Source organism: Cryptomeria japonica, chromosome 10, assembly GCF_030272615.1.
Source record: "Cryptomeria japonica chromosome 10, Sugi_1.0, whole genome shotgun sequence".
NCBI classification, from domain to species: Eukaryota; Viridiplantae; Streptophyta; class Pinopsida; order Cupressales; family Cupressaceae; genus Cryptomeria; species Cryptomeria japonica.
The window spans coordinates 406,552,232-406,624,320 of record NC_081414.1 but is presented as its reverse complement, the minus strand read 5'-3'; positions in this window follow the sequence as shown (position 1 = coordinate 406,624,320).

Genomic DNA, 72,089 nt, shown 5'->3' with positions numbered 1-72,089 from the left:
AAAAGAGGAAGGATTGGATCTTTTTGGAATAAGGGCTAACAAAGTGGTGTTGAACTGTTTGAACATAGAACCATGTTTATGAGATTCTTCCATAGATAACCATATATCTTGCCTCATGAAATCCTAACATTTCTAAAAGAAACAAGCTATGAAACCATTTGGACTTGGAGCTTTATTTGTCTAAAGAGACAAAAAAACTGATTTTACTTCCTCCAAAGTGAAAGGTTTAAAAAGAAGAGAGTTATCTACTTTAGATACAAGTCATGGAACACTATCCAAAGTTTCTTTATCTATTTCTGAATGTTGGACAAATATGCTATCCTTTTATATAAGATTTGAGAAAAAGTTATCTGCCTCTTCTTGTATTTCAGAGTTTTTTGAAATCAAGTTCCCAAGGCCGTCCTTTATTTGGAAGATGATGTTACGATGCTTCTTTATTTTTGCTAAGGAATGGAAGAATTTTGAATTTCGATCCCCCTCTTTAAGCCAAATCTCTCTAGCTTTCTATCTCCAGTAGATTTCCTCTCTAGCTAAGATTTCTTCAAGTCCCCTTTGCAAAGCCACCCATCATGCCATGCTGGATAATTTGGTCATTAATACAAGTCTAATTGTTGTTGGAGGACTACCTTCATAGAAAAGATATTTTTTAAGTGGTTTTTATTCCAATTAGCAATTTGAATAGATTCATGTTGTATACACCAAAAAATGGTTTGAGATAAATTAATTAAATATTAATTATTTAATTAATACCTATTCCTCTATCATTAAATAACTTATTTATGTGATTCATGTTAGTCTATTCTTCGAAAGGTTAAATAAATATTAATTTATTTAATTTAAATCCTTGTCTTCTAAAAGCCTCTATTAATTAAATAATTCAAAAGACAAAGTAAATACTTCTAAAATCCATGTCACTTACCATGTCAATGCTAACTCACCTGCCATCTCATCCTCATGTGGCTAAACAAATTAAATATTTTTAATACTTAAATCCTCATTTATCATCAACATTATCCCTAGTCAATAGGATGAGGACACTTACGTGTCCTCTTATCCCTTATATTCTCTCTAACATCCCTACATTTTAGAGGGTGGTTTGTCCACATCAACTTGATCAAAGTGACTCATTGTCCACTTGTCATAGGAATCCTAAATCTTCTCCAACCTCCCTAGATTGTTGATTCCTTCATGTCTTTGGAAACATATATTCCCTCCAACCATCCTAAATCTTTAGATTCCTCATCCTTGGTCAAGGTTAGAACTTCACCATGTGTCTTCTCTTTTCACCTTGTCCTTTGTCTTGTCATTGTAGGAGGAACATCTTCCTCCTTTTTCTCTCACATCTCAGCCAATCTTCTTTCAATCATTGATCTCTGCCACCTCGAAGATGAGATTTGGATTTTCTATAAAAGGCCATCATTTTAGACTAGCGAAAAAGTGAGAATTGGAGACTTATGCTCGCATTTTGAGTATACATAGAAATCTTGTGTGCCTTTGGCTTTAGCATAGTATCATTTAGAAAATTTCCATTGTTGCATCATACTATCATAATTTCATCATCTCATCCATAATTTCCTCCTTGCATATCATTAGCTTTACCATTATAATCATAGTTGCATTGTAAGTTAATCTTCATTGCATTTCATATACCACATAGTCCAATCAATTCATTGTCATCTTGAATCAATACTTGTGCATTCTGAGAGTAATCATCATGAACAAGATCAAATGTTGATAGGACACAATGGACCATGCATAAAGGTATAGATTTTTTAATAGTTTACTTGTTTTATTTTGTTTCATTAGTGATTTGGTTACTTTGTAAGATTTTAGTTTTGTGGTAGCTTGTTTATTAATCTTACAAAATTTGTAGATTTCCACATCACTGGTGCCCATTGTGGGGCCTTGCTGCAAATTTGACATCAAATTAGAATTTTAAGTGTTTATAGGCATTACAGGTCATTTTGGCACATTTGCATTCTAGTTTTGTGCATCTGTGATAGAGAGAAAATGTCTCAAACTACAAATTTTTTTATCAACTTACCAAAAATCTTTTTTTTAGCACATCTATAGTGTGTTTTAGTGCATTCGTAGTATGTTTTAGCACATTTGTAGTGTCTTTTAGCGCATTTTTAGTGTGTTTTAGTGCATTTTCTTTTTGTTCTAGTGCATTCGATTTCTATTTTAACACATTTGACATCTGTTTTACCAAATTTGTTACAGGTAGCAATTTGTTGCATTTGATTTTATAATTTTATCATCTAACTCTTCGTCTAGCTATTCACGAACTTCCAAGACATCACTTTGAAACTACTGACAGCTATTTTGTAGGGTTTTTATTGCATTTAGATCATATTTCTCATATTCATGCTTGCATATTTAATCTAAGCACCTAGTATAATTAGGAGAAGTAATTTGATCATTCATCCTTGCATTTTATTTTCACAGTCTAATCTAGGAAGATAATCTAACTTTTCTTTTCTTTTTGTTTTATCATAATAGGTTTTTTGACATCTTGTGTATTTGTTTTTTGGGTATCTTGTGCCTTTGTTTTTAGCATAAATTAGTGTTTGTTGTGTCTATAAGGTGGTAGGTGTATGCTCTCCCCTTGTGAAAACTTGGGTGACTAGAAACAAGACCCATCTATTTTTATTTTCTTGTTAAACCCCATTTAGAAGGCTTGCCTCCCGTGGTGCACTAAACCTAGTGAGAGGGAACTACCTAAGAAATACTAATTCGGTTTGCTATATAAATAATTGTGGGAGTGACAAAAGTCATCAACCACCTAGTGTCGTTGTTTTATACTGACAGAAGTTTCCCTCAGTTTTTGTGTGATGCATAAAAACCCTTGTTCTAAGGGCTAGGAAACCTCTTAAATGAGTGCAAGGCAAGGCATAGTAGGTTTTGCCCCACTAGAATACCTCAGGTTCAGACTAGACACTTTTAGTTAGAGACCTACCCAACTCTTCTCTAAAAATTGTAGTAATTTTCAGTGCAAGGCATAGTAGGTTTTGCCCCAAAGATACTCACCATAAGGCTCCCGACCTAAGAAGAGACAAAAATCATTGACATTTTATAAGCTACTTGTATCTTTTTGGGGAGAGCATGATTTGGTTTATCCTTCCAATCTTGGAGGCCCCTAGTTGTCCTCTTTTGAAAAGGAAAAAAAGTGTACATGCCCATTTAGGTGTGGTGACACTTGAGCTGATGGAGATTCTAGGTCATGGGCTAATGTACTGCAGTTAAGCCATTGACATTAGGTAAGAAATTACTTGAGGTGTCTTCAATTGTGCATTTTCTAGTGGAAATATTGGGCTTTGTTCAAGCCTTGAACATACACTTTTTGTTTAGATTAGGAAAACAACCATTTTGTCTTCTTTGTTTGCTATGTATTCTTGTCATAAAACATAAAAAACATCCAAAAAACATCAAAATGATAAAAAATCATCCAAAAACATTAGAAAAAAAATATTAAAAGAACAAAAACTAAATAGAATAGCACATTTGATAATTCATTTAGCACAAATAACCACTATTCTGGTACATATGATCATTGAAATAGTGTATTTGAACCTTGTTCTAGTACATATGTTTTAGCACATACACACCAACAAGCATTGAATAAGATTTTGAGGAAACAAGATTTGCAATTTTAGATACCCATTTTTGCTGAGAATTGGTTTTTGACATCATACAACTTACACAGAGACATTTAGGTTCACTTTTCAACATCTTCACATTCACCTCATACCTAGTTACACAAAACAAAAACAAGGTTTTACAAAGTGCTTATCTTTTGAACTCTAACTTAGTTAGTTCCCCTTATTAGGATTTATCATCCTTCATCTAGGAGCTATACTAAGGAAATCTTGACAATGTTAGTCTCATCTTAGAGAGATTTATCATTTATCTTGACTCACTTTGGATCTATTTATCATAGTTCAAGATTAACAATTACACCCAAAATTTGAAAAACACTTTTGGTATCTTGTTACATGATTCTTCAAACCATATTTTATCCAATTCACATTCAACTTCACATCATAAAACAAAAGCTTGTATGGTTGAAACTAGGGCTCAAAATAAAAACAAAGAAAGAATGGATTTCTCTGGAAAAGGTTCAAGACGTGTATATGATCCAACAAACCTTTTTGGAGAAACTTCAAGGCAAGGATATGAGTCTTCTAGTGATGATGATAGTTGTATATTTAAAGGACATGTTCTTGAGGCTTCACAAGACCCAAAGTTTCACAAGCTAATGGAAAAAGTTATCGAAAAGGATCGACAATTTTTTTTCCTTATGCTTCCTCACACTAACACATTTGGGGTCGTTTTCCAATGAACTATTATCGTAATTTTGACATATTAATGTCATAGATCCGACGAAATGACGAAAATATTTTCGTCACTCAAATTTCGTCGGGTTATTCTACGGATAGATTTTCGTCAGAATTCCTATGCCTTCTTTATCGAAAGTTGACACATAATGTGGTGGTCTAATTCGTTGGAATTCTGACAAAGTCGTCAATCTTTCGATGAACCATGGACTGGGGTTTTTCATCAGAATTCTGAAAAAAAAGGGCATATGCTCTGACGAGAATGGTGTACCTTTTTTGTTGGAATTCCGATAATAAATGCATGGAAGCTCTGATGAGAATGTTGTATCTGCGATGAAACATTTCATTGCAGGTGCACCATTCTTGTCGGAGCATAATGCCCGTTTTTGTTGGGATTTCGATAACAAATGCAAGGAAGTTGTTAGTTTTGATACTAAATGTAAAATACAGATGCCAATAGCTAACAAGATGAGAAGGGGGGGTGAATCATACAAACATAAACTTCCATAAAATCAACAGATTCAACCTCGGCAACTTATACTTCAACAACTTAACCAAAAACTGCTAAACATGCAAACTTATGAACACATAATCATAATAACACTCATAACACTAGATTTAACGTGGAAACCCAAATAGGGAAAAACCACTGTGGGATTTCAGACCCACTAAGAAATATACTCTTCTAGAGTATGCTCGGTTAAAAGCAAATCCTGTTAAAGGTTACAAACACATTGCTAGATGTGACTCGGTTAAGGGATTTCCCTCAAATCTCTTAGGATCTTCACTTTGTTAGAAGTGACCTTGTCAAAGGATTTCAAACACTCACTTAGAATGTTACCTTGGTAGAGGGTTTACAAATAAGACTGTTAAGTCCACTCGGTTAAGAGATTTTCTGTTACTTACAAAATAACAGTAATAAAAATCTATCTGCAACTTCACATCTAAAATGCTAAAGAAGATTCTTATTTGCTCAAAACAATCTAGTCATAGGACTTATCTTGTCCCTCTGTTGGGCTCTCTACTCTGTTATTCAAACAGGTCTTCAAGCTTATGTGCTCGGTAATCACTATGTAGCATCCCTGTGCATACACTTGCCCGCATATATTGTTTATTAACAATTCCTTATTTATAAACAATTGCTAACCACTAAATCTCCTTGATCACATTTCCCATGATCAATCTTAGCCATCAGATCTTCAAACTTGACCAGGTTCAATGTACCCTTCCGATCTGAAAATGTTTTACCTTACCTAGGGACTTGCATTCCCTTCTTGGAACTTGCATAAGGTTATTGTGGTTCAATCTACACTGTAGATCTTCTTGTCGATTTTACTTTGCCATATATCCTTAACAAACTTCATGCACGACATACCAATCATTTATACATCTCTAGCTAATCATTGTCCTTCATTAAATAATGCTTTTATCCATCCAATGCACACTGTCATAACTTAGTTGCAACTCGATAAATACTAAACTTTACTCGGTAGACATTTCACCTTCATTAACCGATATCGACAACCTTAGGGTTTACCGACTAGGTTCTTTAGGGTTTACCGACTAGGTTCTTTGCTCGATGACATAGTATAGTATTAACCTTACAATCAACAACATATGTAGGATATCAAAACAATCTAAACATCATGATCTCATCATTGTCTAACTCAGTAATAGTGGCCCATTGAATAACTTATTCCTCCTCTTTATTCATCACATTCTTTCTGTGTCTTATACCGACATCTTAATTCTCTTCTAATCAATCTTTTCAAGATATGGTAACATCATACAGAATCAGATAATCAATATCTTGACATCAATGACAAAATAATGTTATAAAGATAGTTATCATCCTTCTTTAGTTATATCAATAATCTTCAACAACCTTCTCAATATCCTTATTGAATATCAACAATCTCCTGATATTGAAATGCCAATAATCTTTCTTACTGTAATGCCAACAATCTCCCCCTTTGGCATTGATAGCAAAACCAACAATTAAATGGTAATACCAACAAGATAATCAAATTGATTCAGATTCAGATTGCTGTTAGACTTCTCATGTTATCCTTGATCTATTGTCTTCTGAAGTCTTCTCCATTTTTCATTAGGCTTCTGAGTTGTTGACTTGCATTTAGTCTTCTCCGTGTTATAGTAATCGCCCCCTGTCATTAGTCTTCTATTATTTCCATCATTCAGGGCTTTACCATTCAGTCAACCATTTAGTCTTCCAACCATTTATAGTCTTCTCCCCCTTTGACAACAATGCTAAAAGTAAAAGAACTAAATCATGATTTCTTCCTATGTGAAGTGATTTGCCTTGCTGTGTAACATCTTAGTCTTGGTCAGAAAAACTTGTCTCTATTCACATTTTCCTGCACACCTTTAGAAAACCTTCTAAAGTGCGTAAATCAACATCAATCTGCACATAATATTCTATAGATTCATCAATCTGATGCTTTCACCGAACTCGGTCAATGAGTAGAAGATAGGGGTAGGACCCCTAACTTGCTTTTGAGATACTCAAAAGTGTCCCTTGGCAGTGGCTTTGTGAAGATGTCTGCTAATTGCTCCTTTGAACTGATATATTCCAGCACAACTTTCTTCTCTTGAACTTCTTCTCTGAGATAGTGATACTTTATAGATATATGCTTTGTCTTAGAGTGCATTACCGGATTCTTTGAAATGTTAATGGCACTAGTATTATCACATAATATAGTTACTGGCTCGGTAACTTTCTCATTTATACCTTCCAACAGTTGTTTGATCCATGCTATATTGGTACAATTCAATGTTGCAGCAACATATTCAACTTCTGCTGTAGACTGAGAAATACATCCTTGTTTCTTGCTAAGCCAACTTACTAGTCTTTCTCCCAAAAAGAAAGCTCCACCACTTGTGATTTTCCTGTCATCTATGTTGCCTGCCCAATCAACATCAGTATAAACTTTTAAATCAAAATTATTCCTCTTTTCATATACTAAGCCATAATCTTCAGTGCCTCTCAGGTATCTGAAAATTCTCTTGATTGCTGACATATGGGTTTCCTTGGGATCTGCAGAGAATCTTTCTACAATACCTACTGCATGTACTATATCCGGTCTACTATGCACAACATATTGCAATTTTCCAATCATAGATCGGTAAAGTGTCTCATCAACAGATGCAGATTCATCATTCTTTGATAATTTACAGTTAGTAGTCATAGGAGTACTTACTGGTTTATAATCCTCCATTCCAAATTTCTTCAAGATTTCCTTTATGTACTTGGATTGAGTAATGAAAATCTCATCTTTCATTTGTAGTATTTGTAAACCTATAAAATACTTTATCTCACCAATTAGTGACATCTCAAATTCTTTGCACATTTCATTTCCAAAGTTCTTGCATAAGGAGTCATTACCACAAAATATAATGTCATCAACAAATATGGCTGAGATCAGTATTCTATTGTCCTCATCTTTCTTCATGTACATATTGTTGTTTTCACTTGTCCTTATAAAACCAATCTTGATTAAATAAGAGTGCAGTTTCTCATACCATGCTCTAGGTGCTTGTTTCAGACCATATAAGGCTTTGTTTAGTTTGCATACCTAATCTTTACTCCTGTCTTCAACAAATCCTTCAGGTTGTTCAATGAAAACTTCTTCTTCTAGTATACCATTCAAAAATGCAGATTTAACTGTTAGGATTCCCACAGATACTGAGAGGGGGGGGGGGGGTGAATCAATATCTAACTAGTAATGAGTATTTCTTAATTTGAAACATGCAGAACATAAAATAGTAGTATACCGGTATGCAAGAATTAATGCAATAAACAGAATCAGAAACATCCACATGAAAAGAACACCATAACACAAGATGTTTAACGAGGAAACCCGATGTGGGAAAAACCTTAGTGGGATTTGTGACCCACAATATTCACTCACTGGCCAATAAGAGAATATTACTTACAATAGGGGCCTACACATGCAGGAAGGCCAACTGCCTAGAGCTCACTGCTCAATGAGAAGTCACATTGACTTACAATGAGGATTATACTAATCCAATGACTTGTACTGCTTTACAATAGCATCTCCAATGCCAGATTCAGTACCGGTTCTAACTCTGTTCTTTACATATACCCTTGACCTATAATTCGCACATTAGGTCTGCCTAATAATTTTTGTTATGCTCGCTACATTACCTCTCTAAATGTCTACAATGATCTCCTTTATATACAAGAGTCATTTTACAATTTGCCAAGTCGGCTTACAATAATAAACAAAATATTACATATCAAAAATCTTGTCAGCCTTTATGCTGGTATACATCTTTTCTTCTGTGCCGGTGCCGGTGCTGGTGTAGAGTGATCTTGTTGATGTCGGTGCACTATCTTGCCTGTGTAATGCTTTGCCGGTATGATGTCTTGCCGGTGCCATAGGATTGCAAGGTTGCCATCAATGACAAAACCTTCAATCACATACAATGTCTCATTGGAGTGTCCATATGCCAACATTAACATCCATTTGATATACCTTGAAATTTTTGAAAGCAACATATACCAACAATGTTCTTACTCCCTCAAGTCTAGCCACAGGTGCAAAAGTCTCACCATAATCTATTCCTTCTTCTTGAGCATAACCTTTGCAAACTAGTCTTGCTTTGTTGTGAATGACCTCACCTTTTTCATTTAGCTTATTTCTAAAAATCCACTTAGTACCGATTACATTTTTGTCCTTTGGTCTTGGGATCAATGTCCATGTGTCATTCTTCTTGATTTGATCAATCTCTTATGTCATAGCATTTACCCAATCTTCACTGTTAAATGCCTCTTTCGCTATTCTCGGTTCAAATTCAGAAATCAGACATGTGTTCTGTCTTAGTTTATTTCTTGTCATCACTGGATCATCTTTATCTCCTATAATCTGACTTGATGCATGATGTCTTCTGGCATATTTGGCTAATATAGGCTCAGTAGGTTCTGTATGATCTTCTTCATCACTTGGTAACTAGTCATTATCTTCATTTTCTTCAGCAACTTTCTCGGTAGGACTTCTCGGTTGAACATAAACAAATTCTTCATAATCTTCTGGTTCTTTGGAATTTCCTTCATCATTTCTTTCTGCAAATTCATCAATTTTGACATTTGCACTTTCCACTATTTTGTTAGATGATTTGATCAGACATTTAAATGCTTTACTTCTATAAGAATAACCAAGAAATGTTCCTTCTTCACTTTGCTGATCAAACTTTCTATTTCTGTCATCTTTGTGAACATAGCATCTACTTCCAAAGATATTAAAGTAACTTACATTAGGTTTCTTGTCATACCAGATCTCATATGGTGTCTTCATAGTTCCTTTCTTTAGTTGAACTTAGTTTAGGGTGTAAACTACACTGCTGATTACTTCTCTCCAAAATGTTTGAGGTATCCTCTTTTCTATCATCAGGGTTCTTGCACAATCCACAGTTGATTTGTTTCTTCTCTCGGCTATCCCATTTTGCTGAGGTGTTCTTGATGCAGCTACTTGCCTCTTTATACCATGATCATTGCAGAATAACTTAAATTCATCAGAAGTGAATTCTCCTCCTCTATCAGATCTAAGACATTTCAGCTGTCTTCTTGTTTCATTTTCAACTCTTGCCTTGTACCATTTAAACATTTGAAAAGCTTCTGATTTTTCTTTTAAAAACATGACTGACATCATCCTTGAGTAATCATCCACAAATAATATGAAATATTTATCACCATAATAACTTTGAACTTTCATAGGACCACAAAGATCAGTGTGTACTAGATCTAAAATTCCTTTAGAGGTGTAGGACTTACTTGTAAAACTTGATCTTGTCATCTTACCCATTTGGCATCCTCGACACATAGCATTCTCAGGTTTTTCAAGACTCGGTAGGCCTCTTACTCGGTGCTTCTTACTTATTTTGATCAGATTATCAAAATTTACATGACAAAACCTTTTATGCCATAACCAGGTATCATCTATCTTTGCATTAAGACACTTGTTCCAAGTTGAGTCAAGATGAAATGTATTACCTTTTGTTTGTGTCTCGGTAGCAGCTAACTTTCCATGCTTGTCATGAACTTTGACAATTCCTTTTTGAAATTCTATTCGGTATCTTGTATTGTTTAGCTGTGCTACACTCAACAAATTGTAGTTCAAACCTTCAACCCAGTATACATCATCGCATTTAGCATTGTCAAGAAGTGTTATAAATCCTTTACCTTTCATTGGACTTGGTGCATCATTACCAAATCTTACATAGCCTCCATCATAGTCGTCTAATTTAACAAACTTGTGTTTATCACTTGTCATGTGATGTGAGCATCCACTATCTATGATCCAAGAATCATTACTATTTATGTGAGATATTAGGGCTTTTTCTTCATACCTTTCTTCATCAGATCCATCTTTAATAGCCACATAAACAACTTCCTCAGTATCAGTTTCATCAGATTTGTCATCGTTGGATTCCTCATCTGCTACTAGACATGTCTTTCTATCTCTCCTTCTGAAGTCTCGGTGTCCTCTGTATTGGTTATCTTTCTGTCTGTTATCTCGGTATTATCTCTTTTCACTAGATTCTTTGTCAGGGCAGTTAGAAGCCATATGTCCTATTTTATCACAATTGAAACATTTTAGAGGTAGCTTTCCTTTATACTTACCTTTTCCTCTCGGTAACCTTCTAGCTAATAATGCTTCAAATTCTTCTTGCTTCTTGATTTCCTCATACAGTTTGTGCACTTTTTCCATGTTCTTGCGAAATTTTTCACTTGCTCCACTATGATCCCCTTTAGAGTACTTACTCATTCTATCATTGTAATCATCAGATTCACCAATATGAAAAGAACTGAATGCAGATTCTACTTTATTTACCGAAGACCCACTGTTATCAAAATTACTCAACTCAAAGGCATGTAGCTTACCAATAGTAGCATCCAAAGAAACTGGCATGTTAGGTACAAACCTCAATTCATTGATTGCAGAGACTCGAATAGCATAAGCTAGTAGAAGGGTTCTTAACAACTTACTTGTTATATCCTTTTATTCAATAGTTCCACCTGCTCCTTTAATTTGATTGACAATCTCCTTTAGTCTTGTACTGTATTGGGTTATGTTCTCACCTTCATTCATCCTCATGGATTCAAGTTGTCCTCTTAGACTATCTACTTTTTCTCTTTGAACATGTTCATCACCTCCATACATAGATATGAGCTTAGTCCACATTGCTTTTGCATCATTACAACCTTCTAGATCATTAAACTCTGAGTTGGTCAATGTTGATGTTATTTCAATCATAGCTTGAATATGTTCTTGCTTTGCCTTAATCTCTTCCAAGGTCATAGGGTTGGTGCTCGATGCAATGTAATCATTCTCCAGATAATATGTTGCATATTCTCCAATTCCTGATAAACGCAGCTTCATCCTTTTCTGCCATGTGGAGAAACTTGACTTGTTCAGCTTCGGTGCATCCCTTTTACACATCTTCGGATCTTTGCCTCAAGTACCTTTAAACTTTTTCTTCCAGAGTCCAAAGCTCTGATACCAATTGTTAGTTCTGATACTAAATGTAAAATATAGATGCCAATAGCTAACAAGATGAGAGGGGGGGGTGAATCATACAAACTTAAACTTCCATAAAATCAATAGATTCAACCTCGGTAACTTATACTTCAGCAACTTAACCAAAAACTGCTAAACATGCAAACTTATGAACACATAATCATAATAACACTCATAACACTAGATTTAACGTGGAAACCCAAATAGGGAAAAACCAATATGGAATTTCAGACCCACTAAGAAATATACTCTTCTAGAGTATGCTCGGTTAAAAGCAAATCCTGTTAAAGATTACAAACACATTGCTAGATGTGACCTAGTTAAGGGATTTCCCTCAGATCTGTTAGGATCTTCACTTTGTTAGAAGTGACCTTGTCAAAGGATTTCAAACACTCACTTAGAATGTTACCTTGCTAGAGGGTTTACAAATAAGACTATTAAGTCCACTCGATTAAGAGATTTTCTGTTACTTACAAAATAACAGTAATAAAAATCTATCTGCAACTTCACATCTAAAATGCTAAAGCAGATTCTTATTTGCTCAAAAAAATCTAATCATAGGACTTATCTTGTCCCTCTGCTGGGCTCTCTACTCTGTTATTCAAATATGTCTTCAAGCTTCTGTGCTCGGTAATCACTATGTAGCATCCCTGAGCATACACTTGCCCGCATACATTGTTTATTAACAATTCCTTATTTATAAACAATTGCTAACCACTAAATCTCCTTGATCACATTTCCCATGATCAATCTTAGCCATCAGATCTTCAAACTTGACCAGGTTCAATGTATCCTTCCGATCTGAAAACGTTTCACCTTACGTAGGGACTTGCATTCCCTTCTTGGAACTTGCATAAGGTTATTGCGGTTCAATATGTGCTATAGATCTTCCTGCCGATTTTCCTTTGCTATAGATCCTTAACAAACTTCATGCATGACATACCAATCATTTATACATCTCCAGCTAATCATTGTCCTTCATTAAATAATGCTTTTATCCATCCAATGCGCACTATCATAACTCGGTTGCAACTCGGTAAATACTAAACTTTACTTGGTAGACATTTCACCTTCATTAACCGATATCGACAACCTTAGGGTTTATCGACTAGGTTCCTTAGGGTTTACCGACTAGGTTCCTTAGGGTTTACCGACTAGGTTCTTTGCTCGGTGACATAGTATAGTATCAACCTTACAATCAACAACATATGTAGGATATCAAAACAAGCTAAACATCATGATCTCATCATTGTCTAACTCGATAATAGTTGCCCATTGAATAACTTATTCCTCCTCTTTATTCATCACATTCTTTCTGTGTCTTTTAGCGACATCTTAATTCTCTTCTAATCAATTTTCTCAAGATATGGTAACATCATACTGAATCAGATAATCAATTTCTTGACATCAATGACAAAATAATGTTATAAAGATAGTTATCATCCTTCTTCAGTTATATCAATAATCTTCAACAACCTTCTCAATATCCTTATTGAATATCAACAATCTCCTGATATTGAAATGCCAACAATCTTTCTTACTGTAATGCCAACAGAAGCTTCGACAAGAGTGTTGTGCTTGCAACGAAAGATACAACACTCCCATCGGAGCCTATGTTGGGCATGTCTGTCGGATTTCTGACAAATAGGCTATATTTAAAAAAAAAACAATTGCCATCAGGGAATATAAAGCATTGCAAATATGGAATATGATTTGATAAGCTTTCTCAAATATTGAACTACCCCTATATAACTCCTTACCTCAATGACTATAAGTTTACACTATCTGGATAACCTTTTGCACCTACCCCAATCTTATATGTTATTATGATAGGGCTTGCATCGTTACAACCTACCCCTAGATGTGTGTCGGGATAGCTATACTCTATCAGGATTACAAAATATTACTATTTCGCATTTAGTGACTATTCCGATAGGCATCTCAACGTTTGTGTTCAGTATAACTATGTCGATAACCATGTTCAATACTGACTTATTAGACCGGGTTAGCTATCCCGATATATACATAGAATATTACTTAATGAGGGTTATTTTGTCGATCTTTCTTAGGTCTATCAAGGATTATTCTTATATGATTTTAGTTATAGTATGTGATGTCTTATATTGAGTTAAAGAAAACTTTTGTAGCTTCAACCTTTCACTTATGCCAAATACAAAAGCTTGGTGATGACTGACATGCTAGGGGTATTAGGTATTGTTACTAGATTTTGGGGTATCAATAGTAGGATGGAAAATGAGGATGATGCCCTCTCTAGAGGGTACTTGAGAAATAAATAACATTAGTGGTCTTATAATGATTTAGGGTTAAAGAGGTATAAGGTTTAGATGAATGAGAACATGATAGTATCGTAGCAACAATATGAATAAATATTTGATAGTCCCAAAGTCTCATATACCTACAATACACAGTCAAAATAGTAACATCATTTAAACAAAAGGATAATTCACAGTTGTAGACGTATATATCTGACCACTTTTCTAAGTAAATATTTAATATTCATTTTAACCTCATTCCTCTATTTAATTAAATTCTATTTAATCAATTTCTCCGCATTCATCTATTTGATTAAATAAGTTATTCAATTTATTTCATTAAGTTCACCTAAGCCTTTTCTAACCTTTAATTAAATAAATCACTATTTAATTAATTCCCCTTTCTCCCCTTTTAATTAAATTTACATTTAATTAAATTGATCCTTGCAAGTAAATAAATCTAATTTATTTATTTAAATTACCCACTTGCATTTTCCTACACCTCCCACTTGCCTCCTTAACCCCCTTCTAGATTCTTCTAATCAATTATAATTTAGCCTAACCCATCTCCTAAATATTGTCACATCCCTAAGAAAAGGGAAGTCACTTCTCAAATCCTTCAAAGTCTTTGAAAACCATTAAAGGCTTTATGTCCTCAACAAGTTAACCCTCAAAGTCTTCCAAACTATTAAAGGCTCTTACATAACCATTAATGGTTAACTCATCCTTCTTGCATGATTAGAGACTTTCTCTCTAACTCAATCCTCATCTAACCCAAGGGTCTCATAAAGATTTCATGGCTTTAACCTTGGTTATCCCTTTAACCCTTGCACAAGAGTTTATCCCTTGGGTAAAAACTTTATCCAATGGATAACCCTAACCTAACCTTATCCCTTACCTCCTAAGGTAACCTTCATGTCTTCTCAAGCATTTAATGCTTCGTTCATCTCCTCTCAAGCAACCTCTTGTTGACAATTGTCACCATTTCATTGGTGAGAATTGTAAACATGGATTGATAACTTTCAATTCTGGCCCTTGTTAAGGTTATCCAATCTTGACCATCCATTGCCCTATTTTTCCTATAAATAGAGCTCTCATTCTCTCATTTTCAAATATCCAAGTTTCATGCATCTAATTTATAGTCATTTTACTAAGCATCTATCCTCTCTTTGTTAAAACACATTAAACATTTATAAGCATTTTTAATATCATAGCATATCCATGTTAGACTAGTATATCTTGTTAGGATAGGATTATTAATCTTTATCATAGCATCATATTCATAATAGTTTAAATCATTCTAGTTTCAATATTATACATGTTGTAGGAATGCATTCATACTTATAAGAAAACATCACTCGTTCTTGGAGTTGTCATTCCTAAGTCACTTTGCTCAGTGACCTGAGAGCAAAGACATTGACTTTAGGGATCCTGTGAGATAGAGAACGATGGAACACCCCTTGGGAAGTTGAGATATTCAATATGACTCCTATAACTTGCACCAAGAGTCTCATTGGTGTGTGGACACTTTGAAATTAGAATTTTATATTTATGTCGCCCACATTTCTCGCACACATTTCTGGCGCCCACCGTGGGGCTCAAACCCATGAATCACATCATTTTTTATGCAGGAGCAAGATTGCAAGCACACAGATAAGTTGTATTAGCACATTGGAACCTTTCATTAGCATGTCAAAACTCTTTGTTAGCACTTCTGGTACACTGTTTAGTGCGTAAGACCCATCCCTTAGCACATATAGACTTTCTGTTAGTGCATAATATTCTGGTTTTTATTCTGTGCATTGGAAAAACAATGCAACACATTTGGCAATCAATATAGCGCATAGGAGTCATTTTGTAGCGCATTTGTAACTTTCTGTAGTGCATCTGTGTAGAAGTCCAGCGCGTGATTCTGGAAGAAGCAAAACCATAATTTGTAACATAAGTAAAAAGTTAGGCTTGTATAAGCTCACCTCAGATTTAAATTTTTCACTAACTATTATTTTTTTGCTGCAGGTTACTAATCTTTGTTTGCAAATTGGAGAAGTTTTATTTTAGGCATTTAATTATTTTTGTTTCTAACTTTTTCAAGTTAGTTTTAAAAATTGTTCATTTTCCTGTTAGTTAAAAATAACTATAACCTCATTTTCATTTTACAAAGGACTAAAAAGAGCTACAAACAAACTTTCAAAGTTTTGCAAAGGTTAAAAAGAATCCCATTTTCTTTTGGTGTTGCTTAAAAAGAACCTCATTTTCATTTTGTAGAGGATTAAAAAGAACTACAAACTCACTTTCAAAGTTTTGCAAAGGTTAAAAAGAACTAAAAACTCACTTTAATTTCTTTGCAAAGGATAAAAATAATCTCACTTTTTCTTGTTTTTGTATAAAGAAAAGAGTTTTTCATTAAGGATTGATTTCCTGATTTTCCTTTTGTTGACCAACATCATGACTTACTTTATTGACCAGATTTGTTTTTCAAGAGTTTTGAAAATATACATTTTTCTATGAAGAGTTAAAAAAAACACCATGTTTATTGGAGCAACATCTCCAAATAGAAGTTAGAAAATGATTGTCTTGAAGGATAAAAAGGATCTTGTTTGCCTTGTCTCTAAAGTGGAAGGTATATTCTCTCCCCTTAATTGGGTGACCAAAAAGCCAAACCACTCTTATGTTTTCTTTACTTAAAGCATTTAAAACCTTTAGTAGGCCTTCCCTCTCGAGTTTCTCTTAGAGCGCCATTAATGGCTGGTGAGAGGGGAACGACCTAAGTGGGAAATGGCTTTATCGCCAAGTGTTCCAACCCACTATAATCAAATGTGGAAGCTGACTAAATCCCCCTTCAATGGTTTTTCTTAGTGATTAGCCTTCCCCCAATATCTTTAAGATACGTAAAGCCTTTGTTCTAAAGGTTGGGAAGCCTCCCGAGGGAGTTTATCACTGAAGACCGAACAGAAGCCTGATTAAGAACCTTAGCACTAGAAAATTTGAGCCGAGTTAGTATCCAAAAATTTTCAACACCATAGTGCAAGGGTGGGGAAGAATATGCCCCCAAGATCACTCACCATATATCTCCCAAAATAACTACTCAATTGTGAAGAAATTCACTTTGGGTTAATTTCTGGCAAAAGGCAAAAAAAATGGGCGCCCTCTAGGGGGTGACACAGTTGTTTGAGCTGATAGAGTATCGAGACTAGTGGGCTATGATGTTATTAATGACCCTTGAATAAAGAGTGTGCCTGATCTCTATTACTTGTTATCTAATCCAGTGAAAACATCGAGGATTTGAACACATCCTCACAAAACATACACTAATTATCTAGCATAGGAAAAACATGTTCTCTTCTATGTTGTGTTTGCAATTTATTTTTCAGAAAATCATCCATCGAAAACACAATTTAAAAATACCCAAAATAGTAGAAGCAAAGAAATTAGGGCAGCTTAGCGCATAGGAGCGACTTCCTAGCACATGTCAACCATTATATAGCGCATTTCAACCAAAAAATAGCGCTTTAAGTAGTCACATTAGTGCATAACCAGTATCACACTAGTAAAAATTTTAGTAGCACTTTTCGGCACGAGTCTAGCACATTTAAACACCAGCTTAGCACATTCGAGACATACCTTATCACTTTTAGCTTAAACAGTAGCGCGTAATCAGGACATATTAGCGCACAACTCTTCCAACCAAGTCAGTTTCAAACAATCTGAGTTAGCGCGTAGGAAAGGCATCTTGGCGCATAGAGAAGTTTTTGTGGCGCATTTGAAACATTCATTAGCGCATCTAGTCTTTGTCTTAGTGTATATTATAAAACCAGAAAAACAGAGAGCTAATAAGACCTTTTAGAAAAATTTCATCCACAGTCTTAAGTACCCTTTTTAGTCTTTTGTCAAACTCAGCAGTCAAAATTCGAATCAAATTATCAGAGAAAACAATTCCAAAATCAACAAGACATCCTTAGAGCAAGTTTTTTGAATCCTAAACTAGCTTGAGATAAGACTTCATCCAACAAAATCAGGAAGTATCATAACATTAATCAAAGTTCCACCATCTAACAGATTCTATCGAAACAACATACCTGGTTTAATCCTTAAGTTGTCAAATCAAGTTTTCATATCGAGAGACTTTTTATCCATATCGTTTGACACACTTTTTCGTGGAGGCAAATCTAATTAAACCTCTACTTGATAAATTTAGCTTGATTATTCAAACAAAGTATCCAAATCCAACATCAACGACAACCATTGATCATTCGTGTATGGCCACTCCTCATATTTTGAGAAGAACAAGTCTTCATCACAAAACTAAGTTGAAGAAGAGACAACCTAGCTCTAAGGGACTTGCAAAAAAGAATAAGTTTCTCTACATCAATCGCCAACTCTTTGCATCACATCGTGCATTCTTGCATCACTTGTGATTGTATATCCAAGGCAAAACAAACGAGTTTGACAAAGAACCTTTGAGAAGTAGAGCTTAAATCCAGAAAGTGACATTCAACCAACCCTTAAATCATGGAAGAAGGATCAATCCCACTTTATTCCCATATTTCTGTATCACCTATAATGAAGCTCAACTTGAACCACCAACACCATCTAGGACTCCCATAGAAGACAAAGAATTCATCACGATAGAAATTTACTAAATGCTCACTGTCACTCGATCTTAGAGAAACAAACAAAGAGAATCACAACCAGAATCAAGTATGGTTCGTAGACTATCCAACCCTTTTGATGAGTATGCCAATATGGGTGAAACAAAGATCACCGAGGAACTTCTCCAAGAGTGTCAAGAAAACCCATCATTCTAAAGACTCATGGAAAGGCTTATTGAAGAAGACAAGGAAAAATATATGCTCATGCTAACTAGCAAAGGAGTCAAACTTCTGGAAGATTTCGACACCGAAAACTTAAGGAATGTAGATGAAAGATTTTTTAGAACAAGGTCTAGAAATTACGCCTATCAAGATGAAGAAACACATGACCCGAAAATCACACATGAACAAAAAACACCCCCAAACACAACCATGCCTGCAATCAGGACAATCTTAATGAAAGGGAGGAAGCTCTCCCTTGACATACAAATGCACCATGATCGCTCTTACACAACAAATCCAAATACTGCAAAGGCAAATGCAGGATATGCAACAAGGAACCATGGTGTGGTACTCCTTGGATGAGATCTGTCCTTATCCTTTTGATAGGAGATTGAACATGGTACCTTTTCCCCCAAACTCATATATACCAAAGTATGACAAGTACGATGGTAAAAGTGATCCCCATGATCATGTTCGAGAATTTTGTACCATAAGCCTAAAGTTTTCTCACGATGACACTTACTTAATGAGGCTATTCCCAAGAAGTTTTGGAGGGAAAACAATGGAGTGGTTGTATAAACTTACACCTCCCATCAGATCATTTGATGAGTTGGTAAACAAATTTATAACACAATACTCCTATATTATTCAACACGCTATCACCATGTTGGATGTATGTAACACCAAACAAAAGAACAATGAAACATTCATGGTGTTTCTTCAGCATTGGAGATGCATGGTTTTGAGATATCCTCAAGACATGCCTGAAAAGGAAAAGATGGAGATCTTTATTGATAATCTAAATAGTGAGATGAGTTATCAACTCAAACTCCAATGCATACCATCTTTTGCCAAGTTGATAGAAAACAGAATCCAAGTGGAGGAAGCCTGCATCAAGAAGGAACATTGAACTTCTTTAAGGAAGGCACTAACTAATCAAACACTCACCCCTTTAACAATCAAAATAACAACACTTTAGACAAACCAGATTTTGGACAAAAAACAAAAATGTTGTTAACGATGGGGTAGTTGGTGCTAATGATGTGAAGTCCAAACAACCAGTATTGGCTTTATCAAGTAACCCACAATCTAACAAAAATCAAAGAAGTGTTAATCAAGGCACTAACACTTACCCGCAAAATACCACTCAAGGACCTTAAATTTCAAACACCAACAACAATACCTAAGGCCACACCAATAACCAAGGCAACGACACTAACCGAGGGAATAATACAAACCAAAGAGGCAACACCAACACTTTCCCGAATAGACGCATCTAAACACCATTGGGGCAAACCTTAGAATCAGCATTTCAAGAACTCTTGGTGAACAAGATTATCACATTTCCAGTCGTGAACAACTTGGAACCATAGGTCAAACCACCTTGGTGGAATGACTCGTATTTTTGTGATTTTCATAGAAAAAAAGGACATCACACAAATGATTGCATGAGGCTTAAGAACATCATTGAGGACATGATCGATAGAGGTGATTTGATAGTTGATGGTTTCAAAACAAACGGTGACCATGATGCCTTTAAAAATCCTCTTCCAAATTACAACAAGGGAGGAGCTTCATCATCAAACGATACTAGAGGAGCTCATATAAATCACTTGTACAATAACACCATCAATCACATATCGACAGATGACAACCAAATAAATGTCATAAAAATCAAGGACAAACAAGATCACGCGTCGATAAATGTGACAACCAGAGCTCAAAAATATATATTGAAAGGGCATACATCAACATCCGCCACTATCCCTAAAACCCAATATAATTTGGTTGATCAACTGCAGAGAACTCCCGCTCAAATATCCATACTTGAGTTACTCAAACTCTGGCCAAAATATAAGGACATCTTAGAGAAAGCATTTGTTGAAACAAACATTCCTAAAGATCTGGGCATTGATAGATTCCAAACCATGGTGGCTCATATGACAGGGCCTCATAACCTTACATTTTCTGAACACGATGATGTCTCCTTGAATCATCTCCATAACACTCCTCTCCATATTGAAGTCTTAGTCTATAAACATTGAGTTAAGAGAGTGTTAATAGATGGAGGAGATGGTCTCAATATTTGTACTTTAAAGCTTATCTGTGCATTGGGCTTCTCTAAGCATTCTATTGATCCAAACAAAAAATCACCATCAAGGCCTATGATGATTAAGAAAGGCCATCCAAAGGAACAATAATACTACCTGTTCAGGTAGGACCAATACAAAAGGATACCATGTGCCAAGTCTTAGACATAGACTTAACATACAATATTTTATTGGGTCATCCTTGGATACATGAAATGCAAGCAGTGCCTTTGACATACCATCAGTGTATCAAATTCCCATACAATGGACTAGAAATTGCCATATATGCAGATAATAACCCTTTTCAGCATTGCAATGCTATGAGGTCAGCTCAAGATAGCCCGGTTCCACACAACAAGGAGGCTCAAGCTTCCTCACCATTCGATCATCATCAAGAAAATCTCAAGTATTTATCCATAGACTTCCAACAAAAGATGAAAATCAAAGATCAAGGCATGGGGGAATACTCTTTTGAATCCATGTGTCTATCAAAATTGCCAACATCTCCAAAATCTTAAGGACAACCTTCGACATCAACACATCAAGCAACCCAACCCATCACAAAGTTTGATGGCAAATTTATCCAATTGGGCACACTGGCCAATGAATCAGAAGAGAAAGACATCCTTAGTTGGCTATACAAGGATGAAGAAGAGGTTAGAGTTTCTACCCTAGAGGTGGCCATACCAATACAACAATATGGAAAACGATTCCAGATCATGCAATAGATGGGATACAATGACAAAGGACCTATAGCCAAGCGTCAGGAAGGCATTACAGAACCTCTAGAACCTCCTTCACAATTTTCATGAGACAAAACAGGACTGGGATATGGACATGGTATACCACCTAGGCAAAAACAAAATAAGTATCAAAAACCTCGCTAGAAAGCAAAGAAGAAATACAATGATAACTCATGGCAAGAAGCGCTACACCAAGCAGATGAAATGACAAGGAAAGATCAAGAACACCAAGAAATAGAGAAACGACAAGAGGAACTGGCCATTCAAATGGAAGAAGCCTCTTATGATAAAGTGCATAATGTGCAAGAACTTGTTCAAACCAAGGCAGAGTCACCACCCAAAGAAATCACTACTCCTCAAGGAGAAATAGTGTATGAACTGATAAATCAATGATGAACAGTTAGTACCAAACCGGTACTGAGAGGGGGGTTGAATCAGTACTGGTAAAAACACTTTTCCTTGAATCGGTTTGACTGAGAACCCTGCACATTGACTGGCAAGCAATAACACCAGTCTAAACCAGATTACTACTAGTTAAGCATAGTGAAAGACATAAATCGGTAACTCATCTTTCCACACAATCTAACATCTTATTTTCACTTCACCCATATGCATACACTAGTAATACTTCAACTGAAATGTAAAGACTTACTGGTTCAACATGCTTTACCACTTTAATAGAGAATAACAAAGCATCACATGAAAAAACATCACACATAACACACATATTTTTCATGTGGAAAACCAACTGGGAAAAACCACGGTGGGGATGAATACCCACAAGCTGTTCTTTGAACCCTTTTGAAGTCCACTCTATTAGGAGCCTAGTCCGGTTAAAGACTTTACAATAGGTTCTGTTAGGAACTGATCCTGCTAGGGATCACCCAGTTAAGGGATGGCTAAAATACCCGGTTAAGGGTTAAACCCTGTTAAAGGTTACCTTGTTAGAGGATTTTTAGAACTCAATGATTTTGAGTCACCCTATTAAAGGATTTTACAGCAAGCCGATTAAAGCTACCCTATTAAGGGATTTTCCAACTGTTGAAGTGGTTAGAGGTCAATAGGTATTACAATGATTCAATAACAACACTCAATACCAATGCAGATCTGCTTTAATTCCTTCCTTCTGCACTCACACTCTGCAGGTATCTATTCTCTTATATGTTCTAGCAAGAATCATGTATCTTTGCACTTAGATACACACACAACATTTGCCAACAACCTCAACATGAAAAACAAAATTGACCTTATAGGAAACAGATAGGTCGGTAGCATAAACCCTAAACCCTAAACATTTAGGTTAAGCAATTCAGTCGGTTCAATCCTAACCATTGATCATATTGCATTGATTACAATAGTCTTGAACAGTTCTCAAGACGTTCTCCATCATTCATTCTTCACCACTTCTAGTAGGCTGATATCCCATCATGCATTCTCCACCATTTACAGAGACTTCGCACATTCCCGAGGTAGATAGGATCAATCTCCTTCATGCAAGATCCTTCATGCGCACAAGGCTAACGTTGCAACATAATCTATTCTTCATTACAATGCTAACACATCACATAATGTCATCGGTTGAATCACATAGGCATAGAACACTTCAACCGGAAACCCTAAAGCTAAGACTACCAATCGGTAGTCATACCATATGAAACCTTAATACAAAAAATTCCATGTACTGGTTCACATTCCAACATACCGGTTCACTTGGACAAACATACCGCTTCACTTTTTCACATATACCGGTTCACATTTCAATGTACCGGTTCACTTGGACAACCATACCGCTTCACTTTTTCACATATACCAGTTCTCTTGCAAGTGCTTACTTCAATATATTGGTTCACTCTTCATCATATTGACATCAATGACAATCATACAATATCATCATGTCAACATACTCTGCACATATGCCAACAATATCCCCCTTTGGCATTGATGGTAATATACAAAGATATCTCTGAGCTTCACATCTTCTCCCCTAATATTGCAGATATCTTTTCTGCTTCACATCTTCTCCCACTTTGACAACAATGCCAAAGTGAAGGCATAAGCATCTATGTTCTACTATGTTGCTCCCCCTAAGGAGTAGCATCCTTCAACACACCAATCCTAAGAAAAATATATCAATGTAAGTCCTGACTAATGTGGAGCACACTCCTTTAGTTTACCTCTTGAAGGGGCAACACCCCTAATTCACCTCTCAAATAGGTAAAGGTAGCCTTTGGTAGAGGCTTGGTGAATATGTCTGCTAATTGCTCCTTACTGGAAACATGTTCTAGTACAACTTCTTTGTTCTGAACCTTTTCCCTTAAGAAATGATACTTAAGCTCAAAGTGCTTGGTTCTAGAATGTAAAACTAGATTCTTGGAGATGTTAATCGCACTTGTGCTGTCACAAAATATACTTACCAGTTCAGATACAGGAACTTTGAAGCCATTTAATACATGCTTCATCCAAATTGTCTGGGTGCAGTTTATAAATGCTGCAACATACTCCGCTTCTACTATAGACTGAGAGATACATTTTATTTCTTACTCATCCATGAGACTAGTCTTCCACTAAGAAAGAATGCACCACTGGTTGTTCTCTTCCGATCATCCACATTACTAGCCCAGTCAACATCTGTAAACACTTTCAGGTTGAAATCATTACTATATGGATACCATAATCCGTAGTTAATAGTTCCCTTCAAATATCTCAGAATCCGCTTGACTGCTACCAAGTGGGATTCTCTTGGGCTTTTCTGGAACCGTGCAAAAATGCCCACTGCATGTGCAATGTCTGGTCTGCTATGTACTACATAGTGCAATTCACTAATCATTGATTGGTATTCCTTCTCATTTACCAACCCTGAGTCATCCTCTTTGGATAATTTACAACCAGTCACCATCGGTGTACCAACTGGTTTGCTATCTTCCATGCCAAAGGTCTTCAAAACCTCTTTGACATATTTGGACTGAGTGATAAAGATTCCATCTTTCATTTGTTGAATCTGTAGTCCAATGAAGAACTTAATCTCCCCTATAAGTGACATTTCAAACTCCTTTTTCATCTCATCTGCAAAATCATGACTCATCTTGTCATCTCCTCCAAAGATTATGTCATCAACAAATACCTCACAGATCAGAATCTGATCTCCTTCTGACTTCAGGTAGATATTACTATCCTCACTTGTTCTCTCAAATCCAATCTTTACAAGATGGGAGTGCAAGTGTTCATACCATGCTCTAGGTTCCTGCTTTAGTCCATACAAGGCCTTATGTAGTCTACACACCATGTCACTATCTTCTGATAGGGCAAACCCATCTGGTTGCTCTATATACACCTCCTCTTCTAGTATTCCATTCAGGAATGCAGACTTTACATCCATTTGATATACTTTGAATCCCTTGAATGCTGCATATGCAAGAAGCATACTAACTCCTTCCAATCTAGCTACTGGAGAAAAGGTTTCTCCATAGTCTTCTCCTTCTTCTTGGGCATATCCTTTACACACAAATCTGGCTTTGTTTCTAACCACTAAGCCATCTTCATTCAACTTATTTTTGAAAACCCTTTTGGTGCCAATGACATTTTTATGCTCTGGTCTAGGTACCAAAGACCATGTACCATTATTTTCTATATGGTCAAGTTCCTCTTCCATTTCCTTGATCCAACATTCATCTTTATGTGCCTCTCTGAATGTTTTAGGCTCAAATTCAGAGATCATGCAAGAGTTTTCTCTAATCTTTCTTCTTGTAAGAATTCCTGCATCCTTATCTCCTATGATCTGCTTAGGATCATTATTCAACTTTACATACCTAAGAATGTTCTTAGTTGTTTCCTCTTTCTTTTCTTCTTCATCCTCATCTTCATCAGCATCAACATCCACCAGTGTAGGAGCATTGTTACTGGTGCTTGGCTGTTTTGCAACCGGTTCCCAAAAGGTTACTACCAATTCATCTCCTACTTGCTCACTGTCAATTTCCTCAGATTTCTCAGAGGTTTCATCAACTCTAACATTGATGCTTTCAACAATTCTCTGAGTCCTATTGTTGAAACATTTGAGAGCTTTTCTCTTTGTGGAATACCCTAGGAATATTCCCTCATCACACTTAGCATCAAATTTGCTCTGATGTTCACTCCTCTTGATATAACATCTACTACCAAACACTTTGAAGTAGCTTACCACCAGTGTCTTACCGGTCCAATACTCATAAGGTGTTTTATCCTTGCCCTTTTTGATGAGTACCCGGTTCATTGTGTAGACTATAGTGCTCACCGCTTCTCTCCAAAAGGTGTGAGCAACCTTTCCTTGGAACAACATAGTTCTAGCTGCTTCAACCACAGTTAGGTTGTTTCTTTCTGCTAGGCCATTCTACTGTGGAGTTTGAGGGGAAAACAATTGTCTCTTGATGCCATTCTCTTCACATTATTGGTTGAATTCATCGGAAGTGAATTCTCCTCCTTGATCAATTCTTAAGCACTTAATCCTCTTACAACTTTCTTTTTCTACAAGTTCTCTGAAGGCTTTGAAATTTCCAAAAGCTTTAGATTTGTCCTTCAAGAATGTGAACCACATCATTCTTGAGCAATCATCAGTAAGAATCATAAAATACCCATCTCCCTGTACACTCCTAGTTTTCATAGGACCACTCAAATCAGTATGCACAAGATCAATAAATTGTCTATAGTGAAAGGTTTACCTTTGAAGGTTGAGGAAGACATTTTCCCCAGTTGACACTCTCTGTACAAAGGATTCTTCGGTTTGCTCAGTATAGGTAATCCTCTAACTGCTTTGATCTTACTGGCCTTCACAATATTATAAAAGTTTACATGGCAAAGTCTCCTATGCCATATCCAGCTCTCCTCAAACTTAGCCACTAGACATGTACTGACATTAGCATTTAGCTGAAATAGGTTTCCTTTGGTCCACATACCGGTAGCCATTAGTTCACCATTCTTTCCTTTGATTTTGCACACTCCATTTCTGAATTCTAGAGTGAGTCCATTATCATTCAGTTGAGCAACACTCAAAAGGTTGTGTCTAAGACCTTGTACCCAATACACATTGTCAGCACTGCTTCTTCTATTCAGAGAGATGGACCCTCTGCCTTTTACCATACATGGTGCATCATTACCAAAACGAACCACACCACCATCATACTCTTCCAGAGATAGAAACTTACTCCGGTCACCAGTCATATGGTGAGAATAGCCACTGTCAATAATCCACTCATTGGAATTATCAAAGCAGGAGATCTGACACATCTTCCTTGACTGCTACAAACACAATATCTTGATTTTCTTCATCTTCTGATTCCTCATTAGTGACACCTTCATCAACTACTACAAAACAGTTTCTTCGGTTTCCTCCTTTGAAGTTCTTGAACCTCTCCGGTTTGTCCTTGTTGTCACCATTAGGGCAGTTTACAACAATGTGTCCTATCCGGTTACAAGAAAAACATTTCAAAGGAAGCTTACCTCTGTATTTACCGGTTCCCTTGGGAAGTCTCTTGGCAAGAAGAGCTTCAAATTCCTTCAGGATCTCCTCATCATCCATTTCTCTACTTTGTCTTGGTTCACCACTGGTACTAGCTTCTTTGCCTTTTCTAGATGGTGCAACAGATGTTCTGAAGGCTGATTTAGTCTTCTGAATACTACCATCATAATTATTTAGCTCATAAGCTATTAACTTTGCAATGATGGAGTCCAGGGATACCTTTGTCTTGTCTATACACCTCAACTCCTGAATAGCAGCAACCCTTATTGCATAGACCAGTAATAAGGATCTCAAAACTTTGCTAACAATAGTGGAATCTTCCATTTTACCACCTGTACTCTTGATATCTCCAACAACAGTTCTAATTCTTATTCCATATTATTGAATGGTCTCTCCTTCAACCATCCGTATGTATTCAAACTTTCCCCTAAGGCTTTCTTCCTTAGCTTGTTTGACATGCTCATCACCGCCATAGATATTCTCAAGGGCATCCCATACTTCTTTGGGATTCTCTTTGTCCTGAACATCAATAAACTCAATGTCAGATAAATTGCTAATGAGGGCTTCCATGACTTGCCCATTCTCCTGAATCTCTCTCTTTTGATCATTGGTGAGAGTACCGGTAGGGATAACATAAGCATTCTCAACATAGCTCCAATGTTGAGCACCCATGCTTCTGATGTATATCTTCATTCGGTCCTTCCATATTTTAAAGTTGTCTCTATTAAACTTTGGACCTTCCCTCTTCATCATTAGAGTAGGATATTTACCTCAAGTGGTTAAGCTTACAACACAGAGGACCTGGAGGATGCTCTGATACTAATTGATGAATCAATGATGAACAGTTAGTACCAAACTGATATTGAGAGGGGAGGGGGTGAATCAGTACTGGTAAAAACACTCTTCCTTGAACTGGTTTGACTAAGAACCCTACACATTGACTGGCAAGCAATAACACCAGTCTAAACTAGATTACTACCAATTAAGCATAGTGAAAGACATAAATCGGTAACTCATCTATCCACACAATCTAACATCTTATTTCCACTTCACCCATATGCATACACTAGTAATACTTCAACTAAAATGTAAAGACTTACTGGTTCAACATGCTTTACCGCTTAACAGAGAATAACAAAGCATCACATGAAAAGCATCACACATAACACACATATTTTTCATGTGGAAACCCAATTGGGAAAAACTACGGTGGGGATGAATACCCACAAGCTGTTCTTTGAACCCTTTTGAAGTCTGCTCTGTTAGGAGCCTAGTCCAGTTAAAGACTTTACAATAGGTTCTATTAGGAACCGATCCTGCTAGGGATCACTCGGTTAAGGGATGGCTAAAATACCCTGTTAAAGGTTACCTTGTTAGAGGATTTTTAGAACTCAATGATTTTGAGTTACCCTGTTAAAGGATTTTACAACAAGCTAGTTAAAGCTACCCTGTTAAGGGATTTTCCAACTGTTGAAGTGGTTAGAGGTCAATAGGTATTACAATGATTTGGTAACAACACTCAATGCCAATGCAGATCCGCTTTAATTCCTTGCTTCTGCACTCACACTCTGCAGGTATCTATTCTCTTATCTGGTCTGGCAAGAATAACATATCTTTGCACTTAGATACACACACAACATTTGCCAACAAACTCAACATGAAAAACAACATCGACCTTATAGGAAACAGATAGATCATTAGCATAAACCCTAAACCCTAAACATTTAGGTTAAGCAATTCAATTGGTTCAATCCTGACCATTGATCATATTGCATTGATTACAACAGTCTTGAACAGTTCTCAAGACGTTCTCCATCATTCATTATTCACTGCTTCTAGGAGGCTAATAACCCATCACGCGTTCTCCACTGTTTACAAAGACTTTGCACATTCCCAAGGTAGATAGGATCAATCTCCTTCATGCAAGATCCTTCACATGCACAAGGCTAATGTGGCAACATAATCTGTTCTTCATTACAATGCTAACACATCACACAATGTCATCAGTTGAATCACATAGGCATAGAACACTTCAATCGGAAAGCTTGAAGCTTAGACTACCAACCAGTAGTCATACCATATGAAACCCTGATACAAAACATTCCATATACCGGTTCACATTCCAACATACCGGTTCACTTGGACAAACATACCGCTTCACTTTTTCACATATACCGGTTCACATTTCAACATACCAGTTCACTTGGATAGTTATACCGCTTCACTTTTTCACATATACCGGTTCTCTTGCAAGTGCTTACTTCAATATATCGGTTCACTCTTCGTCATATTAAAATCAATGACAATCATACAATATCATCATGTCGACATACTCTGCACATATGCCAACATGAACAAATGCAAAGGGTAAAAACAAGCTCTGATTCTGAATCAAAAAAAACTACAAGACTAGTATCAATTATCAAAGATGTTTTCTTACCCTACAACGTACCTGTTAGCAGCAGTGAGAGACTCTAGGACAGTACTTATGAAACTGATTCTAATGACTATGAATGGGGTAGTTGTTTAGATATTACTGAGGATATCGGGGTAGGTATTATTCATTCATCCACACCCCTTTCTCAGGAGGGACAAGGCACAAAGTATTGATCAGTTGAATTCGGACCATGACATATCTATGAGGCTAAGGAGAATGAGCAACAACAATACGAACAAGTCTACATCGAAGATGATACCATCGAAGACCTTGACAATATCATTAACCTAACCAACATCCCAAACAACTATAATGATGCGTATATCATGACACTTACTGCAACCGATCTCAACCCACCAAATGAATCTCTACCACTCATATTTCCTGTTTTGATAGACTGGGAAGAACCTGAACACCATGATATACCCATTTTTTTAGATGATGAATCCATTGTCCATTATCTATGTACAAACAAACTAGAAATCTGCTCTACCAGTGAACAAAATAATGATATCTGCAATCAGGGGAGTGCCAAGTCTCTCAGTCGTAAAAATGAAAGAAACAAAGGGTCTAATACTAAAAACTAGTAAATGGCAGTATTAGATCACAAAAAAAGTAAAAATAAAGGATGCATCTGCGGGTGAAAACCTTTTTGAGGCACCTAAGGATGGGAGACTTGACACTTTTCTTGAACACTACCAAGAGAGGTCACCCATATTGATCGAGCCCACTCAATTAGTAAACATTGGTACAGAAACAATAGTCAAAGCCATACACCTAGCAGAATCACTGATAGAAAAAGAGCAACCGGATTTTATCAAATTCTTTAAAGAAAAGAAAATCAATTTTGCGTGGTCGTATGCAGATATGCCTGGAATAGATCCGAACTTGATCATGCATCATTTATCCATCGCTCCAAAAGCTAAGCCAGTCAAACATAAATTAAGAAAGATGGACCCACATGTGGCATTGTTGGTCAAAGCTGAACTAAAGAAGTTATTAGATGTCGGGTTCATTTGACCTATAGACTATACTGAATGGATTTCAAACATTGTACCAGTTTCAAAACCTGACAGAAGCATCATAATATGCACAAATTTTAGAGATGTCAGCAAAGCCTGTCCAAAGGATGATTTTCCTTTGCCCAGCATCGACATAATTGTGGATCTAACAGTGGGTCATGCAATGTTATCATTAATGGATGGTTTCTTTGGTTATAATCAAATCAAAATTTCCCTAGAGGATCAAGATAAAACTATGTTCATCTGCCCATGGGGACATATTGTTGGAACGTCATGCCTTTTGGCTTCAAGAATGTTGGGGCAACTTATCAAAGAGCCATGATGACAATCTTCCACGATATGATGCATACCTTCATGGAGGACTATGTGGATGATTTACTGGCTAAATCACACCTAGGAAGAACATTTGGGCATATTAGATAAAATATTTCAAAGATTAGAATAGGTCAAGGTCAGACTAAACCCTAAGAAGTGTGTCTTCAGGGTCACATCAGGCAAACTATTAGGCTACATTGTGTCCGCAAAGGGCATTGAAGTAGATCCAACGAAGGTACATGCCATCATGGAGATGCCACCTCCCAAGAACATTAGCCAACTTAGATCTCTACAAGGAGGAGTGCAGTCTATCAGGCAATTCATAGCCCAACTAGCAGATAAAAGTTTACCATTCAATCATCTGCTACATAAGAAGATACCTTTCAGATGGGAAGCCAAGTGTGCGGAATCATTCTACCAACTCAAGCAATATTAATGAATCTGCTAGTTTTGGTACCACCAATATAAGGGAAGTCACTCATTCTCTATATATCAAAAATTGAAGTATCATTGGGGGCACTGCTAGCACAAGAAGATAAAAAAGGCAAGGAACGAGCTATATATTACATCAGCAGAACATTAAATGGATATGAGCTAGATTATACATTCATTGAGAAAGCTTGCTTAGCTGTAGTATTTGCCTCTCAAAAGTTCCATCACTACATGCTAGCCCATACAATCAAGCTGGTAGGAAAAACTTATCCTCTTAAGTATTTACTCAGCAAATCAGCTCTTACAGGCCGATTGGCTAAATGGGTCAAGATTCTCAGTGAGTTTGATATCCAGTACATAGAGCATCAAGCTATCAAAGGATAGGTTATTGCAGATCAACTGGCTGAAGCACCACTACCAAATAAAAAACCTACGCAGGTGGAGTTCCAGACATGGATGTCCTTACTATCACACCCAAGCAATGGACCCTATACTTTGATGGATCATATACCCAATATGGATCGGGTGCCGACATCTTGTTCGTTACTTCAGAAGGGCACACAATTCCATGATCTTATAGATTGATGTTTCCATGCACCAACAACATCATTGAATATGAAGCCCTGGTCACAGGAATCAAACTGGTTGTGGAATGGAGAATCACGAAATTGAGAGTTTATGGGGATTCTCAATTAGTCATCAATCAAATCAACGATGAATATCAGACAAAGCATGATAAACTAATTCCCTATAAGAGAATGCTGGATGATTTCAAACAGTACTTTGTACACATCACCTTCGAGCAAATACCAAGGTTGGACAACAGAGTGGCCGATTCAATGGCCACTATTGCTTTACTGCTGCAAATTCCAGAGAAACAAAGTCGTTATGAGTTCCTGGTAGAGCAACTATTTTCCCCAGCCTATGACAATTCTGCATCCCAAGTCATCTATGCCTTAACCAGTTCAGACTCCCCTCTATACGGGACAATCTATGAATATCTTAAGAATAATACCCTACCACTCAACCTATCTCATAACCAAAAACACACCTTCATCCGACAAGCCGCCCGTTATACTTTAACTGTTGACACCCTTTACCGTCGAGGTCTAGATGGTATGCTTCTTTGTTGCCTTGATCGTAATGAATCTGACTCTGCCTTACACGAGCTTCACGAGGGTATCTATGGCATGCATTTAAGTGGTCCTACTCTCACCAAGAAACTTTTGAGAATGGGATATTACTAGCTGACAATGGAGAAAGAGTAATATCAATTTGCAAAGAAATGTCCTAAGTGCCAAATTCATGGCAATCTTATCCATGCACCAACATAGGAGCTACATTTGTTTACAACATCTTGGCCTTTCTATTAGTGGGGACTTGATTTAGTAGGGAAAATCCATCCTTCCTCTTCAAATGGACACAATTTCATTATCACTGCAACAAAGTATTTGACAAAGTGGATTGAAGCAGTCCCGATGACCACAGTAACTGGAAAATAGATTGCCTCATTTATTCTCAATTATCTCATTTGCAGATATGGTATTCCCAGTTCCATTATCACAAACAATGGGAGTCCTTTCAAAAATCAAGATGTACGAGAGCTATGTGAATGATTCAAAATCCAACATCTCTTCTCTACACCTTACTACCCACAGGGGAATGGTCAAGCAAAAGCATCAAATAAAACAATCTTGAAAATCCTCAAGAAAATAGTAAATGATGCGGGCAAGGATTGGCATGTACAACTCAATTTGACACTTTGGGCATATAGGACTAGCATTTAGACACCTATAGGAGCTACACCATATTCATTGGTGTATAGATCATAAGCAATTTTGCCTCTTGAGTTAGAAATACCCTCTCTTAGACTATCTTTAAAAGGCCTCATACCAGATGAGGAGTATGGAGTCAAGAGATTGCATGAACTAGAGCTTCTTGATAAAAAATAACAACATGCCTATGATCATCTCAAGGCATATTAGTAGCAAATGTGCAGAAGCTACAATCGCAGAGTCATTCCTAGGGCTTTCAAAGTCAGTGATCTTGTACTAAAGGAAAATCCAAGAAATCAACAAGATTGAGAAAAGAAGGGGAAGTTTGAACCTAACTGGTTGGGTCCCTTTGTCATCATATTAGCCTATGGATTAGGTGCTTATCAGCTAACAAAATCAGAAGGGGACGTGCTTGACGAACCTGATAACTCAATGATGAACAAATAGTACCAAACCAGTACTGAAAGGGGGGGGGGGGTGAATCAGTATAGACAAAAACACAATCCTAAAACCGGTTTGTCAACAGACACTATGTTTTGACAGACAATCAGTAACACTGGTCTTAAACAGAGGACAACTGGCAAAACCCAGAATAATTGAGACAAGCATAAACCGGTTGACACTTATCTTTTCATACATTCTAATACTTCATTTCCATTTCACCCTAGGCATGAATAGGTAATCTATAATTAAAAGATATATAAGCAGCTAGATCAACATGATTTACCTTCAGACACAAATCACTCAAACCATCACAAGAATATCACCACACATAACACACAGATTTTTCACAAGGAAACCCAACTGGGAAAAACTACGATGGGGATGAATACCCACAAGCTATTTTGAACTCTTTAGAAGTCCACTCTATTAGGAGCCTTGTTCGGTTAAAGACTGATACAATAGGTCTTGTTAGGAACTGATCTTGTTAGGGATCACTCGGTTAAGGGATGGCTAGAATACCCGGTTAAGGGTTAAACCCTGTTAAAGGTTACCTTGTTAGAGGATTTAAAGAACTCAATGGTTTTGAGTCACCCTGTTAAAGGATTTACAGCAAGCTGGTTAAAGCTACCCTATTAAGGGACTTCCCAACTGTTGAGGTGGTTAGAGATCAACAGGTATTACAATGATCTGGTAACAACACTCAATGCCAATGCAGATCCACTTTAGCTCCTCTTCACCTTCTGCACTTACACTCTGCAGGTATCACTTCTCTCCTCTCGTTTGGCAAGAATCACATATCTCTTCTCTTGGATACACACATACAACTTTTGCCAACAACTTTAGAAAGAAACACAACACCGACCTTATAGGAAAATAGATAGGTCGGTAGCATAAACCCTAAACCCTAAACCTGTTAGGTTAAGGAATTCAAACCGTTCAATCCTAATTGTTGAGCACATTGTATTAAATGCAACAGTCTTGATCCAATCTCAAAACGTTCTCCATCATTCGTTTTCCACCGATTTCATGGTAGCTGATAACCCATCACGCGTTATCACCGTTTACAGACTTCACACATTCCTGAGGTAGATGGGAACAATCTCCTTCATACAAGATCCTTCACGGACACAAGGCTAACATGGAAACATGATCTATTCTTCATTACAATGCTAACTCATCACACAAAGTCACCAATTGAGCCACGCAGGCTTGAAGCACTTCAACCGGAAACCCTGAAGTTGAGACTACCAACCGGTAGTCATACAAAGCTTCCATGTGCCGGTTCCCATAACCACATGCCAGTTCACAGTGTTATATCAGTTCTCACTTATACCGATTCTCAACACTTCAGCATATTGACATCAATGACAACATACAATATCATTATGTCCTCATACCGCTTCACATAATGCCAACAATCTCCCCCTTTGGCATTGATGGCAATATACAAAGATATCTCTCCGCTTCACATCTTCTCCCCCAATTTCTGCAGATATCTTCTCCGCTTCTCTTCTTCTCCCCCTTTGACAACAATGCCAAAGTGGAGGCACAAGTTTCCCTATTCCATTATGCTGCTCCCCCTAAGGAGTAGCATCCTTCAACACATCAATCTTGAAGAAAAATTTGACTATGCAATACTTGACTGATGTGGAGCATATACCTTTAGTTTACTTCCTGAAGGGGTAGCACCCCTAATTCACCTCTTAAGTACATAAATGTATCCTTTGGGAGAGGCTTGGTGAATATGTCTGCTAACTGCTCCTTACTGGAGACGTGTTCCAGTGCAATTTCTTTGTTTTGAACCTTTTCCCTCAAGAAATGATACTTAAGCTCAAAGTGCTTGGTTCTTGAATGTAAAACTGGATTCTTGGAGATGTTAATTGCACTAGTATTGTCACAAAATATACTTACCAGTTTAGATACAGGAACTTTGAAGCCATTTAATACATGCTTTATTCAAACTGTCTAAGTGCAGTTCATGAAAGCTACAACATACTCTGATTCTACTATAGACTGAGAGATACAACTCTTCTTTTTACTCATCCATGAGAGCAATCTACCACTAAGAAAGAATGCACCACCGGTTGTGCTGTTTCGGTCATCTATATTACCAGCCCAATCAACATCTATGAACACTTTTAGGTTAAAATCATTATTGTATGGATACCATAACCCATAGTCAATAGTTCCCTTCAGATACCTAAGAATCCACTTAACTGCAACCAAGTGGGATTCTCTTGGGCTTTTCTGGAACCTTGCAGTAATGCCAACTGTAGGTGTAATATTTGGTCTACTATGCACTACATAATGCAACTTACCAATCATTGATCGATATTCCTTCTCATAAACCAATGCTGAGTCATCCTCTTTGGATAATTTACAACCGGTCACCATCGGTGTACCAACCGGTTTGCTATCTTCCATGCCAAAGGTCTTCACCACCTCTTTGACATACTTGGACTGAGTGATAAAGATTCCATCTTTCATCTGCTGAATCTGCAGTCCAATGAAGAACTTAATCTCCCCTATGAGTGACATCTCAAACTCTTTCTTCATCTCATTTGCAAACTCATGACTCATCCTGTCATCTGCACCAAAGATAATGTCATCAACAAATACCTCACAGATCAAGATCTAATATCCTTCAGACTTCAAGTAGATATTGCTATCTTCACTTGTTCTCTCAAATCCAATCTTCACAAGATGGGAGTGCAGGCATTCATACCATACTCTAGGTGCCTTCTTTAGACCATATAAGGCTTTATGTAGCCTACACACCATGTCACTATCTTCAGATAGGACAAACCCATCTAGTTGCTCTATATACACCTCCTCTTCAAGTACACCATTTAGGAATGCAGATTTTACATCCATTTTATATACTTTGAATCCTTTAAAAGATGCATATGCAAGAAGCATACTAACTCCTTCCAATCTAGCTATAGGAGAAAAGGTTTCTCCATAGTCTTCTCCTTCTTCTTGGGCATATCCTTTGCACACCAGTCTGGCTTTGTTCCTAATCATTGTACCATCCTCATTTAGCTTATTTCTAAAAACCCATTTGGTACCAATGACATTTTTATGCTCTAGTCTGGGTACCAAAGACCATGTACCATTTTTCTCTATCTGGTCAAGTTCCTCTTCCATTGCCTTGATCTAGTATTCATCTTTATGTGCCTCTTTGAATGATTTAGGCTCAAATTCAGAGATCATACATGAGTTTTCTTTGACCTTTCTTCTTGTAAGGATTCCTGCATCCTTATCTCCTATGATCTGCTTAGGATCATGATTCAGCTTGACATAATGAGGAATGGTCTTGATAGATTCCTCTTGCTTTTCTTCTTCATCCTCATCTCCATCAGTATCAACATCTACATCTACCGATGTAGGAACACTGTTACTGGTACTCGGTTGACTGACAATCGGTTCCCATAAGGTTACAACCGGTTCATTTACCACTTGCTCACTGCCGGTTTCCTCAGTTTTCTTAGAGGTTTTCTCTTGGTGGAATACCCTAGGAATATTCCCTCATCACATTTCACATCAAATTTGCTTTGGTGTTCACTCCTCTTGATGTAACATTTGCTACCGAACACTCTAAAGTAGCTAACCATAGGTGTCTTACCAGTCCAATACTCATAAGGAGTTTTATCCTTTCCTTTCTTGATGAGTAACTGGTTCATTGTGTAGACTGCAGTGCTCACTACTTCTCTCCAAAAGGTGTGGGCTACCTTTCCTTGAATCAACATGGTTCTAGCTGCTTCAACCACAGTCCAGTTATTCCTCTCTGCTAGGCCATTTTGCTGTGGAGTCCGGGGGGCAGACAGTTGTCTCTTGATGCCATGTTCTTCATAGTACTTGTTGAATTCACCGGAAGTGAATTGCCCTCCTTGATCAGTTCTTAGGCACTTGATTCTTTTACCGCTTTCCTTCTCTACTAATGCTCTGGAAGCTTTGAACTTTACAAAAAATTCAGAATTATCTTTCAAGAATGTGACCCACATCATTCTTGAGCAGTCATTAGTGAGAATCATGAAGTACCTATCACCCTACACACTCCCAGTTTTCATAGGACCACACAAATCAGTATGCACAAGATTAAGCAAATTGTCAGTAGTGAAAGGTTTACCTTTAAAGGTTGAGGAAGACATTTTCCCCAATTGACATTCTCTGCACAAGGTATTATCCGGTTTTCTTAGCACCGAAAATCCTCTAACTGCCTTGATCTTACTGGCCTTCATAATGTTATCAAAGTTTACATGGCAGAGTCTCCTATGCCATATCCAACTATCATCAAATTTAGCCATAAGACATGCACTTACATTTGCATTCAACTGAAATAGGTTACCTTTGGTCTACATGCCGGTGGCCACCAATTCACTATTCTTTCCTTTGATTCTGCATACTCCATTCTTGAATTGCAGAGTGAGACCACTGTCATTCAGGTAGGCAACACTTAGAAGGTTGTGTCTGAGACCATCAACCCAATACACATTGTCAGCACTACTCTTTCCATTCAGAGAGATGGACCCTCTGCCTTTGACCATACATGGTGCATCATTACCAAAGTGAACTATACCACCATCATACTCTTCCAAGAATAGAAACTTTCTCTGGTCACCAGTCATATGGTGAGAACAACCACTGTCAATAATCCACTCATTGGAATTATCAAACTGGGAGACAAGATTCTTCTTGTCTGACACATCTTCCTTGACAACAACAAACACAATATCTTCATTTTCTTCATCTTCTGATTCCTCATGTGTGACACCTTCATCAACTGCCACAAAATAGTTTCTCTAGTTTCCTCCTTTGAATTTCTTGAACCTTTCTGGTTTGTCCTTATTGTCGCCATTAGGATAGTTTACAACAATATGTCCTATCCGGTTACAAGAAAAGCATTTCAAAGGGAGCTTACCTCTGTATTTGCTGGTTCCCTTAGGAAGTTTCCTGGCAAGAAGAGCTTCAAATGCTATCAGAATCTCCTCATCATCCATTTCTCTGCTCTGTCTTGGCTCACCACTAGTGCTAGCTTCCTTTCCTTTTTTGGATGGTACAATAGAAGCTTTAAAGGCTAATTCATTCTTTTGAACACTACCATCAAAACTATTTAGCTCATAGGATGTCAACTTTGCAATGATGGAGTCTAGGGATACCTTAGTCTTGTCTATCGATCTCAACTCCTGAATAGCAGCAACCCTTATTGCATAGACCGGTAAAAAGGATCTCAGGTCTTTTCTTACCATAGTGGAATCTTCCATTTTACCACCTACACTCTTGATATCTCCAACAATGGTTTTGATTCTTATTCCATACTGTTGAATGGTCTCACCTTCAACCATCAACATGTCTTCAAACTTCCCTCTAAGGCTTTCTTCCTTAGCTTGTTTTACATGCTCATCACCACCATAGATATTTTCAAGAGTATCCCATACCTCTTTGGGATTTACCTTATCTTGGACATGAATAAACTCAATGTCAAATAAACTACTAATTAGGGCTTCCATGACTTGCCCATTCTCCTGCATCTCTCTCTTTTGGTCATCGGAGAGAGTACTGGTAGGAGCAACATAGGCATTCTCAACATAACTCCAGTGTTGAACACCCATGCTTATGATGTATATCTTCATTCTATCTTTCCATATACTGAAATTTTCTCTATTGAACTTTGGACCTTCCCTCTTCATCATTAGACTGGGATCTTTACCTCAAGCGGTTAAGCTTATAACATAGAGGACCTGGAGGATGCTCTGATACCAATTGATAACTCAATGATGAATGGATAGTACCTAACCGATACTGAGAGGGGGGGATGAATCAGTACAGACAAAAACACAATCCTAAAATAGGTTTGTCAGCAGACACTGTGTTTTGACAGACAATCAATAACACCGGTCTTAAACAGAGGACAACCGGTAAAACCCAGAATAACTGAGACAAGCATAAACCGGTTGACACTTATCTTTCCATACATTCTAATACTTCATTTCCATTTCACCCTAGTGCATGAACAGGTAATCTATCATCAAAAGATATATAAGTAGCTGGATCAACATGATTTACCTTCAGACACAAATCACTAAAACCATCACAAGAATATCACCACACCTAACACACAGATTTTTCACATGGAAACCCAATTGGGAAAAACTACGATGGGGATGAATACCCACAAGCTATTTTGAACTCTTTATAAGTCCGCTCTATTAGGAGTCTTGTCTAGTTAAAGACTGATACAATAGGTCCTATTAGGAACTGATCCTATTAGGGATCACCCAGTTAAGGGATGGCTAGAATACCCCGTTAAGGGTTAAACCCTATTAAAGGTTACCTTGTTAGAGGATTTCAAGAACTCAATGGTTTTGAGTCACCCTGTTAAAGGATTTACAACAAGCCAGTTAAAGCTACCCTATTAAGGGATTTCCCAACTATTGAGGTGGTTAGAGATCAACAGGTATTACAATGATCTGGTAACAACACTCAATGCCAATGCAGATCCGCTTTAGCTCCTCTTCACCTTCTACACTTACACTCTGCAGGTATCACTTCTCTCCTCTGGTCTGGCAAGAATCACGTATCTCTTCTCTTGGATACACACATACAACTTTTGCCAACAACTTTAGAAAGAAACACAACATTGAGCTTATAGGAATACAGATAGGCCAGTAGCATAAACCCTAAACCCTAAACCTGTTAGGTTAAGGAATTCAAACGGTTCAATCCTGATCATTGAGCACATTGCATTAAATTCAACAGTCTTGATCCAATCTCAAGATGTTCTCCATCGTTCATTTTCTACCGATTTCATGGTAGCTAATAACCCATCACACGTTATCACCATTTACAGACTTCACACATTCCCGAGGTAGATGGGAACAATCTCCTTCATACAAGATCCTTCACGGGCACAAGGCTGACGTGGCAACATGATATGTTCTTCATTACAATGCTAACTCATCACACAAAGTCACTGATTGAGCCACACAGGCTTGAAGCACTTCATCTGGAAACCCTAAAGTTGAGACTACCAACTTGTAGTCATACAAAGCTTCCATGTGCCGGTTCCCATAACCACATGCCGGTTCACCTTGCCGGTTCATAGTGTTATACCGGTTCTCACATATACTATTTCTCACCTCTTTAGTATATTGACATCAATGACAACATACAATGTCATTATGTCCTCATACTGCTTCACATATTGCCAACAAAACCAACCAACAAAATCCATCTGAAGAAATTATACACTTAAGTTGTCGAATGCATAGAAAAAGCGAAAATTACAAAAAAAAATAATTAAAAAAAAAGTACAAAAAAATCAAAAACAAAACAAAAAAGTGCAATAAAACCAAGTAGTGAAAACCTGGCAACAGGTGCTATTTGTGAGAGACCAGCTCCTCTATCTATCAATACTCATATCTTTTACATCCATCCAAGTCTTAGCTAATGGCCATCGTCCAAACCCTTATTCACACAACATTATCCCAGACATACTTAGCATAGTCATTGTCCTTGATTATCCAAACATAGTTATCCATATCATATCCCACCATGGCTTGGTGATCAACATGTATATCCACATTGATAGATATCTATGACTAGGGGCATAAATTCCTCTCACTTTAACCATTCTGACAACAAACAACAAGGATCGCGATCTGCTAAGGAAATAATGTTAACAACTTCTCATCAGGATAGAAAACAAGACCATTATCCAACTACAACTTTTGCACACAAATGATGGATGATTTTCTGAATTATAATTTGTTTACATCTGGCATAAAGTTTTGACTATTTAATATCTTAAATTTTGAAATCATTAGATCTCCTAAGTTTCTCGAGGATGCATCGAGCTAGAGAAAGCAACGAAGGAATCTAATATTTTGGGTTTTTTTGTCTGTGAGGCAATCATTCGTACGGTGCAAATATTGTCTCAAGACATGATTAGAAACATATCATTGAAGACATTGTTCCACTTTGCACATACAAATGGTTAACTCTTGTCTGTTTTACACAAGCAACACTCAAGTCATCTTGGTTCAATTATACCTCGATGCTTGTGTCATCTTTTAATATAAAAATCCATGTAAGTTTCACTCAAGTCATTTTGGTTCACTTATACCATTACTCTTGTATAAACTTACAACATATCAAAAGCTCAATGATGAAAAACACAAAAAGAGCACAAACAAGTGACTAATAGGAATGACAATGACAAAATTAAAGTGATCATTTAGGTGCATATCATTCTTAAGCTTGCATTTAGTTGCATATCATTTTCAAATCATTTTAATCTTGCATTTAGTTGCATATCATTAATCTCCCATCATCATCATTATCATACATCTCATTTTCAAGATACATCTCACATCATCATCATCATCCTACATCTCATTTTCAAGATACACCTCATAAATCAAAGTAATCAATGCACATACATCCTCACACTCTCATCTCATTATAAATCATACATCATTATCAAAATCAAGAACATCATTATCTAAGCATCATATCATCATCATCGAATCATCATATCAATGCATCTCATCAATCATCATCAATAACACATGTGGATCTGAGCAAATTAGTGCCATATATATTATATATCTTAAAAATGGTCGAAATGTACAAGGGATATCATGTCTGTCAAAATACAACAAAATGATCAAAATACAACAGAGACAAGTCTCTCAGGTATGACTATCTCCCAAGGCTAACGGTCTCACAATAGATGTCCTAGCCCCTGGATCTCCACCTGATGGATCACATCGGGTCAGCCCCATAACACCTCTACTCTCTATCCCCGTATGATTGCGAGCAGATCTACTGGATGTATAGTTGGGAGCTCTGTGATCTCTAGGGACCACATCCTCATATAGCCACCTGTAGTACTCGGCCTCCTTGGCCGTGTACCGTATCTCCCTCAGTGTGTCTCACATCGAGGCACCACCTATCTCTCTCTCCAATCTCTCAGCAAGATCCTTTGTGTTGGTGCCTAAAACCACAAATTAGAAAACTTAAGGATTTTCCAAGCCCTTAACTGATCCAACTAGCCTTGGCCAATGAATAGGGATGGTCGAAGACCAAATCCCTCTGCGCTTAAGGCTCCACTGAACCTAGGTGGGTATACCTTTCTCTCTCAAGCACTAAGAGGTTATTTAAAGTGGATTTAAAGTTTTATGAAGATAACCTTCTGCAAGAATGGCAATAGTTTCTGCTACTGTACCTTATTATGTGCTTTTATTTGAATGCCTCTTGAACATTGATAAAAGAAAATGAATTAAAATGTATTATAAAAAATGATTGCTATTAAGACTTGCATAAATCATGTACAAATTAGTTTATATAGGATTCAAAAGAATGTTTCTCTGATAAGGACCTTATGCATAACAATCCCAACCCATAGAAGATAAATAACATACCAATGCCTTTATCCAAGGATATAGATGTTACTTTGGGGACAACCAAGTCGATCAACTCAAGAGACAGTAGTAACTATCACTGTGAAGGTTCAGTATGTGTTACATATATAATGAAAAAACCAATTCCATATTTAGTGCAACATCATGTGATCGCACATCACAACAAGCCCAAAAGTAGGTTTATCAAGAGGACATAATTAACTCATCAACACAGAAAGTACACAATATCTCAGTTAGAAACAACGAACCTTGTATATTAATATTTGAATTGGTATTGCATACAAAAGCTACACTTGAAGATACTCCATCACAATCAATTTGCATCAATAGACACTTCTTCTTCCCATATATTTCTCTAGTACATAATACTACAACCCTTACAAGACATCAACTAATCTCTCCCCCCCCTCATCGGTTTTGGTATCCTGTTGTATACATAACTGAAGGGATGCGAACAATGTTCAAACTGATGCATCTATTCCTAACAACTACCTAATTTGCAATTGAAGACATGTAATTGCAACATGACAAACAACTAAGTTCATAGACTGAGATCTCAAGCATTCCCATAGTTTCTTCTGCTTGTATACTCCTCATTGCCATTGTCTTCCCGATAAACAAATCTTGCATGAGAGAAATAAAATTAGGTATTCATTAAGTCAAACATAAAAACTTACCTTTGGCTATATCTGCATAAGATATCCCGATCGACTCATCAGGTCTCGGGATAGAAACTTTTCTTCTATCCCGATGGTTCATTTTTTCCCGATGGATACTCCTTCTATTTTGGCTTTGCTTTTGTTTTCATGGTTCATCGGTATAACTCTCCTTGATACACCCACCTTCGGTTTTTACTCTTACTTAATCCATCGGGTAATGGCCTAATTCATTTTATGTCCCTTCGATGCCTTGATGACCTCAAAATTTCAATCCGCATTCTACCTAAGCTTTTTGCTTTATTAGTATAACTCTCCCCGAAGACCTCCTTGCAATTCACCATTCTCTATAACAACCTTATCGAGATTTAGCATAGCATAAAATTTCTCCTCCTGACATCCCGATGAGTCTTCAATCTATGTTACTTTGTCGGGATAACTCATACCGATATCCCCGCAGGCGCTTTTATCTTCATCAGGGGTCGGAATAGCCTTTTTCTATGCCTCCCAAAGTCTAGATGTTACTCTGATGCACTTTTATACTTTATACCTCCAAGTTTGCTTTATCAGTATAGGTAATACTGATGGTTCTGCCTTCATGTCATCAGGGATCGACCTAACTATTTCTGCACTATCCCGATGTGGTCTTTTTCTCCGATAGATCCACATTTAGTTCCCTTTAGTCATTGGGTATCAGGATAGAGTTTTTCCATCATTACAAGTTATACTAATAGCCTCATCGGCTATCAGTATAACAATTTTTACACTTTCCTGATAAGCCGATGCATGCCGATAGAAAACACCCTCCTTCTGCCTCATCGGAACAAGCTACACCGATGGTATGACTTTCCTAAGAGTGCACATTGTGTTGAATATCATTTAAGTGCTCTAATGAGTCTGCCTTCTGATTTATCGATAAATGTCATGCTGATAATCCTTCTTTTGCTTCCCAATGCTGTTTCATTGGGACTACTTATGCCGATAATTGAAATTTTGTAGTTTTGAACAAATGAGCCATCCACCATTAATAATAGTGATCCCAACTATCCCACAGGGTCTAATACACATTGGAAAACAATCTTAGATTATACCATAATGACTTCTCCATTGATAAATGCTCCCATACTGGATGCCTTGTGTAGTCTATACTCATTGCATGCCCTTAGTGTGCCCAAGTGATACCTTGACACTCTTGAAACAATTGATCCTTAGAGAACTTTACTCGTGCTAATACGGTTCCTACACATGTAAACCAACAATAAATGCTCATATGATAGGAAAAAAGGCATCCATATATAGCATAAAATATTTTATAAAAATATGTGCTAATAGTGGTTCTTTTTGGGGATGTATGTTCTCTTTAAGGACATAGCAAGATCCTAGTTATCTCTGGAAAGCAGACCAAAATGAAAATTGAAAATAGAAAGCAAAAAAAAACTTAAACTACTATGATACAAAAATACTCCCTCCTCATCAAGAGAAGAAATGCTTGAGATTGTAGCTAGGAATCTGGAAATCATCAAAGCAATATAAACATTAGCCTAGTTCAATCACAAAAACTCAATTGCAGTGATAACAATCCTAAAAACATTCAATGAAAACATGAAAACAAGACATTCAAAATGAGATTTATGCAAACCAAATGTAGATGTCTCCTTCATGTGGCTCCATTGTCCTTCTTTCTCCTTCAAATTATTGTGGATCTCACCTACAAGTGCATACACATGAGATGAAAGCAAGATTGACAAGATAGCATGACAACATAAGGGTACTAGAAGAGTGATTGATTCAACCAGGGACTTTGATTGAAGAAATTCATCCAATTTATAGACAAATTGGAGAAAAGACAAGATTAGCATGACATTGATATTAGAGGCAATTGATTTCAAGAATGGCACAATTGAGTTGAAGGAAGAAGGTTATGACACCTTCTATGTCATGAATTATGACATATTGCCAATGCAAAGGTTAGAGGACTAGAAGCTTATGACATTTTTGCTATGCCAAAAGTATGACGCATGAGAAATTCATGATTCCACCGAAGCACAAAAATAGGGAGAAACTATAGAGAAATTAATTAGGTGGAAATTGAAATTAGGAAATTAGAAAATGAGGAAATTAGGAATTAAGTGAATTAATTAACAATTTTTCATTTATTAATTAATTCACACAAAGAGAGGGAATTAATTAGCCAATTAAATAAATATTTAATTGTGACAAGAAGACTTAGGATAAATAAATAAATTATTTAACCTAGAGGGAAAATGCCAAACAAGATTGAATGAATAAATCATAAAACCTTAGAAGATGAATTAGAAATGCAAGGACGACAATTAGGTCTTGACAAAAGATAATTAATGTTGATTCGATTTGATCATGATTTTGAATTGATAAATGCACCAATTAACGAGGAACAATGACAATCGATGTCAAATTGATCACAAAATGACAAAAATGACAACGATCGATGACAAAATAGATTACAAAATGACAAGATTGAAAATGACCACGATCGATGACAAATCGATTGCAAGATGACAAGATTGAAAATGACAACGATCGATGAAAAATCGATTGCAAAACAACAAGATTGACAACAATCGATGACAAATCGATCGCAAAATGACAAGATTGATAAGAGGACAAAACCCTAATTAGGATTGACGATGTCCAAAATGATGACAAATGAGCATGCACATTGATGCGATAGGATAAGATTGACCAAAATCATGACTGAAGATTATTATCGATAAGACCAAATTCAAGAGAGAGATAAATAAAGAATGCAGAAGAAGGACTCGATGCTCGCAAATGATAAAAACCAAGTGCGTGACATAGGAGAAATGTTAATGCGATGCAAAAACCCTAAAATAAGGCAATGCGCAAATGTTAAAGTATGACTCCGCAAGCATTGACCATTTTTAGATGTCTACAGAGATATTGAGCATGAACCAGGAACTCCTGCACCTGACCATCAGTATCCTACAAGTAGTAAGAGTTTTATCCCGATTCTTGGAATTCCACTTTAACACCCATTCTCCTCCTTCAAATGACCTCTCAAAGGCTTTCTTGTCATGTAAAGCCTTTACCATTTGCTATCTTTGCAAATTTCTTTCCTGATCCTCTTTTCTACATTCATCCAACTCAGCCAAAGCCATCAATCTGTCCCCCATAAAGTCTCCTTCTAAAAATTCCTCTGTAACAAATTTATAGACTGGGAGCAAATTACTCAAGGGTAATCTTACTTCTTTACTGTATACAAGCTCATATGGAGCAAATCTTGTGGACTTCTTGACTATCACTCGATCAGCCCATACTGCTAATATCAACTTCGAATCCAAAGCTCTTTTATTATCACCCAACATCGTTTTGATAATATTCAACAAGTTTTTATTGCTGGATTCTACTTGTCCATTTCCTTGGGGATGGTAAGGTGATGAATAGGACAAAGTGATGCCATAATTTTCACAGAAATCAGAGAACTCATTGGATCTGAAACACATCCCATTATCTACCACAATTTTTTGAGGTACCCCAAATCTAGTAAGAATGTTTTCCAAAAGAAACTTTATCACAACTTTGTTGGTAGCCTGTCTTGTGGGAATGGCTTCAACCCACTTAGTAAAATAATCAGTAGCCACCAAAATCCATTTATGCCCACCACTAGATTTGTTTTCTATTTCCGCTATGAAGTCAATAGCCCACATCTGGAATGGTTCCTCTGTATGCATGGGTTTGAGAGGAATAGCTCCATTATAGTTAAGCTTCCCTAAAAAATTTTTGGCATGCTTCACATTTTCTGATATAAGCATGCCAATCCTTGAAAATTTGGGGCCAATAATAACCGGCATTAAGAACTTATGAGCAATGGTTTTGGCTGAGAAATGGCCTCCACATACACCTTCATGTAAGTCTCTCAAAATAGCAGATGCTTGACACTCATCTAGACACAATAAAAGAATACCATCTCTATTTTTCTAGTATAGATCTCCATTAAGTAACACATACTTAGATGTTTGAAGCTTTAAAGTTCTCTTCTGACTATCATTTAAACTATCCAAACATTTCATATATTTTAAGTAATATAAAATATTTGTATACCAAGGACATCTCTCAATGCTAATTTGTACATCTTCCAACTCTACCTGATTTACCTGTGCTGCTTCAAAATTGGATTCTGCCATTAACTTTGCCAAACCCCGACCTCTCACCAGCTTGGTAATCTGTATATTAATGTCAAACTCTTGGATCTGATTTATCCATCTACATCTCCTTCCAGTAGTCTTTGATTGCCTAAAAAAATCCTTAACAACAACATTAGGAACATATGCAATAAAAGTTGCACCAACTAGATAGGGTTTGAAGGATTTTATAGCCTTAACCAAGGCATATGCTTGTTTTTCATTCAGATCATAATTCAACTCAGATGCTTGTAAAGTCTTACTAAAAAATGCAACCGGCTTCTCATGGCCTTCATCATTTTTCTGCAACATACAGGTAGCAATAGTGTGATATGAAACAAATAAAAACACTTGGAAGGGTTTAGAGAAATCTGGTGATTTTAATATAGGGGATTCCTTGATGTCCCTTTTGATATTTACAAAAGCTTCAAGAGATTCATTAGTCCATTTTATTTCAGCACCCTTTTTCAACATTTTAGCAATAGGTTTTATGATTTCAGAGAAGTTTGAAACAAATCTTCTTACAAAGTTAATTTGACTGAAAAAAGATTGAATTGCTTTAACTATTTTTGGGATTTGAATTTTATCAATAGTAGCAATCCTTTCTGGATCGATTCTTACACCATATTTTGAAACAATATGACCTAACAACTTTCCTTCAGTAACCCCAAAATGATATTTTTTAGGATTCAAAGATATTCCATATTCTAATGCTCTAATAATTTTTTTAAGATTGTTACAATGATCTTCTTCCTTTTTTAAATAGGTAGTCATGCCATCTGGGTAAACTGCTAGGATGTAATCAATAAGTCCTTCAAAAGCTACATCCATAGCCCTTTGGAAAGTAGCTCTAGCATTTATTAACCCAAAAGGCATCCTTGCATACACATAGGTGCCCCAAGGTGTAGTAAAGGATGTCTTGTATTTCTCTAACTCCTTGACCTTAACTTGGTTATAGCATGAAAACCCATCCATCATAGACAACAATTCATTTCCTGTAACCTTCTGCAACAGAGCTTCCATGTTAGGCAAAGTATAATTATCCTTCAAAGATGAAACATTTAGATTTCTAAAATCTACACATAACCTAATATCACCATTTTTCTTTCGCACTGGTACTAAATTCGACACCCATGTTGAGTGCCTTATAGGCTCAATAATCCCTGTATTTCTCATTTTCATTACCTCCTCCTTCATCTTAGGAGCCAGGGTAGGGTTTATAGGCCTTTGCTTTTTCCTGAAAGGCTTAGCATCCGGTTTTAATGGTATCTAATGCTGAAAAAGGTCTTCTTTGTATGCTTTAAGTTCATCATATGACCAGGCAAATATATGCCTATACTTCATCAATAAATTTATCAATGGTGTTCTAATCTTAGGTGTGAGATTCTTACCGATGTATACTTCCCTGGGATTACTTTCACTTCCCAAGTTTATTTTTTCAATGCCTTCACACCCTCCTAAACTAGGTCTAAAATTAGACATATCTTTGTCATCAAACATTCTTTCTAGCTCTACCAATCCCTTCGAGATTTTATTTGTCTTCAGCTGCAACACCTCCTGCCCAAGTATTGTCTCTTTGCCATCCTTGTCTTCTACAAGTCCATTCCAATCAAACTATTGGTCTGCATACTGATCTTCACAAAAGAGAAATTTTAGCAGATCTCTGTCATCATCAAACACTTGCCAACTCTTAACAGTATCAGAAACAAATGGTCTTTCTTTAATTTCAACTCGTGTAATATCATCAAAAGGGATATCATTATGTTTGATTGCTAAGTTAGCCATGAAGTCCGCCAAAATATTATTGGACCTTTCAGTCCAATTAATGGAAAAAGCATCAAAGAGTTCAGTGCAATCCCAAACCTCATTCCTGTAACTTCTTAATTTTCTTTTGCAACAAATTTGCCTCTAACTTGTGAAACAACTAATTTTGAATCACCATAAACTATTAGTAACTTAATGCCATGCTTATTTGCTATTTTAAGTCCTAATAAGAGAGCTTCGTATTCAACAATATTATTAGTACATTCAAAAGCCAATGAGAAATAATATTTAAAAGATTTTCCATTAGGTGAAATAAACACAACTCATGCTCCATTTCCATCCTTACTATAGGCACCATCAAAATACAATTTCCAAATTAAACTTTCATTGTGTTTAACAATCTCTGTGATTTTTTCAATTTCTAAAGTTTTAGAAATACTAACCTGAAAGTTGTCCATATCGGAATAGCAAAACAAAGTTACTTGATCCGGATCCACTTCCTCTATGAGGTAGGGAGATCTTGGTTCTTTGTTGATTCTTACCTTTGCTCCTTTGACCGGGATGGTAACATATGATAGATCTAATTGCACATATCCACCTACCAAGTTCGACCACTATTTGGATAGCAGCATTCCATAGTTCGCAGGCACTTGCACAACTGTTACATCTATTTTATAGGTAGTGTCTGGACAAGCTAGAAAGCTGAACTCAATATCCTTCATGATCTTGACCACTAGGATTGGCCTATTATCCATTGCATAAAATTTTCCATAAGGGGTATCTACCTTCATTCCCAGCTCTTTCATGACATCCTCTGGCATAATATTTACTATTGCTCCTGAGTCAATCATGTAGTTTCTTACCATCGTATTGTTTATAAGCAGTGTTAAATAAAATAGATCCACTTGTGCAAAGTTTTTGGTAATGGATGTGCCTAAGTAAATCACTGGAGGATCCTCTTTTAACTTGGAAGTGGTTTTACTTAAATCACCAACATTCAATATGATTTTCAAGGTCTCATCCTTATATTCTGGAAATTCCAACACTTCAAGGAAAGGCATAGAAATTTTTACCTGAGACAATGCTTGAGACATAAAAGTTCCACAGTTTGAAGAAGGCTTACTAATTTGTTTTTTCTCCATAGGCTTGACAAGCTTTGGCCTTTCCATTTGTTTAATTTGGTCTGGTTCCTTCCCTTTCTTGGCACTTGTATCCTTTCCCTTGGCTGTGTCATTATTTGTCACATTTGATTTTGTGACCCTAACAAAAATACCTACTGGCTTACCCTGTTCATTATTGACATTCCTATTTCTTAGTAGGTAATTTATTTTCACTTGTTCTATAGCTGCAATAGTGAAAGCTTTCATCTCCTCTTCAGTCAAGTTTCTCAAAGAAGGTATTGCTTCCTCCTAAAACAATTTTCTCAAGGCAGGGATATCTTCATCATCATCAGAAAAAACTTGATATATGCTATATTGCAAATTCTCTTTTCTTTGATGCACATCAGAATATTCATCTTCTTCAGATAAATCCTCATCTCTTCCCCAATATGGATCAGATGAAAGGGCATTCATAGTTGGTTCATAATCCTCATTTTTATCTTCCTCTTCTATCAAGCCCTAGGCAATCATACAATGTTTTGCAACATGAGGCAAATTACATACATCACACCATGGATACATATCTACAAAGTTTGTGGATTTCTTTAATGGATCAAGAGTCTCTTTGTTTGTATTAGGTTTTACTGGTTTTCCATTCTTCCAATTTGTGTTATATGACATGTCATGCAACCTCGACCTATTGTAATTTATTTGCTTATTGTTTCTATATGGTGGTCTTTCATTAGGATTTTGCTTACCCTTTAGGTCCTTAAGCATGTCCATGATCTGAGCAAGATCATCTTTCTTGGGAACCTTGGAGTTGTACAACTTTGGATCATCTCTCTTAGCAACCTTCCCAACAACCTTCCTATTATTCTCAATAGTAACAGCTATCTTGAATGCTTGCCATAAGGTATCAGGTCTATGAGACAAAATATCATAATGAGTTTTGCTGTCAAAAGCACTCAAATAAAAGTTAATCAGACATGAATCAACAAGTCTGACATCTCTGGGTATTCTATTTAATACTTTATTAAATATTTTATTAAATTCAGCAACCGATTCATTTTGATTCTTCCTTATACTTGTTAATTCATGGGATGCAAATGAAGGATCATTGTGATCTCCAAATTCTTCCAGGAACAGTGTTACAAATTCCTACCAGCTGCAAAAACATCTATCAGGAAGGCTTCTATACCATTCTCCTGCATCTTCTGTCAAAGATTGAACAAACAATTTCATGAATACATCCTCATGAGGAACCTCAAATTCTTCAATGATAGTTTTTACATTAACTACATGTTGTTCTGTTGAATCAATTCCATTTCCTGAGAATTTGGGGATTGCTGATCTTAAATCATTAGTGATTTGATTTGGATATCCAACAATGCCAGTGAAATCCAACTGTCTGTATCTTTCAATGATCATAGGCTGTTTGCCAACATGATGGTTTCTTTGATTATTCACACTTCCTCTATTGAATCCACCATTGTTGCCATAATTACCATTGTTCCCATTGTTTCCACCACCACTATTATTGCCATTATTATTACCATTATTATTGTTCCTACCTCCACCATTGCCATTTCCATAATTTCCATTGTTACCTCTATTATGTCCATTATTTTGATTGTTGCCATACCCATTACCTCCTATATGGTTACCCCTATTTGTGTTATTCCAATTCCCATCATTTTCCCCATTTCCATTCCTTCTTCCATCCTCTTGCATTTCTTCACTTTGATCCCTATGCACATCCCTCCATCTTCTACTTTCATTTACCAACAAGTTATCATAAGTTACAAAAGGCTGCTCTATTATTCTCATATGAGGGGGACTATACTTTGGAATTACTTGTCTACTTGTTTCACACCTCTCTTCTTCTACCTTATTTGTCTTGGGGCTTGAAATATTATTTCTCTCTATTCTGAGTTTCTGCAACACCCAATCTGGTTGCCTTTTAAGTGCCCTCGCCATCTTGGCATCATCTGCATTCATGTTAGCCATTCTAAGAATAAGTTCATCCCACTGATTTGCTTCATGTTCCTCAGCAGTCAGGATCTCATCATGGCTATGTCTATTATCTTTTGCACTTATTTTATAGAAAGGATTTTCCTCCCTATTTTCAGATTTGCCAGTAGATGAAGAATCTTCCTCCCTACTAGAAAATCTCTTATATCCTTCAAAAGCCATGTTTAATTTCTTCTCTTTGTTCCTTTTCTTGGGACTCAACTAAACAAAATATTCTTGTCATTTGTGCAGAGACCTCCTCCCCTGCATAAATCTTATTGGCAAATTCCTAGGGGTTTCTCTTATTTTCTCAACATACCAATTATTACTCATGTATTAAATGTAGAGTCGCCACCTCCTATGGAGGAAAAATTTCTTATTAAGATCCTGGGTTCTTCCTTCCAATAGAGAACCTTAAATGAGATTCTGGAATTGATGTTTTACAGACAACTACCCAGCAGAGTTGCCAATCTGTTGGTGCCCAAAACCACAGATTGGAAAACTTAAGGATTTTCCAAGCCCTTAACCAATCCAACTAGACTTGGCCAACAAACAGGGATGGTCAAAGACCAAATCCCTCTGCGCTTAATGATCCACTAAACCTAGGTGGGTATACCTTTCTCTCTCAAGCACTAAGAGGTTATTTAAAGTAGATTTAAAGTTTTATTAAGGCAACCTTCTGCAAGAATGACAATAATTTCCTACTATTGTACCTTATTATATGCTTTTATTTGAATGCCTCTTGAACGTTGATAAAAGAAAATAAATTAAAATGTATTATGAAAAATGATTGCTCTTAAGACTTGCAGAAATCATGTACAAATCAATTCATATAGGATTCAGAAGAATGTTTCTCTAATAAGGACCTTATGCATAACAATTCCAACCCATAGAAGATAAATAAAATACCAGTGCCTCTATCCAAGGATATAGATGTTACTTTGGGGACAATGAATTCGATCAACTCAAGAGATAGTAGTAACTATCATTGTGAAGGATTTAGTATGTGTTACATAAATAATGAAAAAACCAATTCCATATTTAGTGCAACATCATGTGATGGCACATCACAACAAGCCCAAAAGTAGGTTTATCAAGAGGACAAAATTAATTCATCAACACAACAAGTATACAATATCTCGAATAGAAACAATGAACCTTGTATATTAATATTTGAATTGGTATTGCATACAAAAGCTACACTTGAAGATACCCCATCACAATCAATTTACATCAACAAACACTTCTTCTTCCCATATATTTCTCTAGTACATAATACTACAACCCTTACAAACCATCAGCTAATCTCTCCCCTCCCTCATCGTTTTTGGTATCCCGTTGTATACATAACTAAAGGGATGAAAACAAGCTTCAAACCGATGCGTCTATTCCTAACGACTACCTAATTTGCAACTGAAGACATGTAATTACAACATGACAAACAACTAAGTTCACAGACTGAGATCTCAGGCATTCCCATAGTTTCTTCCGCTTGTATACTCCTTAGTGCCATTGTCTTCCCGATAAACAAATTTTGCATGAGAGAAAGAAAATTAGGTATTCATTAAGTCAAACATAAAAACTTACCTTCGGCTGTATCGGCATAAGATATCCCAACCAACTCATCGGGTCTTTGGATAGCAATTTTTCTTCTATCTCGATGGTTCATTTTATCCCGACGGATATACTCCTTCTATTTCGGCTTTGCTTTTGTTTTCACGGTCCATCAGTATAAATCTCCCTGATACACTCGCCTTCCGTTTTTACTCTTACTTAATCTATCGGGTATCGACCTAATTCATTTTATGTCCCTCTGATGCCCTGATGACCTTAAAAGTTCAATCCACATTCTACCTAAGCTTTCTACTTTATCGGTATAACTCTCCCCGAAGACCTCCTTGTAATTCACCATTTGTCGTAACACCCTTATCGGGATTCAACATATCATAAAATTCCTCCTTCTGACATCCCAATGAGTCTTCAATCTATGTTACTTTGTTGGGATAACTCATACCGATATCCCCGCAGGTGCTTTTATCTTCATCGAGGGTAAGACTAGCCTTTTTCTATTCCTCCTGAACTCTAGATGTTACTCTGATGCACTTTTATACTTTATACCTCCAAGTCTTCTTTATCGGTATAGGTAATATCGATGGTTCTGCCTTCCTGTCATTGGGGATCGGCCTAACTATTTTTGCACTATCCCGATGCTATTTTTTTCTTTGATGGACCCACCTTTAGTGCCCTTCAGTCATCGGGTATTGGGATAGAGTTTTCTCATCGTTAAAAGTTACATCGATAGCCTCATCAGCTATCGGTATAATTTTTTTTACACTTTCTTGATAAGCCGATGCATGCCGATAGAAAACACCCTCCTTCTGTCTCATCGGAACAAGCTATCCTGATGGTATGACTTTCCTAAGAGTGTGCATCATGCTAAATAGCATTTAAGTGCTTCAATGAGTTTGCCTTCTGATTTATCGATAAATGTCATGCCGATAATCCTTCTTTTGCTTGCCAATGCTATTTCATTGGGACTACTTATGCTGATAATTAAAATTTTCTAGTTTTGAACAAATGCGCCATCCACCATGAATAATAGTGATCCCATCTATCCCACAGGGTTTGATACATATTGGAAAACAATCTTAGATTATACCATAATGATTTCTCCACTGATAAATGCTCCCATACTGGATTCCTTGTGTAGTCTATACTCAGTGCATGCCCTTAGTGTGCCCAAGTGATACCTTGAGACTCCTGAAACAACTGATCCTTAGAGAACTTTATTCATGCTAATAAGGTTCCTGCACATGCAAACCAATAGTAAATGCTCATATGATAAGAAAAAAGGAATCCATATATAGCACAAAATATTTTGTAAAAATATGTGCTAACACTTTGTTTGGCCCCGACGCTCTCTCTTTGTATCCCACTCTGCCATAATCTGTGTAATCTGGCATTATTGTGCTAGCACCTATGCCTGTAGCTCCTGCACTATGATCTGTAGGGCTCTAATTTGTGAATCCTATCGATGGGTGGGTACCCTAATTTGAATGGGCACCTGTGTCTTGGTCCCACCCATACCTGTCCCTATCCGAGGTGCCAGTGGAGGTAAAACATCAGATCTCCTCCTCTTGGTAGCTCGCCTAACATCCTCTATACCACCCACTACTGCTAGCACTGCACCTACCCTACCAAACCTACCAGCACCAAGAACGAGCCCTCCTCCTCTCCCTCCATCTCCCCCTCATCCTCTATCTAACCCACCTCCTCCTCTATCTCCTAATCTCCCTCCTCCCCTCCCACCTCCTCCACCACCTCCTCCACCACCTCCTCCATCATCTCCACCTCCATCTCCTACCTCTTCTCCCTCCTCATCTCTCTGTCTGACTCCCCCACACCTCTCTGGCTGCTCATCCTCATCATCATTAAAGGCAGATAACATCTCTACAGGATCAGATATTTGTACCACTGCATGTGCCACGAAGTACGCTGCGAACTCCTCTGTCATCCCAACATCAATGACCCCAGCTCCATAGTCCCAGATCTAGCCTACCTATGTCATATACTCCTCTACTGCTGCTACACTATCTACAGTGGGTCTCTGTAGACGTCTAAAAATGGTCAACGCTTGTAGAGTCATACTTTAACATTTGCGCATTGCCTTATTTTAGGGTTTTTGTGTCGCATTAACATTTCTTCTATGTTGTGCACTTGGTCTTTCTCAGTTGCGAGCATTGAGTCCTTCTTCTGCATTCCTCATTGTTATTGCTTTCGAATTAGGGTTTTGTCCTCTTGTCAATCTTGTCATCTTGCGATTGATTCGTTATCGATCCTTGTCCTCTTGTCAATCTTGTCATCTTGCGATCAATTTGTCATCGATCCTTGTCCTTGTCAATCTTGTCATTTTGCAATTGATTCATCATCGATCCTTGTCCTGATCAATCTTGTCATTTTTTGATTGATTCTTCATCGATTGTTGTCCTTTTCAATCGTGTCAATTTGGATCAATTAGTCATTGTTCCTCCTCAATTGGTGCCTATCAATTTGATCTCTTTGTCAATCTTGGTCAATTTATCAACCAATCTCAATCATTTGTCAGCATTGGTCCTTTGTTAATCAGAATCATGATCGAATCGACCTTATATCAATTATCTTTTGTCAAGACCTAATTGTCGTCCTTGCATTTCTAATTCATCTTCTAAGGTTTTATGATTTATTAATTTAATCTTGTTTGTCATTTTCCCTCTAGGTAAAATAATTTTTTTATTTATCCTAAGTCTTCTTGTCACCATTAAATATTTATTTAATTGGCTAACTAATTCCTCCCTCTTTTTGTGAATTAATTAATGAATGAAAAATTATTAATTAATTTACCTCAATTTCTAATTTCCTAATTTCCTGATTTCCAATTCATCTAATTTTCTATTTTCTCCTATTTCTCCTAATTTCATGGGAATGACATAGCAAATTTGTCATAATTTGTCATATTTGTCAATCAATCAATTTTGACATAGCAATTTGTCATAATTTGTCATAATTATCAATCAATCAATTTCGCATAGAAAGTGTCAATTTGTCATAACTTGTCATAATTTTGCTATTCTTGATTTGAATTTCCATTCGAATCACTTTCATGCTAATCTTGTCTTTTCTCCAATTTATCTATAAATTGGATGAATTTCTTCAATCAAAAGGGTCGAATCAATCATGCTTCTAGTACCCTTATGCTGTCATCTTATCTTGTCAATCTTGCTCTCACATTATGCTTATGCACTTGAAGGTGAGATCCACAAAACAAAGCTATTTGAAGGAGAAAGAAGGGCAATGGAGATTTCTGGAGGAGACATTCACGTTTACGTTGGTTTGCATTTGCATTTGAATGTTTTATTTCCCTTTCTCTATTGAATGTTTTAGGATTGTTATCATTGCAATTTAGTTTTCGTGATTGAGCTAGGCTAATGTTTATATTGCTTTGATGATTTCCAAATTCCTATCTTACATTAATTGGTGAACCCGACATGAACTAACCCCCTAACCATGCTTTTGAGTGCTTTTGAGATGATTTGCAGGTTAAAAACCCAAGAAATAGGGTAATTCAGGGCTTTCTGAGAACTTCTGTGCCTATGTAGGAGCAATCTGCGCTTGTGTCAAGGACTTTTGTGCCCGTGTCAAAGGGATCTGCACCTATGTTACCTCATTCTGCACCTGTGTAAGACATTCTGTGCCTATGTAAGGCCAGAAACAAAGGTAAAAAAAGCAGTGTTTTTACTTGCAAATTACTTTGTTTTGCATTTTGTTTCTGCATTTTGGTTTTTCTTTGGTACCGATTCTTTGTGCAGCACCTTGGCATTACGCATGGCAAAGACAAAAATGGAACTACTAACAAATTTTATGCAATTTCGCTAGTCAAAGATCAAACAAATCAAACTTCTGACTTGGTGATTTTGCAGGTTGCCTTGTACTCCAAATAAACTTTGTGTTTGTAATTCATAATTAGGCACCTAGTATGATTGCTAAGTAGGATGGAATGAATGTGTGTTTGCTTTGATTGTTGAGTTTGACATTGGAGTAGGAGAGTATTCTCTCATCCTTCTTAGGGTGATCAGAAATCCAGATCTTTGATACCATTCTCATGGCTCAGATTGTTTCTTACCTTTAGAGGGCCCGCCTTCCCGACCATTTTCTTTCTTTTGCAAGCAAGTGACAATCGTGAGAAGGGAACAACCCAAAGTGAGTACAGCTAGAATACCTTGGCATTCTAACTCACTATAAATAAATACCTGATGGGCGAAAGCTTTGAAGGAAGGGTTATGTGGGAATTGTAGTTACTTGGGAAGTGATGACCCTTGGACTCTTTCTCATATCAACATCTAAGTAGGGCCTCAAGGTCTAAATCATGCTTGCATGACTACATTTGTTTGGTATCTTGGTGGGCTTAATGTCTCAATCACGCTTGTGTGACACCAAGGAGTAACGCTTAATAGAAATCCTTACTAAACACCTTGTATTTAGAGGCCAAAAATCCTTCTAGTTGCTTGAGAAGGACAAGTTCCGATACTTGGAAGAGATACTAAGTTCGCCATGGGGAGATTTCCATGGGGACTAATGCTTGGCTGCCCTGAGAAGTGAGTGCCATGGAGGGAAGCCCGTGGGGTCAAGCATCTATGTATTCTCCTTGAATCTCATAATAAGTCTACCTCTCAAGTACCTACTGTCCTTTCCTACCATAAGAAATGTGTGAATGTGCGTGATTGTCTTGAGTCTAAGTTAAAATATCTTGTCTTCTTCGCTTGTCAAAAGTTGGGTTGTCTCATTTCAAAAACAAGACAAATTGATTCAAAAACAAGGTTAAACACAAGAGTATTTCATCCAACAAATTTCAAAACACCTTCAAACATGGTTGTCAAACATTTTTCAAAATCTTGTCTCAACATTCATGTCACTTAGATTTAGGTTTATCCTAGGTTTGCATTTTGCAAATTCATTGTCAACTACCAAGGTTAAGTTTCACTTAGGTCATACTCCTTTGCATATCAATAAAAGTCATCCATTTGCATGTGTCCTCTTGCATTAGAGTAATACCATTTCATAATTCAACCTTAGGTTTTGTCTTAGGTTGACATTGTCATACATTTGCATTTGCATCCTTGTCCTCATAACATTAGGTCACATTTGCATACCCTAGGTCTCTTCATTAAGCTTAGGACATTATCATATCATATTAGGGTCATTTGCATAGTAATTGTCCCTTTGCATAATGTCAAAACTAGGTTTTGTCATACTTGAGTAATCCAAATCTTTGAATAAACCCTAAGTCATTGTTAGGAACTCTAGACCTTATCAAACCTTTGTCTTTTTGTCATCGTAGTTATTTTGGTCAAACCTAGCTTAGTATCCAAGCATATAGGGGAGACATTGTCATTTTGTCCTTTTGTCACTTGGTCCTTTTGTCCTTTGAGGTCTAGATGTCATTCCAATTTCCTAAGGGTCTCATTTTTAGATTTACATTCCAAAAAGTTTGTCAAAATCTTGAAAAACAACAAAAACATAGGTTGCATTCTTGCCATAGATTGCATTTTCATTTATTTAGGTTGCATTTAGTTGCATATCATACATCATCCTTTTAAAATCAAAAATCCCCAAAACATTGCTTAGTGACATGTCTATTGAAACAAGGTTTCAAGCACCAATGATGCAACAAAGTTTGATGTATCAACCAACAATGCAATCGAATTTTAATCCAAGGCAATCACAATTATATCCAACCCAACAACAAGGCAATATCAATCAAACTTTTTATGATGAAACAAGTCTCCAAATACAAAAACTAGAGGAGAAGCTAGCTCACGAAAATGACATTTTGGAACAAAGAGTGAAAAACATTGAGAAGAATAGATCACAAATGTCCAAAATGTTTCAAAAATTTCCAGGTCAAAATCCAAAGATTGAGCCAATTGATGTAAGATCTCTCCTTGAATGATTAGACATACCATCTCTCCTCTCCCAAATAGAGATGATGAAACAATTTCAAGAAAGGAGACAACATCAATTTCAACATTATGTGCCTCCACAACAAGAACAAGAAGGTGTTTACTATCAATTAGATTTTCAACCAATACAACCAATGGTTCAACCAATTGTTCAACATATACAACCAATACAAGCAATGGTCCAACCAACTATACAATGTCCACAAATGGTTCAACCAATGGTGGAATATCAATGTCAACAACCACAACCAAAAATTCAAAAACAAAGGTTGCAGCACACACCAACCCAAGTTTTAAACATGTCAGAACAATTGAACCAAGTCCAATATCAAAACATGACATCAGATCAAAACCAACTCCTTGCCAAACAAGTTCAAATTCCAGATACAACTATGTCAAAACCTCGAAAGAAAGGTGGCTTTATTGCAATGATCTTAAGGAAACTAGCAAGTGAGTTCTTTGAGGAAGATCAAGATAATACAATTATGTCTAGCAATGCCTCATCCCCCCACAAACAAATTGACTCTCCAGTGGCATCTATCCCTACACCTTTAGAAGTTTCCCAAGAACCTTCCATGTTGTTCTCATCAAACAATACACCCAAGGATGAAATTATCCAAGGGCTATCCATAATTGATTGCCAAAATAATCCAATTCATGATGCACATCCTTGTCATGTTTCAGAAATACAAGACCCAATGCCACCATGCACTTTATTGCCATTACCTGTTTTAGAGGACCCCATTCAAAGTCCCTCTTCCTCATGTTCAAGCATTGATTCCTCGCCAAAATCCATCACAAATGTTCAAAATGCATTTCCTTCATGTCAAAACATTGATTCCTTGTCCGAATCCCCCATGCATATCCAAAGTCCAACCTCATGTCAAGAGGATAATTTAGAGCATGAAGAAACGTGTCTTAAAACAGATCAAGATCAAGATCCCGAAACCTTATCATCCCATCCAATTGTTGACAAGGACCCCATGTTCCTAAACACTCATGATGATTTCCCTATTCTTGTCCATCCTATCCAGAGTCCTATTGACACTCCATTCCCTGAGCAAGATCAAGATATCCCAGTCCATCCAATCCCAAATGATTCCCTTCCATTTCACGAAAAAAATGTCCTTTCAAATCCCATTGGCATTCCACTTCCTAAGAAAGATCAAGTTATCCCTTCCATCCTTTCCGATGATCCCATTAAAAGTCAAGATAAAAGCACCTTTAAAGAGCATTCCAATGATCTTCCTCCTTGTCAAGATCAAATTATTCCTTTAAATCCTCAACAAGATCCTTTTGTTCCTCCATCTCCTTGTCTTAATGCTCCATATACACTCCAAGATTGTATTTCTTTTGATGATCCCATTATTTCTCCCATTCCATCTCTTGAAGAGCCTGTCATTGAACCATGTCCACAACACAATCCTAGTCCCCCTCATGATCCTAATCCCCCTCATGATTCTAACGTGTCAGTGCAAGATGTTCATGAACCCTCGACATGCATAATGGGTTCTTCCACTTTGGTGCAATCCGATCCACTTCAAGATCTCATTATTTCTCTCATATCATATCCACCTCATAATGGACTCATGTCTTCTTCCCAAAGAAAAGAGTATCCTACAAGTCAAAATATTCATAAAGGAAAAGGAGTAGACCTTCACAAGAAAGAACTCCTCAATATCAAGGAAGATCTTAAGGGTCATGTCTACACAACTCACTCTCAAGATGTTGGTATCCCTTCCCCATCATCCCTTCCATCCATCTTAGGTCCTTATATCCCTTCATCCTCTAAGCAAGGTCAACAAAGGCACACATCCTTGAGTAAATTTCATCAATCCAAAATAACTCCATTTCATTCATATCCATCCATGCATTCCTTTCCCCCTCCAAGCAATTTGGATGCCAAGTATAAATGTCATAAGTCTAGAAATCCACATGTATTCAAGGATCAACATGTCCAATATAATCAACATGTCAAAACAAAGAACAAATTGATCTATAAAGAAAAAGAAATATCCAATAGGCCACAAAGGCCCACTGAGCAAAATAAAGCAAAGTTAAGATATATATGGGTTCCTAAATCCCTTGTGTTAGCAATTCACTCCAAGGAACCACAAAAGCATGAAAATCAAAAACCATGTGGATCCCTGAGCGGCTCCTTGAAGCACAAAAGCCTACAGAAACATCCAACTTGGCATCCAAAGTTGCTATTCCTCCATCCAACCCTCTCAAATTTGTTCCTCCATCACCTTCTTCATCCATTTTGGGCCCTTATGTCCCAAAATCCCAAGTTATTCCTCCATCCAAATCTCAATATCCAAAATACATTTTTCCTTCATCAGTCCATCACCCCTCAAGGTGTGTGCCAATGTCAATCTTGCCAACATTTCTATCCACTCAAGCACAGTTCTTCCAATACCCTATCTATTATCCAATGCATATTTTCCATTCTTCGATCCCTTTGGTCCAATCCTTTACATAAATCCTTGCCTTAGTTTCATCTTATTTTCCATGTCCTTATCCTACCAACGTCTTTGAGCATACTTTTAAAGGTCATGGTCCATTTTTTTCAAGGCTACTATCCAAACAAAAAGACACTTGAGTCCTTCTTCCATCCCCTATCATGTGTCCATCTTCTATTGAAAAAGTCAAAATACAAAAAAAAAACTGAGAAAAAAAAAAGACAAAAGAGAAAAAAGTAAAGCAAAAATAATTCGTCCACTGGTGAAAACCTGGCACACAGGTGCCTTGGGCAAGTACCATGATGAAAACTTGGCAAACAAGCGTCATGTGTAATCCATGAACTTCTTGCACACCACAGTTGGGGGTAGGTTTCCTCCTTCATATCCTTTTGTCCTTCATTGTTTCATTATCCTATTGAACCCCTGTCATTACTCTTCATATCCTATTGTCCCTCATGTCCATTTCCTCTTTCCACCTTTGATCTTGACAAGGCTGAGGATCATCATGAGCATCATGCATATTGTTTTCAGCTTTTAGTCCATCATATCTTTTTGTCTTTATCCATTTGCTTATTACAACCTTTCATCCATATTCCCTATCTTATTGCAACTTTCTGCCATTATCCCTTAGCCAATCCCGACCTTCAGTCCATGTCCCTTATCCATTCTTGGTCTTGCTTATCCTATCCATCTGTTATCACTATCCATACACTCTTTTTCATTCCTTGATCTTGATTTGACATAAGGACGCAAAATTTAAACATAGTTTCAAAAACCTCTTGACATGTCCCTCATGCCATGTTTCTGCTTTACATTGTCATATCCAGTCTCTTGTCCCATCACGCAATAGCCCTTGAAAATTGCATCCGTATTGTCTCTATAATAAAAGGCCTTTGTCTTCCCTCTATCCACCATCATTTCAGCAAGCCTATTTATTCACTTGTCATATTCCTTGCCTTGCTAGACACTGGGGGCAAAATCATAAAAATTGAGAAATGTCCTGAAAAAAACATAAAAATTGAAAAAAGTCCTGAAAAAATCATAAAAATTGCAAAATGTCCTGAAAAAATCATAAAAATCAAATAAAGTCCTGAAATAATCCAAAAAAAAAGTCAAATAAAGTCTTGAAAAAAAACAAAAAAACAAAAAATAACCCCTTTGTGCATAGACAGATCATTAAGCATACCTCCAACAACTCTCAATCACAACACTGGGCTTTAATGAAATCATGCGTTAACAGATGAACTTTCTCAATCAAACCAGACATTCAAACTGATCACAATTGTCTTCTCAATCGAACATCAACATCAATATCATTTGACTTTGTCACTACTATCATGAGTCTTATATAGGGTGTGGTATACTCGAAACCAGACTGTGTCCTGTCTTAGATGAGGTACCGCATTCCCTGAAACTAGACAGCATGATTGTCCTATCAGCACTTTCAACTTTTGACAATGAAGATCAAGATGTTTGTTTGACTTGTTGGAATTAGCGAGTCTTATCATTTATTGATTTCTCTTCGATCATGTTCCTATGTTGCTCGATGATGTCACTGAGTGATTTAGAGTGACCGAGATGGTTCATGGTCCTTTTTTTCGTGATGTTTGCTATTTGTGGAATGTTTGTCACAAACTGGGGCAACTATATCATTGGGTGTCTGTGATAAGTAAGTTCGCTTTGTGAACGCCGCACATACCTCGACCCTTGATGTATGCACCCTAGGATTCCTCACTCATTCCTTGTGTGCGATGTGTCTATCTTTTGCAAAAAGGGTTGCATTTCAGCTCTGGCCTTCAATGCCATGATGCTAGGCATCCGTTTTGCTACATTAAATAAAGGTTCTCACCTACAAAGTGCATTACTGAAAGCAAGTTTTTCTTCTTCTCTAACTGTCCTTTGTCTCATTTCTTTTTACTAACATTTCTTCCATCAGTTTGGGCAGTCAGTTCGGTCTAGTTCTCTAATCTACACAAACAAACGCACATATACTGCATCCTACATCCATTTGGTTAGTACATTTGCATTACATCAAGCATCACATCAAGCATTTTATCCATTTCATATTATAAATGCATCAAAAACACATCAAAATGTATCCATACATGTTCCACAATAAACAGTGCATAAGATATCCATGCATGGAAAGTAAACATATGTCATAACACATTGCATCCCATCATATCGATGCATACCATATCATATGTCAAAATAATATCGGAGTACAAAATTGGACTGTCTGTCCTAAGTATGGCTCGCAGGCTAACTATATAATATCACACTACATAATGTCAAACTACATCTGTCTCTGTCGTAAGGAGCACGTGCCTCTGTCACTGGGTGCTCCCTCTGTCCTCCTCATCCCTACCATGTCTCAAGGATGATGTCCCTCCTGCCCCAGGTCCTGGATGTGGTGGTCTCATAGGTCCACTCATCCCTATGCTGCTCACTAACCTTCAAGAGCGTGGCCTACTCTCTATCCTCGATTATGCTCGATATGATGCTACTCTCTACTCTGGTGGAACTGCACTCTCATATAGTGTCCTCCAATGGCGTATCTCCTCTCCAGTCTCTACCAACATCTGTGCCATCTCATGTGCACTGGCATCCCTAATCAACCCAATATACTCGGTGACTCTCTGTTCTTCTCGCTGTGCCTGGGCTATTGCTGTATCTCGAGCTGTTGTAAGTCTGGCTATCTCTACTCTGAACTGATCCTACTCTATCCTCAATATAGCATTTTGTCTCTCTAATGTCGCAATGTGATCATGCTGACTCGCTATGGTGGCCCTACATATCTCCATCTCCTCTATGCTAGCTGTCTTCGGCTCTATGGGTATATCCTGCAATGACTCATGATCAGCTGAGTCTGGCTCATAATCTTCATCCTCATCATCTCCGTCCTCATCATCCCCCTCATCCTCATCACTACCCTCATCCTCCTCATCCTCATCATCTCCCTCCTCCTCTCCAGTGAGTGGGAAGTCCTCCTGTCTCCTAGGTACTGGAATATCAGGATCTGTCAATGGCACTGGCCATCATCGTGCAAACCATTGCTCATACTCCTCTATCATCCCGACGTCCACCACATCTGATCTCCAATCCCACTATCTTTGTTGTAGCTATGAGAAATATGCATATGCTATGTGTGGCTGAATCATCTTCCCCCACTGACTCATCTCTCTGTGCGATCGGGCAAAGTGTGCAGTCCCTCTAGGTACATCCTGCCTCTCTCCAAACTGTCATCTCACTCTCTCTGGCAGGTACATCTCAATCACTCTCTGGCAATTCACTAGTCACCCAATCAGGTATCTCTCCTATCTGCAATACAGTAGCCCCTCACTATCATCTGACCATCCAGGGAAATCAAGATATGGCCTCCATGTGAACTCTCTCAGTCTGTCTAGCTCATGTTGCCAATACAATATGTATCCAAAAGGACCCTATCTTAGTGCCCCCCCATAGAAGTACACATATGGTTAGTGTGGTAATACCTATCTCTCTACAATTGGTTGACATATGGCTATGTGCTCAAATGCCCATACCTGTAACAATGTGACTCCACAGCTCAAAGTCTGAACTCCTTGATATGCTATCTGATGCAACTAAAAATATAGCATAGCAAGCACACATGGTCCCCATGCATACACCATCCCCTCTATTGCCATCCGCTCTAGCACTCTTCCCCATCCAATAGGGAATCCATGTCCTTGTCTGTCCCCTGCTAATAGGCATGCTATAACCACTGCTATTACCACATATCGCCTATCGTACTCTGATGCCATGGTCTCCCAGCCAATCTCCCTCTCTATGATCTCCAAATCATCTGCATCGCACTCAAATAATCTACACAACGCGTCTCTCCCTATCACTAGGTCATACTCTATCATCTCCCCATGAATCGGAATGCGGAGGATACACCATACATCCTCTAGTGTCACAGTTGCCTCTCCAGTCGCCAGATGGAATGAGGAAGTCTCCGAATGCCATCGCTCTGCCAATGCGGTAAGCAGTCCTATGTTTGCCCTAATCTCAGGCATGATTGTGATGTAGTATATTCCAAGTCCTGCTAATGTATCTCTATCTGTGCTCTTGAGTCTGTGTCGTAACATGAAGCAGTCAGGACGGTTCTCCCGCATGATCAATGGATACTGTCGACTCTACATCACAATTGGGGCACATTTTGTCAGTTTTAGGGTTTGCTCCTATGGGCTGCATTTCCTTGTTTCATGTCCAAATTAGGGTGTTTCTAATCTATTTTGACCTATCTTACCCTTATCCCCCCTTTTCGGATCATTCACATGCTGTTTTTGACCAAAATTGAGTTCCCAGTGAACAACTGTGCCTGTGTGCTATATCGTGCACCTGTGTTGCATTGACTTGCACCTATGTACCCTACACAAGCGTAGGATACCCTACACAAGTGTAGGATGCGATCACACGGGTGCAAAAGTCACTTTTTACATTCTCTGTGGGCCCCACAATGTCTCGCAAGCAAGTCAAATTCATAAAATTGACAATATGGGTTTTTGAGATGCATACCGTTGCTCCCGCGTCGTCCAGTCGTCTATAGGTGCGTACACATTCTCCGAGGTGATCTCCCATTGGAATGTTCACCATCTCTTTATAAGTGTCCTTTTCTAGAGCAACAAATCCTCCTCTTTGGCTAGTGCAAATGAGCTCTTTTCACTCTCTTTGTCTCATTTATAGATCTTTGTCAGTGCATAGATGGATGTGCACTCTCTCCATCTTATGCTGGTCGCAGTCTTTTGCGCTTTCAATTGCTTGTCCTTCATGCATCCGATCTCCGATTGTCAGTCTGTTTGATCCTATCATCTTCTGTCATTCTTATCGATCAATTGGCCTCTTTTCTGGATGTTTCCAGCCAATTCCTCGAGGGGGCATGCATATGTCATTGTCAGTGTCTGGGGCATTTTCATTATTGTTCTTTGAAACAATGCTTGAAATCGCATTGTCTCAAAGAGGGGCAAAATGTAGATGTCTAAAAATGGTCAACGCTTGCGGAGTCATACTTTAACATTTGCGCATTGCCTTATTTTAGGGTTTTTGCATTGCAGTAACATTTCTTCTATGTTGCGTGCTTGGTCTTTCCCAGTTGGGAGCATCGAGTCCTTCTTCTACATTCCTCATTGTTATCACTTTCGAATTAGGGTTTTGTCCTCTTGTCAATCTTGTCATCTTGCAATCGATTCGTTATCGATCCTTGTCCTCTTGTCAATCTTGTCATCTTGTGATCGATTTGTCATCGATCCTTGTCCTTGTCAATCTTGTCATTTTGCAATCGATTCGTCATCGATCCTTGTCTTGATCAATCTTGTCATTTTTTGATTGATTCGTCATCGATCGTTGTCCTTTTCAATCATGTCAATTTGGATCAATTAGTCATTGTTCCTCATCAATTGGTGCCTATCAATTTGATCTCTTTGTCAATCTTGGTCAATTTATCAACCAATCTCAATCGTTTGTCAGCATTGGTCCTTTGTTAATCAGAATCATGATCGAATCAACCTTATATCAATTATCTTTTGTCAAGACCTAATTGTCGTCCTTGCATTTCTAATTCATCTTCTAAGGTTTTATGATTTATTCATTTAATCTTGTTTGTCATTTTCCCTCTAGGTTAAATAATTTGTTTATTTATCCTAAGTCCTCTTGTCACAATTAAATATTTATTTAATTGGCTAACTAATTCCTCCCTCTTTTTGTGAATTAATTAATGAATGAAAAATTATTAATTAATTTACCTCAATTTCTAATTTCCCTAGCTCCATAGTCCCAGATCTAGCCTACTTGTGTCATATACTCCTCTACTGCTGCTACACTATCTACAATGGGTCCCCACTCTGGCACATCCTATCTCCAACAAGCATACAAGAAAGCTCTTTGTGGCATCCCTTGTTGTCTCCCATACTGCCGCTAAACACGACTGTGGAAAAATCGTTCAATGATAAAGGGCATCCACTCGATCAGATATCTCAACATATAAACATAGGGCATCTCTAGCCCATCCTAATCCAACACCTCACAATCCATGTATGGTCTCCAAATGACTGTATCAATGTCATCCAGTACCCTTTGCCAATTGTCTAGTTTTCCCAGCTTCTGCTGGACAACTATACCTGTATAACCATAATCATACACTCACCCAACTAGCCTATCCCTATCTGCAAGTGGCCCCGCTGTAAGAATGTGCTCCCATTACCACACCTATAGTAATGTCACCTCCATTGATAAACTATTGTATCCTAGATACACCACCTGGTGAAGCTCTGTGTAAAGGTGGGCTAACATATAGGACCCCCATGTGAACCTACGTCCCTGTGTGACCATATCCTCCAACACCAATCCCCATCCTATGATTAGTCCCTTCGACCTACGGTCAGGACACATAAATCCACCAATGAAACTTGATAGTACAAAGGGTAATAGAGCATAATCAAAATCCATGAACTCCTACCAGGGGATATCATATCCACTGATCTGATCATCCTAGAAGATGCGATAGAGAGCCTCTATCCCACCCTCCTTAGTCTTCTCATATGGCAATAAGGCCCTGACTATAGGAATCTGTAGAATGCGATAAAAGTCCTTTGGTGTGACTATTATCTCACCCGTAGCCAAGTGGAAGGTGTTTGTGTCACTGTGCCACCTCTTTGCCAAAGACATCAGCAAACCCTAGTTAATAATATACCAAGGTATGTCTAGTAAGGATGATAAACCACATCTCTCAATCACATCTCTATCAGCCTATAATAAGTGAGGAATCAATGACCATGGTCTCAGAAATCACTCTCGCGACTGAAGTATGCCAAGATGTGCCTGCAAAACAAGAAATGTCCATCATCAATTCCCACATCTATCCGATATATCCAATCAAAACAAAATCAAATTGAAACAATGAAGGATCAAATCAGGATCCATAACACAAGCAACTCAAGATCCATAATGCAAGCATCAAATCAAGACCCATATCGAAAATCAAAGATCCATAACGCAAGCAATCAAAGATCCATAACGCAAGCAATCAAAGATCCATATCTCAAGCATCAAATTAGGACCCATATTGAAAGCAACAATTAAGAATCACATCGAAAGCAATATCAAAGACCCATATCGCAAATCAAAAGAACCATATCAAAAATGAAGAATCATATTGAAAGTCAAGAATTAGAACTCACATCGGACATCAAATTCATATCGTATGGCAAAAATCACAGATCCACATCAAAAGAAAATTAGGATCCTCATCAAAACAATCAATCAACTCGGCACTCCATATTGAAAGCAATTTCAATAGACTCCAAATCATTAGATCCGAAAGCAGACATCATCACAGTGGGAAAAACATTGGCTCAAGACCCATCTCAAAACACTCAGCAGGCACTTATCAACCCCTAAGCCATCTACCTAATCTATTCAACCCTTGATGCATTCTTCTAAACCTTTTTTCACCCATTTTTGGATCCTACGTGCTAAAATAGGGCTCCTATGTGCTAAGCTACTACTTATGCGCTATCCTTTTCCTCCAACACGCTAGAAAATTTACCCCATGCGCTAAATCCCCCGATGTGCTAATTGGTTCCACCATTGCGCTATCTTGTTAACCGTATGCGCTAATCTATCCGACGCACTACTCTATCTACCCCATTTGCTAACTTGTCAACCCTATGCACTAAAATGATCTAAGCGCTAACCTGACCTACTGATGCACTGCAGAAAGCTACATGGATGCTAACATACCTTGGTTTACCCTATGCACTATCTTGTCTATCGTATGTGCTATGCAAAAACCCCTACACACTAAAACAACAAAATTTAAACAAAAAAAAAAAACACGTGATCAAATCAAGCAAAATCAATCAAAAGCTTGGAAAATTTTGGATCACTTACAGGTGGGCCATATGTGACGGGCCTTCGGTATCGACAAATGCACTCAAATTGGTGCAAATCATATGGAACCAACATCTTCATCAAAGCTCAAGAGTCGCAATCTCAAGGAGACAAATGTGCAAATGATAAGAATCAAATCACTTTTTACCTTTTTATAGGGTAAAAGTCAACAAGGTTAATAAGTGGGGCATGCATTTTCCTCTTTTTCATTTTTTAACCTTATCAACATCATTTTCAGGAGATGAATCAATTAAAATGCATTCAACACAATCAAAATATTCAAAATGCAATTAATTTAAAAACGCTCATCAAATCAACAAATTTTTCAAATCCTTGATTCATCTCCCGAGGGGGCATCATCAATATCATTTATCAAATATAGGGCATCATATTGACATATTGATACATGATATCATATCGATCAAATTTTGACAACATATCTGACAATTTTTCTTTGAAACAACATGTGCACACATGTCACTTCAAGGAGGGGCAAAATGTAGACGTATAAATCTGACCACTTTCCTAAGTAAATATTTAATATTCATTTTAACCTCATTCCTCTATTTTATTAATTTCTCCGCATTCATCTATTTGATTAAATAAGTTATTCAATTTATTTAATTAAGTTCACCTAAGCCTTTTCTAACCTTTAATTAAATAAATCACTTTATTTAATTAATTCCCCTATCTCCCCTTTTAATTAAATTTACATTTAATTAAAGTGATCCTTGCAAGTAAATAAATCTAATTTATTTATTTAAACCCCCCACTTGCATTTTCCTACATCTCCCACTTGCCTCCTTAACCCCCTTCTAGATTCTTCTAATCAATTCTAATTTAGCCTAATCCATCTCCTAAATATTGTCACATCCCTAAGAAAAGGGAAGTCACTTCTAAAAGCCTTCAAAGTCTTTGAAAACCATTAAAGGCTTTATGTCCTCAACAAGTTAACCCTCAAAGTCTTCCAAACCATTAAAATCTCTTAAATAACCATTAATGGTTAACTCAACCTTCTTGCATGATTAGAGACTTTCTCTCTAACTCAACCCTCATCTAGCCCAAGGGTCTCATCGAGCATTTATGGCTTTAACCCTGGTTATCCCTTTAACCCATGCACAAGAGTTTATCCCTTGGGTAAAAGATTTATCCAATGGATAACCCTAACCTAACCTTAACCCTTATCTCCTAAGGTAACCTTCATGTCTTCTCAAGCATTTAATGCTTCTTTCGTCTCCTCTCAAGCAACCTCTTGTTGACAATTGTCACCATTTCATTGGTGAGGATTGTAAACAGATTGATAACTTTCAATCCTAGCCCTTGTTAAGATTATCCCATCTTGACCATCCATTGCCCTA